The 72,089-nt window shown below is 34.6% G+C and overlaps 1 protein-coding gene across 1 annotated transcript; it reads right to left on the reverse strand.

The window, feature by feature from the left end:
* Positions 1 to 21,725: 21,725 nt before the first annotated feature.
* On the reverse strand, positions 21,726 to 22,124 carry LOC149549658 (G-type lectin S-receptor-like serine/threonine-protein kinase At1g34300). The gene has a single exon (XM_089794356.1). It carries the CDS (start codon positions 22,122 to 22,124, stop codon positions 21,726 to 21,728), a length of 399 nt encoding a protein of 132 aa, XP_089650482.1.
* Between the last annotated feature and the right edge of the window lie 49,965 nt (positions 22,125 to 72,089).

Genomic DNA, 72,089 nt, shown 5'->3' on the forward strand with positions numbered 1-72,089 from the left:
CCACTGTAGAAATAGAATATATATGGTATGGGAAAAAACATGAAACCAACCATTAGATGAAACTATTAAACACATTTTTATCATAATTCCAAATAAATGATAAGTCTTATGTCAGCTATCAATAAGTATACATGAGCCTGGAATGTAGAAGAAGAACCAACATCTAAACCTTAGATGTCACCACGTAAGCATGTCACCACATAAGCATGCCAAGTACCAATGGTGAACTCACTCTTAATTCAAATTAACTCCACTATCCTCAAAGCCCATTAGTGAATCATCTTATACTACCCACTAGCTATTAGCTACTAATTATATATTACCATGCTTAATACTCTCAAAATAACATCATACATGACATACTTATACCCATATCTACTTATCAATGTAAAACTATATATTCAGATATGCATAAATAAATCACACATAATGGCATTAAACAACCTAACATAAAATTAATAGCTCACAACTAGCAAAACAAAGATGAATCATACTTGATGATCAAGATAATGGATGGGAACTTTTCTAGCAAGGTAATAGAAGAGTGAGAATCTAGTGTAATTCCATCACATCCAACATTTGCTAAGCAATCTACCAAATTATTTCATTCCCTATAAACACAGGATAAAATATATCTATCTAGAGAATCAATGAGACCCCAAATTCACTAGAAGACATAGAAAAGATGCCAAATATTGCTCTTCCTATGAATGCAAGCATTTATGACAACAAAAGAATCACCCTCAATATTCAAAAAAGAAAATACATTCTTTTCATCAAAATTAAACCTTCTAAGAAAGCATTTTCTTAGTACCAAGACTATTAGGCACTACATAAAAAGCCAACACTTCACCAAGATGATTTCTTAGTGAAATCCCAATACTTGACTCACTAGGATTCCCTCTGGATGAACCATCAAAATTTATCTTGACAAAGGATGAATCAAGATACTTCCATTTAATTGAATCTCTATGTATTGGGATATTTCTAATGCATGGAAACACAGGAAAAGATGGGAGTGAGATAAGCTTCCAAGACTAGACTATTAAACTATCCCAAGATGAGAAAATGTTATGCCCATTAAAATGTCCAAAAGCATAATTATTCACTAGTTCAAAGATAACCCACTCAATTGAGGCAGTTACTATGCTCACTATTACAACCTCTTTTCTAAACATTCTCTTATTATGCTTGTTGATATATGATTGAAAAGATCACTTGAGTAGAAAATTGTTGAAAGAAGACAATGTTTTCAATCATTTTTTTGCCACTAATTTCAAACCTACTATATGTTGGTAAAACAATTTCTTATATGTTTCAAGCACTATCACTTAGTTGATTGATGAAGAGGATTTGATCAACAAGCTATAACAAAAGTACCTAGAGGAAAGGTTGAGTTATGATTATGTATTGAAGTGTAAGAATCAGTTAAGATAGTGATAACATAAGGTATTGATGATCTACTTAAGGTTAAAAAATGATTGGCTACACTTAGAAAATTTAGAAGAAAAAGGTTGGACAAAGTTCATTTGCTAAGCTTGATCAAGCTGGTAGAAGGTGCCAAGCAAAGTTAGTGTAAGCCAAGAAAAAATTTAGTTGGAGCTAAGTGAAAGAAAATTCTAGCGGATGTCAAGCAAGTTAGTAGGTGTTGAGAAAGGTAGTAGATGATGAGTGATTTTTAGTTGATTCCGAGCACTAGTAAAATCCAGTTGATGTCGAGTAATTTTACAATAGATGCCGAGTAACACAGCATGTGCCAAGCATTAGTAAATTGATAATGCCAAGCTACTACATTATGAAAAAGATCAAAGATTTGCCAAATAAAAGCCGACAAGTTCTCTTTCTTGGAACTTGTAAATCAGGAGGAAGATAAGATTTTTAAGCTAGAGGCACATAATCTTATGTAAACCATTTTGAAGGTGAATTCAAATGGATTCTAGAAGAAGTTTCTAGAGAAGACAAGATATGAGGTAGATACATTGTATTCTACCTAATCCATCAAAAACCCTAATTTTTGAAATGGATAATGAGTGGCGAAAAGAGTTATAATTCACTACATGTAGGGATGTCTAGTCATGAAGCAAAGTTGGATAGAGGTCAGAGAGTCTTTGGATGTGAAAATCTGACAAGGTGAAGAAAAAGGGTTTGCTTCATCAAGTGACCCAAGTGAAGAAGTTTGCAATGGAAAGCTAAGTAAGAAGGCTAGAAGAGAATGAATGCTTGAAGGGTGAACAAGCTTTTAGAACTAAAAAGATAGGAAGCCAAGTAGAGATAAGGATTGAATAGTGATCTATAATCTACAAGTAAGGTTGTAAGTTGTATCAGATTAAAACTCTATTGTTACTTTCTAACAATTCTATCAAATTAGGGTAAATCCTTTGGAGAAAGTTTGACTTAACAATCATTGGAAAATCCTTTAATAGGGTGGCATTTCAAGTGAATTCCCTAAAGTCCTCTAACAAGGCTTACTTTTAACATGGTGATTGAAATCCCTTAACTGGGTCACATTTAACAGTGTGTGTTGTAACCTTTAACAGGGTTGGCCTTTAATAGGGCATCACTTTAGGAGTAGCATGTTACTAGTGGTTTTTCTCAAATTGGGTTTCCATGTTAAATAATTTTGTCAAGTGTACTAATGGATGTGTTATGCTTTATACTTTTGCATGTTAATGTTACAGTAACATATCAGTTTTAATTAACACACAATGAATGGATGCATGGTTAAGAAAGTTTTATGGGTTCACCAAATTGTGAAAAGTTTTATTTTGTACATCTAGACCTTGAATAACTAATTCACCCTCTCTCTTACTTATTCTAAAAGAATTCCAACAATTGGTGTTAGAGTGTAGTCTCTTAAGAGGATTAGTTATAAGGTACTAAAAGCATAAAGATCGGGATGTCAAAAAGAGAGGCACCCAAGCTAAATAGAGATAACTTTTTTTCATGGAAAATTTTGATGAAGCTACATCTTGGAGGACTTGGAGATTATGCAGAAACTTGCATTATAGTAGAACATGTTGATCTAGTAGGAGCCCTAGCTACTAAAGACTTGAAGAAAAAGAAAGAGCATAATTAGGTGATGTTGGAGATTACCTCTTCCCTAAGCTATGCTAAGTTTGATGACATCAAAGAACTTAAAAGTGCAAAGTAGATGTGGGATGCCCTAACCACTATCTATGGAGGAGACAAAAATGTTCAAAGAGCCAAGTCAGAGAACCTAAGAGGTAAGTTTGATGACATGAGAATGGAAGAAGGTGAAAACATTGTTCAATATGTTGCTAGAATAAAAGAAGTTGTTAGTGCAATAAAAGGTGCTACTAGTAAATAGATGATGATATTGTGCTAAGTAAAGTTTTGAGAAGATTGTTTCCTATGTATGCCATTAGAGTGCCTACAATTCAAGAGTTAAGATGTATGCCAGGAAATGATCTAACCCTTGAAGATTTGGTAGGAAGAATCATTGCTTTTGAGTTATCTAATTTTCACAACTATAGACCAAAAAGTATTGAATATTCTTTCAAATAAAAATTATTACTGAAGGATTCTGCAGAGGTAAAGCCAAAGAAGAAGAAAAGAAAGATAAAGTATACATCCAGTGATAGTAGTACAGATGAGGAAGATATAGAACAATTGGAAACATTGCTGGCTAGAAAATTCCACAAAGGAAAAGGTAAATTCAAAGGTAAGTTGCCTATCATTTATTTTAATTGCAATGAAGTTGGCCATATTTTAGCAAGATGTAAATAGAATAAAAATTCCAAAGAAAGGGACAAGTACAAAAATAGAAGAGAAGATGATGGAAGAGACTACAGAGATAAAGGCAAGAAGTCATGCTACATTGCTGATGAAAATAACTTTGATGAAAATGATGATGAAGTGGTATATGTTGCAATGAAGGATGAATCAGATGAGGATGAGCCTACTGCACTTATGACCTATGTGAACAAGAATGACAAATGGATCATTGATAGTGGATGTTCACATCACATGATTGGAGACAAAAGTAAGTTCATTACCTTAACTTGTTATGATGGAAATAGTGTAAGATTTGGTAATGATGCACCATGTTCAATAAAAGGAAAAGGGTCTATTAAGTTTATAGACAAGATCTCATGTGACAATGCTTACTATGTTGAAGGATTGAATTATAACTTGTTAAGTGTGTCACAATTGAATAATTTGGGATGCAAAGTTGAGTTTGAGAATAAATTAGCCAAGATATATGATACAAATGGAAACTTGATTGGAAAAGGTGATCAAACTAGAAGTGATATGTTCTATTTGGATATAGAAGATGCTACTTTTCTTATTGCAAAATTTGATGATGTGTGGCTTTGGCACAAGAGATTATGTCATGTTAACTTTGATAATTTGGTTAGTATCAGCAACATGAAAAGAGTCAGAGGTTTGCCTAAGTTGAAGAAACCAAAAAATATAATGTGCAAACAATGTTTGCTAGGAAAGATGACAAAGCCAAAGCTTTAAAAGTAAAGCTTACACCTCTAAGGAAATACTTGAAATTGTTTATATTGATTTGTGTGGACCTATTGAAGTGCAAAACTACAAAGGAGATAGGTATATTATGATACTTGTTGATCACTACTCTAGAATGATGACTGTCATGTTTCTAAAACAAAAATCAGATGCTTTTAAAATGTTTAAATGGTAATTGGAAAGAGTTGAGAAAGAAATAGGTAAGAACTTGAAATGCTTAAGATCAGATAGAGGAGGTGAGTTCACTTCACATGAGTTTGAGATGTTCTGAAATGATAGAGGAATCAAGAGATAGACATCAACACCTAGGACCCCTACACAAAATGGAATTGTTGAAGGAAGAAATAGATATGTAATGGACTGTGCCAAAACATTAATGATGGAGAAAAATGTTGCTCTGAAATACTTTAGAGAAGCTATAAGTACTATAGTATACACTTTGAATTGTTTGCAATTAAAGAAAGGTACCCACTCAACACCTTTTGAACTATGGTATGGTCATCCAACTAATGTGAAATATTTTAAGGTATTTGGAAGCAAATGTTATATTCTTAAAGATGTTAGGAGTGGAAAGTTTGATGCAAAGAGTGAAGAAGGTATATTCCTTGGCTACTCCATTAGAAATAAATCTTATAAGTGTTTAATTACTAACACTAACAAAATTGTGGAAAGTGCAAATGTAAATTTTAATGAGTTTATAGAAGCACATGAGGCTAAAACTACAAAAAAAAACTAGAAGACTACAAGACATTTGCATTATATTACGAAGGAATGCCTAGTAAAGAAGATATTAAAAATCATGCAACAAACCAACAACAAGTTTCAACAACTATTAAGTCACATCCTGTGAATGTCGAGTTGCATTCAGATGTTGAGTTGTAAAATGAGGAAAATGTACAATCTGACTATGAGATTGGCACACATGAAAAAGATACTAAAACACCTAACAAAGATACACATAGTAATACTAAAGCTGAGAGACAAAATGTAACCATAAGAATTGAGCTAAAATTATCCAAATATGTCAAAAGACATCATCTTGTAGATCAAATCATTGGAGACAAAGATGTAAGGCCAATGACATGAAATAGGTTGAAAGGTGAAGCATGTTTGCTAAGCATGAAGGAACTTAAGACAGTGAGAGATGCATTGGAAGATGATGATTGGTACAAGGCCATGGAAGAAGAAATTCAACAAATAGAAAAGAAAAAGACTTGGAGCCTAGTTCCTAGACTAGAAGAAAAGAATGTGATTGGCACAAAATGGGTTTTCAAGAACAGGCTAGATGAGAATGGTGAAGTAACAAGAAACAAAGAAAAACTAGTTTGCAAAGGGTATATACAAGAAGAAGAAATTGAATATGTTGAAACATTTCCCCATATTGTAAGAATGGAAGGAGTAACAATTCTTCTTGCTAATGCTACTTACAAAGGTTACAAAGTCTACCAGATGGATGTCAAGTCTGCATTTCTAAATGGAATATTAGAAGAAGAGGTCTACATAGAACAACCAGAAGGATTTGTGGATAAGAACAATAAGAACATGGTATGTAGACTGCACAAAGCCCTATATGGATTGAAATAAGCACCAAGAGCATGGTATGAGAGACTTTGTACTTATCTATTTAAGATTGGATTTGAAAGGACAGATGATAACAACAATTTGTACCTGAAGACAGATAAAGAAAAAGGTATACTATTATCTAACAATTTTTTTGATGACATAATATTTGGAGGACAAGATGCTCTATGAAAAGATTTTGCAAATTAGATGAAGCAAGAGTTTGAAATGTCAATGTTTGGTGAGATCAAATTATTTGTGGGATTACAAGTCTATCAAATGAAGTATGGTGTATATATCACTCAGTCAAAATATATCAAGGAGCTATTGAAGACATTTGGACTTGAGGATTCAAAACCAATAAGTACACCTATCGTAACATCACTCTAGCTATCAAAGAATAATGAATCAGCTAAGGTAAATCAAACATTATACAGATCTAGGATTGGAAAATTGCAATATGTAGTACACAACAAACCTGATATTGCATTAGCTATGGGGATAGTTCCTAGATTCTCTACTAACCCTAGAGAGAATCACTTGATGGCAGTGAAAAGGATAATGAGATACCTGAAAGGAACAAAAGAGTATGGTTTATACTATAAAAAAGAATAAAAAGTTTGAATTGAAAGCTTACACTGATGTTGATTGGGCTAGAAATATTGATGATAGAAAGAGCACCAGTGTAGAAGCATTATTTTTAGGCAAAAGACTTGTTACATGGACAAGCAAAAAGTAGAGTTGTACTTCACAATCTACTACTGAAGCAGAGTATGTTGATGATGTTATCAATTTCACAAACATTGTATGGATCAAATAGCTACTAAAAAGAATGAAGAAAGAGATCACTGAACTAGTGACACTTTATTGTGATAATACAAGTGTTATAAATATATCAAAGAATCCTATCATGGATACAAAGACAAAGCATATTGCAATAAAGTATCATTATGTAAGGGAGTTTGTTCAAGACAAAGAGGTGAAGATGGAATATATTAACACAAAGGAGAAAATTGCTGATATCTTCAACAAAGCATTGCCTAAGAATGCTTATGAGTATTTGAGAGGTAAATTAGGGGTGATACCCATATTAAAGGCTATGTAAAAGATAGAGGGAGTGCCCTACATCAAACAAGTTGACATTCATTTTATACAAATTGATGTAGTGGATCTTACTTTAGGAAATTGCCTAAAGTAATCATAGAACTGAAACTTCAAATTAGTTACAAGTAAGGTGATATAGGGAGAAAATTGAATCTTATATCTACATATAAAACAGATGCCAAGTGTTGAGTATATTTCTTTGGCATTGTTTTCAAAAAGGGAGAATGTACAGAAAACTAATCAAGGGCATATTGATCAAGAGGGAGATGATCAAAGCAGAAAATTGAGTTAGAGGGAGAAACCATAAAACAATCAAAAGGTAGATCACAAAAAAAGATGAACCTATTTAGATAAGAAGGATATTTTGTAACCTAAGAAGGAGTTGGTGATATAGGGAGAAGTGTTGTTCACAAGATTTATTTTTGGTATTGCCTTATCGTTTAACCTAGTTAGTTTGATAGAACAAGATGTTCATCATTTGTTTGACTGGTTAATCAATTTGGTTTTCCATCAATGCCAAATAGGGAGATTGTTGATATATGATTGAAAAGATCACTTGAGTAGAAATTTTTTGAAAGAAGACTGTGTGTTTTCAATCATTGTTTTGTCACTAATGTTAAACCTACTATATGTTGGTAAGAAAATTGCTTATATGTTTCAAGCACTATCACTTAGTTGATTGATGAGGAGAATTTGATCAACAAGATGTAACAAAAGTACCTAGAGGAAAGGTTGAGTTATGATTATATTAGATTAGGGTAAATCCTTTGGAGAAAGGTTGACTTAACATTGGAAAATCCTTTAATAGGGTGGCATTCCAAGTGAATGGCCTAATGTCCTCTAACAAGGCTCACTTTTAACAGGGTGATTGAAATCCCTTAACTAGGTCACATTTAACAATGTGTGTTGTAACCTTTAACAAGGCTGGCCTTTAACATGGCATCACTTCAGAAAAGTGAAAAAGGAGTAGCATGTTACTGGTGGTTTTTTCCAAATTGGGTTTACATGTTAAATCATTATGTCAAGTGTACTAATAGATGTGTTATGCTTTATATTTATGCATGTTAATGTTACAGTAACATATCCGTTTTAATTAACACACAATGAATGCATGCATGGTTAAGAAAGTTTTATGGGTTCAGTAAATTGTGAAAAGTTTTATTTTGTACATCTTGACCTTGAATAGCTAATTCACACCCCCCCCCCCCCCCCCCCCCCACGACCCCCACCTAGTTATTCTAAAAGAATTCCAATAACACTCCCACCAAATAGACCATATAACTGATGATGGAACAATAATCCATAAGCATGTAAAGATTGAATTAGTAAACAATATAGGTCAAGTTTGGAATAGCTCCCATAAGGATCTAGGAAAATGAAAAGAGATAGACAATTTCTCCATGATATAATGCTAGCATTGTAGAGAGAATTGATAATGTACAAATAGATGATCAACTAATTCCTCATGTAGTCCAGACAAAACACATTTAAAGGGATTATCTATATGAAGTTTTCCTAGTCTATCACTTCTAAGGATTTTTCTTTGAATAGCCAGTCAGGAGAAAACTCTACCTTTTGGTAGGACACATTTATCCAAATAGAAAATAAAGGCTTGATGGGTAACATGTTGCTTAAACATATGCAGAAGGGCCTCATATCCATATTTAACAGAGTAAAAACCACTTTTGGCAAGACACCATATTAGTTTATCACATCCTCTGGACCAAAAAACCAATATGTTTGCCAGAATATCAGCTAGGTTTCTAGCCAAGTTTCTTCCAATAGGAAGAGAGAAAGGATCATTCTAACATACCTTATGGGACACAATGTCAACGTAATCCACATAGTCCACTAAAATATCCCCCTAGAATAAAGATGACACCCCCATAACCTCCTTCAATGTAGAAATGTGACACACTAGAGGGCACCCATTCTAAAAGTCCTTCCAAAAAGATACATTGAAGCTAGAGTGAAACTACTGAGATAGGAACTTGGTGCCAACTTCTCTAGAAGACATCATAAAGTTCCAAGTAGACAACTAGAATGGGGGATTAGAAATAGTAAATATTCTATGAGAACAAGATGAATCTAAATATTTGGCTTACATAATTTGGCACCATAGTGACTGAAGTTGGGAATACATATTCTAGACTAACTTCCTATCAAAAGCTTTATTCCAAAGAGATAAGTTTGGCACACCATCCTCTCCAGTAATTTTACAGGCAAAGAACTTCTATAAGGACACTAGGGTAATCTTTCTAGTATTAGTCATATTAGAAAACCAAAGGAAAGTGTGAATGATTTTTTTAATTTGAGTAATAACAGACGATGGATCTTGGAGAGTTGAAATATAATAATTAGGGATAGCCAAGAGAACCATTTTGATCAATGAAATTCTACCAGAGAGAGAGATCAACCTCACCTTCCAGGTTGAGATTCTACTCTTTAGTCTACTGATAACATTGTCCCAAAATGAAGGTTTCACTTGTCCCATGAAGAACAAGATTCCCAAGTATGTGGATGGCAACTCATCCATCGAAAAAACAAGAATATTAATTATTCTTTTCTTAACTAAGTCAGACATAAAGAGCATAAAGACTTTTGACTTGTTCAAATTAATGACCTTACTAGACCCAAAAGTGTAAGTACCTATAATCTACTTAATACATTTTGCCTCACTTATAGAGGATCTAACAAACATGAGCATATCATTAGCCAAAAAATTGTGGTTCATAGAGACCTTTGAATTTAGTATATTTATATGATGCAATGCTAATATGGATGTACCCCAAAATGAGGTGATACAAAAACAAGCAAAAAAATACACAGTGGAAAAAGAACTAGAGGAATGAGATTCAAATCTAGAGAAACAATATTTTTTATATTTGAGTCAAGAAGTTTAGATCCAACATGCCCAACTATATGGCCTTCTGGGTTACAACCATTACAAAAAAGAATGCATCTTTCAAAGAAGAATGGATCTTTAGACTCAAATGCGAACTTCTATCTCCAAGCTACTCCATGCTAAGAATCCACACTTCCAAAGTCTAATTAAGACTCTACCCAAGATCCCATTAAATACTCGCACAACCACAAGTTGACCTATTATAAATTACCAACTACATAAACCCTTACATTAAATGCATAAACAAGCCACAAGTCATCTCTCAAAAAATATTATGACCCATCACAAAATTAAATACGTGCTAGGTTAGCCCAAACTGGAATCAAACACAAAGAAAAAAATACTAGCACTCAGCACATACAGGACCATTTGGAACCAATAGGAACACTAGGCACATGAAGGAACACTCGACCAATATTGGATAACTTAGCACACATTACAACTCGAAAAATACTACAACTTGGAAAACACTACATGCTCAACTAACACAACAACCAACCAACTTAGCACTTGAAGGATCGCTTGGTAATCACTAGAAAAATAAATGGGATTACACACTAACCAGTATGTTAAGATGATGGTGGAAAACTTCAACTTGAAAATGACTGAAAATTTACTAGCACTGGGAAATTGTTGTAACTCAAAAGCAACCAACAGAATTAGTGGGATAACATGACAACTAGGATTCTCTTACATAAGACTACTAGGGTAAATAGAAAAGATCTCAGATGCTCCTACATTATTATACATTTCCAATTGGATAGAAAATTTTGTCTAAGTATAGGTCAATTAAGAGTTTCAGCCATAATAATAAACAAGAAAGGAAAAAGTGTATCCCCTTGTCAAACTCCCTAGGTAGTTTGGAAAAAGGGAGAAGGTATGTTATTAATAATAGCTACAAAAGTGGCCCTAGAGGGGCACTTCTTAATCCATTTACACCAAGAAACCAAGAAGTAAAATTTGGAAAGGACTTCCAAGAGAAAAGCCCAATCCACTTTATCATAGACTTTCATCATATCTAACTTAGCCACAAAAAGAAGATGGCTAATAAGTTTCAATAGTATGTAGGACTTCTAAAGAAACAAGAACCCCATTAGATGTATCCCTACCCAAAACAAAACCTCCTTGCTAAGGAGAAACTAATCTAGGGATTAGGGATTTGAGCCTGAGATAGATAGTTTTAGCTATGATCTTATATATGGAATTGTATAATGAAATGGGCCTAAAATTTGCAAACATTTAAGGTTATTTTGACTTAGGGATCAAAGTGAGGTTTGTTCTATTAAATGTTTTAAGAATATATTCTTTCTTGTGAGATTCCTCTACAACAATTAGGAGATAAAAACTAACCACATCCCAACACTTCTGATAGAATAGCATGGTGAAACCATTAGGACTAGGGGCTTTCTTTGGGGCTAGAGGGAAAACAACACAACAAATTTCATCAACGCTAAAAGGCTTCATAAGATTATCATTATCTACACTTGTAACTAAAGATGGAATGGACTATAGTAACAAATTCCTCTCACACATATTATCTCTTAGGGGCACATCAGGTGGAAGTAAGTTTTTGAAAAAACCTACTCCCTCATTAGTGACGTCCAGTTCTCACACCAAAGTATCTCTCATTGAAACACTTTTAAAGGAGAAGATAGAAGAAGTAGATTTCCTAATTTTAGTAGAGGCATGAAAAAACTTCATGTTCCTATCACCCACTTTTAACCACAACTCACAAGATTTTTGTCTCCAATAAATATCCTCCCTTGCACATAGTGTTTCCTAATAGCAATGGAGAGATTTTTGTTTCTCTACTACTTTTGCATCTATCCCAAAATTCATAACATGATTTGAAATAGGACTAAGATCATTTTCAATCCTATCCTTTTCATGGAACACATTCTTGAATACTTCTTTACTCTAGATTATAATTTTGGATTTCACTAATCTAAGCGTATTGGAAAATTGAAACATTTTGGTACCTTTACATAATGGCACACTAATCCACCATTGCCAAAATAGCTAAATAAAATGGGGATGAGTGAACTGCATACTTTCAAACTTAAAGAAGGAACACTACTTCAACACAATTGGGTTGGTTACCTCAAGATATATAGGAAAGTGATCAGATTCTGAAGAAGACATAATTTCAGCAGAAAGATTAAAATTGAAAAGTTTTAGGTCTTGAGAAATAAGAAATCTATCCAATCTAGAAGAGATAGGAGCAGCAGACCTATGATTAATCCAAGCAAAAATCCCATTCAGAAAAGGAACATCACATAAGGCATTATCCTAAATAAAAGAGTTGAATTCATCTATCATCCTCTGAGTAATATCATTATCCCCAATCTTTTCAATTGGCAATGAAATGGTGTTAAAGTCACCACTGAAAATAGCTAGAAGGTCATCAATTTTACTAATCTGGTTAGTAAACTATTCCCATAGAATGAGTTTATCCTGGGGTAAAAAGGGCCCATAGAAATAAAAAATAAAAAACTTAACATCAAACAAATTGAATTCAATGAGTTTAAAATTGGATTTTGACAACAAAATAAGCCCTTTAATACACTTACTCTTCCATAGGATAGTAAGACCTATAAAGGCTCCAAAAGATGGGACACATCCTAAATCCCAAGAAGACTAGTTCCTACAAAACTTTTCAAAAGACTCCTGAGAAAGTTTGGACTGTTGAAGAAGAATGATGTCAACTTGAGAGGATAAGATAAACTTTTTAATCCTACCACTCTTGTTAGGGGCATTTAGACCCCTAACATTCCAAGACATAAACCTCATTGTGAAGCAAGAGAAGGAGCCACTTTCCTGGTTCTAATAATAGGTGAAAAGGAATCAAAGAGAGTCGATTGAATACCAACTTCAATTTATTCCTTAACCTTGGAAGCAAGAGGTTTACATCCCCTCTTTTTGGGGGTTTTAATGACTGACATAGGAGACACAAGAACAAGAGAGCTCTCTAATTGGGCAATGGATAATTCTTGAGAATAATTAAAGTAGTTAGCAATAGATGAACAATTTTTCTCATTATCTTCATTCACAAACACACCCTCTTCCAAAGAAACATCATCAATGACATAAGCTGCTACCAAAATAGTGATACTACTAGACCTTAGACAAGTAACTCGACCGATTAGCAAGGAAATAGGAGAAGAAAAAGTAGGGACAAAAGGTTGACTACAAAATATCAAGTTCTAGATGATACCCTACTCTTCAAGAGGAGGAATAGCCTAATGCACTAGAGGGTCATCAACCCATTTAGAGAAAGAAATAAGAAAGTGAGATATAGTGAATGCCAAATTTTTACTAGAAGTTAGACAACAAGCATCAAAAAAGGAAAAAGAGCAAAAAAAACTAGACCTACCATCCACATAAGAAAGAAATAGAAAAAAAATGGAGGTAGAGATGAAAATAAAGGAATAACCTCCTGAATAGTTAGTGCTACTTGCACCCTAGATCTCTTCTCCATATCAATCTAGGGGAAGGAAACATCCAACTCTTTTACTGCACAAGCATCACAAAAAGAACATTGATTAGTTGGAACCAACTGTAAAGGATGTGATAATGAAGTTAAATGATGGCAAGAAAATGAACATAACTTGGGATCTGAAACAAAACTCTGACATATCTTATGCAACACTAGAAGAGAATGTTGACACTGATATGAAAAATGGCCCAAAGAGATGGTGTTTCTATCAATAGTAGCTACCTCTAAATACTGAATCTACTGAACCCATGTCCCAAATTTTGAGAAAATTAAAATTTTTGTAGGAAAATTCTCCCTCTTATGCATGAGGATACAAACACTTACAACTAGATGTGGTCCAAAGAATGGAACCAAATCATGCTTAACAAATATTCCCAACTTATTTGCAATAATCTCAACTAGAGAGGGATCTCTATATTCCAATGAAAGACTTAGGAACATAACCCACTGAGGATAAAACCACATAAAATATTTAGATACATCAAAATGGGGTGTCCAATCCATAGTATTAATGACAATCCCCTTACAGAACCAAATAGTAAACTTGTGCACATCCGTTTGTGAGTATGAGAGTCAAAAATTTTAACAAATGCCAAAGAATCCTTCTCAAACAAAAATAACTCTATTAGAACCACCCAATAATAGCTAGCCAAAGAGAGGAGAGATTCAAATTCCATTGATGACTGAAGAATACCAATAAAAGTAAAAACAAAATAGAAAATCCACCCTAGAACTAATCAAATCAAAGGGAAAAACAACCCTAGGTTCAAACAGTCGACAAGACAGACTAACCTAAGTTAGAACTTTCTATTCTTGATATTGGAGGGGCATCAAAGGAGAATTATGAAAAGGGCACCCTATCTTTGGAGTGAAGAGAGTTTGATGTAACTAAGAACAAGGTTTTAGAACTGGATTATGGTTAGGAGAAGATGCAAACCGTGGAACAAGACTTACCTGCAACATGAAAATAGGTGATGAGCATTGAGAATCTTAGCAAATATCAAATGGGGTTCGACACACAAAGGGTTTCTTAAGCTTGAATCTATGAAAAGAAGGATGAGTGGGAAAATGATGAGGCTTAAATTGATGGGGGCGATGTGGACCAAGAATAGAAACAAATGACTTACCAGAAGAGGGATGAGGACCCAAAATACCTCTAAACACAACAGCCCTAGGGGGAAATGTATACTAAATGCTTGTCCAATTCGCTCGAACTTTTGAAGCACAAAATTTCATCAACTTCACACTATCCCCCCATATTCCTTGCTAGAGAGCCCATTGTGGCATATGACTAGAAATTTCCAAACATGCCAGATCTTCCTCATCATAGGTAAATCACTCCAACATAGATTAGCAGTATGGGTGTCCACCTTAGCCTCTAAGGAAACCACTTGTAAAACATCCTATTGCCAAGTAGCCAACCCATCACTCTGTCACTAATTTGCCAAACCAACACTCTGCTATCGTGCTGCTAGCCCACCTGGAACTTGACAAGAATCTCCTACATACTCATCTAGCTCTTTAATTGCAATCACCATCTCCAATTAATCAATATATTATTATTACATTAAACTTAATAATTATAGTTTAATTAGATAGATAATACATTGAAGTTAATAATTATAGTTCAATTAGATAGATAGTACATTAAACTTAAAAATTATAATTTGGTGATATTTAATATAATTTAATCAATATTTTATTATTTTCTATGTTTTAGATGAAAGATTAAAAAATTATAAGATTATAGAAATTATCATTCTATTTTCAAAAGTTATTTCAATTTTAAATTCAAAAATTATTTCATAATTTAATTATTTGTGTTTTCTTACCCCTCCTATAACACCCCAAATAAATGAACCAATCAAATAGAAGTAAAATCATTTTATTAATTTTAAAAATTAAAAAAATAAAATTATATAAATTAGAAAAATGAAACATCAAAATTTAAAATAAAAATATTCAAATTTAATTGGTATTCTATCTTATATGAGGCCTTAAACAATCTTCAAAATTAGAAAAAGAAAATAAGAAAAAATATGCAGCAAAAGAAAAACTGTATTGATTCTCGATTATTAATTTTAATAGTGTTTCATTAAACTATCATACTTCTTGTTAGAAAAACTCCATAAATTAGTTGGGAATCACCACCATATACTATTTCTTATCTTTCTTTTCACAAGCTTTCAAACAAAGAATTAACAAATCTTGAAAATGTTATTCTTCTCTTCTTCTTATTTCTTCTTATAGTTTAGTAGAATCTATAAAGTGTCTCTAAGTTGTATGTTGATTAAAGGTTATTACGTAATGACATTCTTTTTAAAATCTAAAAATGTTATTAAACTTTTTTAGTACTCATCCTATATATTAGAATCTACAAAAAGGGTACATTTCTTGTAACATATAATTTTTGATAAAAAGATTTGTCTTAATTGTATTTTATATTGAATTACATAAGATAGATCAATTTCTTTCTAAAAAAAGATTTTATAAAATTCATTTATATATTTTAATACTGTCTAATTTTATTATTCTTAATACATTTCATTATTATACATTTTTTTTTTTATTATTCTTTATTCCTTTCACATATTTAAATATTTAACATGATAATTGTACATATTTCTCTTTTCATTCTTTTGTTGACAATGTTTTAATAAAAATTGTATTTCTTATCTTAAATTTATAATTGAAGATAATGATTAAATTTAGAATAGCAATTATTAGAAAACCCAATACAATAAATCTTTGTCTGAATACAAGCTTTATATCTAACCTTTGCATGTATTATAAAAGCTTGTTTTAGTAAGTATCCAGTACCAACTAGATGATACATTTTAACAAGAGTTGTGTCCAACTAGAGTCCCTGCCCAAGAGGGCTTTGTCTAAGATTTATCTTATTTGTTTCAACAATCAATTCTTGACTTTAGAAAAAATAAATTGTTTTATTATTTTTGAAAAAATTTATTTACTTTCTAGTTTAGGGCTGAACTTATAAGATTTTAGTATGATATTATAAAAAACTAAAGTAGTAATAAAGAAAATTGAACATATGTATTATGCTATTTTTTAAAAATTAAAGTATAGTAAAATTGTTCAAAGCAATACAAATTCCAAGATATTTAAATTATAAAATCTATGGTTTTTTTTTAAAAATAATTTGGGAAAAAAGGGGTAAAAATTTATTAAGATAGAAAGAAATACAACAAGGAGAGCTCAACAAGGAGCTCTATCCTGAGCAACAAGTTCATCAAGTTCTTGCACCATCTCAAAGGGAAGTTGCCCCCTATCCATAATATTCTAACTCAGAGCATGACTAGAAGCCAAATAATCAATAGCTTTGTTCTATTCATGAGGAATATAAGTAAACCTAATAAAATCAAAAGAGGTACAAAAGAGAATAATCTAATTAACAACAATGGCCAGCTGCCAACTAACATCCTTAAGCTCTTGCAAGGAAAGCAAGTTCACCACCACTTGAGAATCAGACTCACAAATAATCTTGCTCCGTCCTTGCAAGCAACATTGTTCCACAACATATAAAATAGCCTGAGCCTCCATGAGATTGTTATTGTAATCACCCTTATGAACTAAGAAAAATAATTTAGCGTCACCATAACTACAACAAGCCACTCCCCCAATACCAACGAGGCCCGGATTCCCTCTGGAAGAACCATTAGTGTTAATTTTCAAAACTTCATGGGGAGGAGGAGTCCAATGTCCATCTCGATTCACTTGACCTTTCCTCTAATATCGAGGCTACCTAGACACTCTTGGAAACCTTTGAGCTGCAACCCTATCCTAAAGATGAAAATTGAGGCGATTGCATATAGCAAGATCAATCGGATCCATACCCCCATCTAGCACACACTTCACTTGAATAGTTTGCTGAAGAGAATATGAGATCTTCCACCAAAGGTGTATAATACCAAGTCGAACATCTTGAAAGATTCAACGATTCCTCTCCAGCCAGATATGCAAGAGCATGGATGATGGGCCAACAATCCAAGTAGCATGGAGAGGAGAAGACATGGAGGGAGCACTACGGGCCTAGAACTTAGGCAAGGAGGAAGCATGCCTACAAGAGCAACCCCAAGCACTCCACCAAATGTGCCATAGCTGAGTAGAATAGGAGCAATGGAAGAAGTGATGGGAGACAGACTCCTCCCCATTACCAGAAAAAACACAATAAGAGGACCCTTGAAATCCATGTTTACAAAAATTATCTCGCGTATGAAAGCGATTGTGGGCCACTAGCCACATAAAAAAATTGCACTTAAATTCGTATTATTTTAGAAAAGAACCCCATAACTAAAAATTGATCATTAAAAAAATTTGAAACCTATAATTTCAGCATTGTCTAAAATATGGATAAAGACCATAGAAAGGGGATAAAAGATCATTGCACTCAAAACTATATGAATTTAAAGATATAATTAGTAAACTTAGCATTACCTTTTTAAGGAGAGATACAATTTTCGTGTAGGAAAATGTTAAACCATGTAGATTTTTTCAACATTCAAATACAATCTCTTTCCAACATTTTCCTTACATGTTCCTTGTACCATATAAGAATGAAGAGATCGAGGTGAACTTCACTACATTTTGTTTTGCTTCCATTTTTTTGTTTGATATCCTTAAATACTGGTAGTCCATTTACTCCCCAAATTAGGAATGGTGAATCTGTTAGAAAGGGGCCCCTTATTATTATTATTATATATCTATCAAAACTCTGATCTGAAATAAAATATATCAATAAACATTCAAAGAATAGCCCTCACAAAAGAACATTACATCTCTTAAAATGAAAAGTAATTGGATTCTTAAAAATGAAAATAGAAAATATCATGCGGGGACATTTCTTTTCCTTAAATATTTTCTGGCATTTTATAACGTACCATCAAATATAAATATTCAATTCAATAAAACTTTTATGATTTTAAGATTAAATTTGTACGATCTACTTTTTTAAAATAGTTTTTTTGGTTACATTTCTACAATATAATTTTAGATTGAATTATATTGAAAATAATATAATCTAAAATTCACAAAATGTTTAATATAGTAAAATATTTATTTTTCCAATATATAAATTTGTATTTCTTTACGATCAATAAAATACATTAATAATATAAGTTAAACAATAATGGAAGAGGATCAATTCACTACATAATGCCTTGTAGAAGAAGCTCTAACTAACAAGTGCCACATAGTGGCTTGTATTTGTTGTAATTTATAATAACTTAATAAGATAGAGTAGTAAAGTTAAAATTTTGATAAAATTTAATATAATTTTATTAATATTAAATTAATATTTTAAAAGTTTTAAATGATACTTTTACATTAAAAATCTGATTTTTAATTTAGAAAGATTAAAAATCATTATTTTATTTCAAATATTTAAATATTCGAAAAAAATTAATAAAAATTGATTTCTAATTAAATATAAATGTCATCTACTACTATAACTAATTAAGTTGTATCTTAAAGTATTAATATTTTATTTAAACTAAAAAATATTATTCATAAAATATAATCACAAGATATTATTAAAAAAATATTATATAAAATATAATTCATAAAATATAATCACAAGATATTATAAAAGAAAAATATATTATTAAAGTAATTGTAGGATATAGTAACAATTAATGTAGTTATGATAAAACATTTGGAATCTGCTCTGCAACTTGTTGACTTGTTAATGCCTAGTTTTGAATTTGAATTTTGAATTGTTCCATGGCGAGTTCTAAGCCTCTGGATCCTCCACCCTACCCAAATCTGCAAATGGTGCTTGCATTGTGTAGGGATTTGGAGGACACAATGGATAGATGTGGGTACATGGGAGATGTAGGTAAGATTTTTTCTGACTATGTTGCCTTGGGGAGTGGTGATCCTAGTGGTTGTCCTCTAGATGGTGATTAGAAGCTAGCAGATGGGACCTTGACTAGATGGAAGAACATTCTTGTGGGTTCCTCGGTGGCTAATGTCTCTATCGAGGACCCCATGATTGCCCATGGCATAAATGGCCCAATGATCTCCCTCCCTGATAGTTTGGTGGAAAGTGTGACCTCTGGCCTCAAACTTTTTGTTGTAGGTAGATTCGTTTCCTTTAGACCCACAATCAAGATGGTTCATAAATGGGTGAGTCAAAAATGGAAAGTTAGGGGTAGTGTGGGCATTTCATCAATGCCTAGTGGCCTCTTCTATTTCAAATTCATGATGGAGGAGGATATCAACCTCATAATTTTAGGGACTTGGTATTATGGGAAACATTGTCTTACCTTAACAAAGTGGCACCCAGGCTTTGATGCTAGTGCAGAGTTAAATAAGCTAGCTCCTATCTAGGTTAGATTACCTAGATTGCCCCTTGAATTTTGGGATGAGAAGATTCTAAGGTGGGTGAGGAATTCTTTTGGTCACTTTCTCACTATGGAAAAAGTGACTATGCAAAAATCATGACTGGTTTATGCTAGAATCGAGCACTCCCAACTGTGGTTACTCTTAAGACCAAATGGGGGGAGAAAGTCCAACCTATTGAATATGAGAATGCAGGCCTGTTCTGTCAGAAATGTGGTCAATTTGGACATCTTATAGTTGACTATAAGGCTCGAATGTAGAAGGATAAACAAAAGTAGTGTTCCCTGAGTATTGTTATGGAAGTTGTGCAGAACCATCAAAAGTCCCAAGATTGGAGGAGGAAACTGCTGATACACAAATTTTGGAGGATAACCTAGTGTTTTCCACCCTAGGCAAAGGACCAAGGGAGCATATGGATATTGGGGAGGGGGAAGCTTTGGAGGATAAGAAGAAATTGGAAGAACACCCCTTTGGACGGGAGTTGGAGGAACTATTGAGTTCATCCATAGGGGGACTTAAGGAAGGGGATTTGTTGGAGGAAGGTGAAATAGTGGTTCACCACCCTCTTCCTTAGTCCCCAACAAAACAAGGAGGTGAGAGCCTGCAAGAACTTATGGCCATAGAATGTGATACCCAAGAGAGGGTTTGTACCTGCTTAAGGATGGTTAAATCCTTCCCAATGGAGATTGTAGCTAAAGTCATGGCAAGCATTGACAAGGTTGAAAAGGAGCTTAGCCCCACCTCACCATAGGAGGGGGATAATGGCGAATGAGAGGTTTAGAAAAAGAAGACAAGGGGGGGAGCTAGATGTGGGAGCAAGTGGGATAGCTAGAAGATTGTCTAGCAGAGCAACCAAGACAAAACAAGTAGCAAGGGATATGGCCAATGGTAAAAAACTTACACTAGAGACTATAACTAGAGGTAAGAAATGAAATTCCTCTCTTGGAATTTAAGGGGGTTAAATAATCCCTAGAAGAAATATGCTCTAAAATAGTGCATATTTTAGGAAAAAGTTGACTATGTGTTAATACAAGAAACTAAAATGCCTATTGCTAATTTTGATAAAATTGTTAGCCATGTTTGGCCGAGTGTTACTTACATGCATATGTAGGTTGAAGGAGCCTCACGGGGTATTGCTACTCTGCCGAACCCATACTCTATGATGGGAGTTGAGGTTTGGAAGGATAGAAATTTCATAATAACTGATTTCCAAACTAGTATTCAACATTGGGGGCTCATCAATATCTTGCTTCCAATAGCAAGGTAGGGAGAAAGGAAACATATGATAAGCTAGTTAGGATTTTAGAAACAATGAAGGATAAGCAAGTAATATGTGTGTACTACTACATTTAACATCATTTTTCGACCAAAAATTTTGACCATCAACTAAATAAATTTAGGGTGGTCTAAATGTAAAGGCAAAAATTTCTTTTTTTTACACATAAGACCCATGTTGGTCAAAATTTTGACCAACATAGGGCTTATACATCTGCAAAGTTAAAAAAAAATTGTCCTTTTACGTCTTTCCCATGCTCGATTTCATTTCATGTTTTTGGAGCATTTTCGCATGGTTTTTGGAGCATTTTTGCATGGTTTTTGGAGAGCCCAGTTTCGTTTTAGGTTTTCTCTGCATTTTTCCATGGTTTTTGCAGAGCTTGGTTTCATTTAGGGCTAGTCTTCAAAGCGAATCAAACCAAACTTTAAGGGTTGCTAGAGAGAATCTGGTAAGTTGTTTTGTGATATATTGTTTGTTTGTTTTTAGTGACTAGAAGTGAACATGGAAAAGAACTTACTTTGAGCACATGGCTATATTCCGCTACAGTGAATAGAGTTTTTGGAATAGAACCTAGTATTGATCTTTTGGGATTTGGGAGTCAGTATTGTGTATTTTTGTTGCATCATTGCCACCACTTCTCCCATGGGAGGTCTTGACAAACTGTTCCCTTGAATGCACACAAATTCCACCCTCACCATCACTTCTACTTGTTCCAGATCGACCTCACTGCCTAGCCTTGGATCTGACATGTCCACAAAATTTCCAGCCACCATCTCATTGAACAACCAGTTTGGATAATATTGCTTACTTGGGATTTCTATTGGATTGAAGTTTTTCCTTCCACTGAGGAGCTCCAACAACATTTGGCCATAGCTATACACATCCACTTTCACATTGATGGGCATATCGCTTATCCAATGAGGTGCCATATATCCCCTCGTTCCTCTTAAAATAGTTAGAGTGTTGCTTTGTTCCTATTATTTAAGTAATCCCTCTTTCCACTCTGTCACAATAAATAAATAAAAAATTCTTTTTTCACCTCACACATGGCTAAAATAGTTAATAATATTAGTATTTAAATATGCCTGAAGCCCCTTAAAATGTTCTTAGAATCAAAATATCTAAAGGCACTTGTTATTATATTTCCATTATTCTCTCCACCAAGCCCAAGAATATAGACAATCTCAATGCACACATCCCTTATTTCCCTCATGGTTTCAACCACTTACTATGATTAAAAAGCTCATCCAAGCTATTCACAATTTAAAACCTTCAATCTCCACCTTTCATCTTCACCTTCATCCTACAGGGATCTTGTCAACCATCCTTCACAATGATCTCATCATTAGATCTTTACTATCCATTCTCCATTCCAAAATTCTATAAATTGAGCAACTCCCTTATCCATTCCAAGAATCCATCAAGTTTGAGCAAAGTATATGCTGTCAAATCAAGTCATCCTTAAGAAAATGAGCATCTACATATCAATTAGTCAAGGAGAATATCATTAAACAATGGAGGCTTTGGTAACATTTGGGTCAAGTTTTTAATGGTAATGTTGTTTTCACACTCTTTTGTTGAGCTCTATTTGGAGGTTTTTTTTTAGCTTGCACAAGAACTTGTTTTTTTTTTAGTTTGATTCTATTGTATTCAAATCTTTTGACATTACACAAATAATTGATAGATGGATCACAAAAGGTTTCGAACCCAAGTGAGTTCCACATGAAACATAATCATAGGTCTTGTTCATTAGGCCAATGGGTAATGGAATAGTCTACCTTGAATCTAAGGTTTGATTCACAATTGATGTTCAACCCACTTTTGAATCAATCATCTTTATGTAACCATATTGTAATTCCAGCAACTATAAAACTAAATATTCCTGGAAGTTACATAAATATTGGTTTTTGTCACTTTTGCATGAACTCAGTTGGTAACTAATTGATGGTTTGCTTCACTTTCACCTGAATCTTGTCCAGAATTGATCATGACACGAGTCCAAATTAATGCTCTCTCACAATTTTTATATACCATCAAATCAATTTTGGAGTCGAATGAATATGATATTGAAATGTGGATGATTGATTATGACAAACAACAAGTTTTGATTTTCATATATAATATAAAAAATGAAGTTGAGATATTATCATAAAAAAATTTAGTGAAATAAGTACCTTTTAGTTTTAAATTCTAATCAAAGAAGTATCAACACAAACTCATGATTCCATATTGAAAAGAAAAATGAAGTATGACATAAACTTATGATGCATATTAGGAAACAAAATAAACTTATGAAATCTTCCATAAAAGTAAAAGACCCAATGGTAGGGGAATGGTGTTGAATAACATGTGAATGGTGTCAAGTATCAAGCCAAATCGGTAGCATTGGTGGATGGAGAGAATAAAAGTGGGAAAAGAAAGGAATATCAATGATGAATTTATCTTTATCCTTCAATGTGACCCCTGATTCATCCCTTCCATTTGATGAATTTACAAATATAATAGCTAGACAATGCACAATTTTGATCCCACACATTGAGAAAAAGAGGATGCTTTGTGCACAAGTACTAGGTCAGTGTGCATTAACCATCAATCATGATGGAACTTGGGTGGTTTTGTGGATTCCCAGAATAAAATCCATTTGGATTGAATTACAGTGTGGAGCCCAGTGCTTAACTCAATTTCATAGAAAAGAATCCAAAATCAATTATTTGTTAAGGTGTCTTCTTACCTAGAATTTTACCTCAGACAGTTCAGTGAGTCCAACTTTTTAAGATTTGTCCAAGATTTCATTGGGAACCTCATTTTAAAAGTAATTCTAGGATAGAAATGAGGTAGGCACAAGTTTGCAAAAATAAGATATGTGTGGGGTAGACATTCCACCAAATAAAAATAGAATGAAAGATCAGTATAGTCTTTTTCAAACCTAATATTTAATGATTAAATATATCAGGATTATCAAAGAAACTTTTTAAAATTGGCAAAAAAATTATGTCTGCTCATTTATTTTGTTAGAATACTACAACCACTTCTATTAGCAGATTAGATTTTATTTGATAAATTTGGTTCAAGTATACTTTTCATTTGATGAAATCAACCATTTTAGTTTTCAAGTGATATCATAATTTTAGATTAGCTAAAAAACATGCACTGAACTATTCATTTAGTTTTTCGTCTTCCTATATAGGAATGCTAATTTTTTTTTAAATTTCCAGTTCATTGTACATATTTACACCATGTGCAATTCAACTTTTTTGGCAAATTATAGTTTTATTAACTTCTTATGATCTTAAATGAGTACAATTAAGCCTGCCCTATGATCAAGCTTGTTGCATGTAAAGCATTTGCTATTGAATTTCTATTTGTTGGTATGATTTGTAGGCATCTCATTAGGTTTCTCAATCTGATATGCTCTAAAATTTGTTATCTTAGAACATTCTCCTTGTTCATAACGCAATCCTTTCTTATCTCCAAGTAGTTTTTTCCTTTTTTAGCTGCTCATAAAGCTTTTTAGTGCTCAATTTGAATTCATGCTTGAATTTCTTTGCTTTGGCTTTGTCATCCCTTAAGACTTCATTCACATTCTCAAGTTCTTGCTCATTGTGCTTTGTTTCATTTAAATCAAGTTGTATCTATCCGATGTGAGTGTTAAATTAGTGACATTCATCTGATTTCTCTTTTAAGGCCTTTTTAAGTTTTTCTTGACTTTCTTGCCTCTTATTCAATTCCTTAGTCAAATTGGAATGTCAGTACTAATTTTGGATATACAAAACAAATGACAATCTATCAATGAATTTGAAGACTAGTGCCTTATTTAGTTGGGTAACACAGTCTATTGCAATGTAGATTATTTAGGTACAACTTTGTAGGAAAATGCTATTTTTAACATCAACTATTTTGAAGTTATAGAACACAAGAGGTTAAAACACATATGCTATCCACTGAAACTCTAAAGGATTTTAACTTATTCAAATAGAAGATCAATCAGACAAGGATGAAGAAGCATACATGAATCTCGTAGTTACCTTGATTACTAGACACATTCTAATAAAAAAGGGAGCAAAGTCATTAAAAAAATATTTGTTGCATATAGAGACATTCTTCTTACAGTGTACAGATCATGTTGGTAGTGGCTTCTGTAGCTTTGGTGTTTTGATCTGGTGGGTGCTAATGAGGAAGAGACTGCTGAAAATGTCTAGCCAAGGAAGTATCTGTCCATACAGAACATGAAGGCAAGAAGATTGCAAAACAATGAGTTGTTCCAAGATTGCATCCTTGGAAAGGCTAGACTATGGATAATATGATGTGATTAATATCAAATAACTAAAATTAGGGGGATGTATTTTATTGAGAAGGGAAGGTGAACTTTGTGGATTGGGAAGAAAAGTAGGTGTTTTGGATATCCTTCAATCGTAAAAAATGAGTAAAAGCAAAAAGTTGTCGGAAAAAAAACAATTTGATATCTTATTCTGCTGTAGTGAGAGGTTGTAACATTTATACAAATTTCATTTGTGGGATACACACTCTTGATAAGTTAGTTAGCCTTGCGACTAAGGTCGATGGGGAATGTTGACACATGCAACCTAAGCATGAGTTTGAATTTGGTATGTCCTTGGGGATATTTACTTATTTTCCAAATAGAAGGTATCATCTCCATTTTTTCTATCATGATAAGTTGTCACAGGTTTTTTGAATGAATTTATTTTCTTATGTGTATTTCTTCTCATAGAATGAACTTAGCCAAACGAAGCTGAACATGTGAATGCTTGATAACCCGGTTCAAGAATATTGTGTATATAGAGGCCTTGTACATTCTAGTATAATTTCTCCCTCATATAAGGTCACTTATAGATTCAGGAAAATGCAAGATGCATTTTCAAAGGGTGTCTTCTGTTAGTTTTGAGACACCAATAATTTTTGAAATAAATAATTTATCCTTAGCAAGATATTACTTCAAATTGTCATAATCTGTGACTTTTGTTAATAGGTTTAGACATCTCTCTCAAAAGTAGATCATTGAAGCTAATTACAGATGATACCAATCTAGATAATACATGCTCAAAGGAATTTTCTACTATTAACATTAGGAGTGGATAAGAGTAGGTAGTTATTAAAACCATTTCAAATGTCGTGGTGATGTATGAACTCCCATTAAATTTCTCACATAAGCATGCTTAAGATGTTGAATTGAGATCTCCAATCGAACATGTTCATGGTAGTGAAGCTTGCAGCTCCAACAAGACTTGTCATACTGATAAATTAGGAGTACATCTAGAAAATCATCCTAGGTGGAAAGGGAGAGATAATGAGAGTGAATCACAAGGGAATTTAATGGTGGATTCTACCAAACAAAGAGATCATAATCAACTTCTTTCTGCAATCAGTAGTAAGACTCTTGATCATGTACATGTGAGAAAAAAGATCAATTTTCCCTTAAGGAGATCATGTTTTCTTAGATACTTACCGTCAATTCTTTTTTATCTTTTATTTAGGGTATTTTGAATTACAATTATGTTGATAAAATTGAATTTGTATTGGAGATGCAAGAACTGACCTAAATAAAGGTATATTTGTTAAGGTTGTTAAAAATATCAAGCAGTGGAATTCAAACTTCTTTGAGGAAAATCTTGTGTTTCTATTTCAACTAAAGAAAGTATTGAGATGTTCTCATTGATTATAATTTTTAGTATATTTGATATAAAAGGATGGTCAATTATTTCTATGTTCACAATCATGACATTTTTAGACTACTAGTTATGATATACAGGTTGAGTTTCTTAAACTTGTAAGAGACAGAGATTATATGGGGACTCTTAGAGTTTCATGATATGGGGACCGAGTAGGCCTACACACCTCTCTCTAATTTGGAGAGATTTGTTAAAGACATTGAAGGGTTATTTGCTAAAATAGGTATGTTGACCTAGGCCTTTTCAAAGATTCAAAATATTTTATGACATTGCAATGCATAGATTGTTAGCTGGACATTTTTGTTCTAATTGTGTCAATTTATAGAAATGGAAATCAATATAGGGAATGGATTCAAAATTCCATACCCTATAAAGTAGCAGTTTAGTGTGTAAGTAATAGTTAATAGAACAATTTTGTAAAAGATAAATAAAATTTGTAGTGTATGCTTGATATTATCACATGTCTGTAACTCAAATTGTTGTCAATATAAAAGGGAGAATTCCTTTCAAAATTTGTAAGAGTTCAAAATGCAGCCAACTCAGTATTAGGAACAATCTTGACTTATGTCCTATCACATACATTTCTGCTACTCAGTCCCTTGTTCCAGCCCTAAAAATTTAGATGTATAGTTGTACTGATGATGAACATTTATTGCCCCTAATTTTATTTAATAAGAAAAATTGGGTAGAAAATGGTAGTTAAGTCAGTCATGAGGATCACAATGCATGAATATGGAGTTGATTATTTAAGTCACATGGGTGTGAGTTCTTAGTGTCTTCATGGGAACTCAGCTCACCAGCTGTGAGGCTCTGCTGTTATCTTTATTGCATAGTCATCACAACACCTTCTGATGGAGACACTAAATGCATCTTTAATTCACTTTTATTACTCTTTTTGATAACCCTAAAAATGGAGCAATTTACTCACCTATAACTAGTTTGGACCAAAGACTAACTTAGAATGAATACAAAAACAAGGACATTGATCAAAGATGCCTTGATTGGTAGTTAAGTTGTGCATATGTAACTCAATTGTTATGGTATCTTTCTGCCCATTATATTGTGTAGGGGTAGATGTAGCCTTGGAAGATTCTCTTTTCAGTATTTCCCCATTTCACCTTAAGGGTAGTATTACTTGATCTTTCATCAAAATTATCTTTCTCAATGCCCCCCACTTCTTAAAAATATCTTTATCTTTTCACACACATACACATCTCTGTGCATAAGAATTTAGAAGGAATCCCTTAGAAGGAACTGAACTTATGATACAACTTTGAAGAACTTTGATTGTGTACTTGAAGGTGAATGCATTAAAATCTTAGAAACAACTGAGTTTTAGCAATGAAAAGATAACAAAATCCATGAATGGTGAAGCTTGGGAATCTTATACAAGAAGAAAACTCCACAAATATCCTACGCCACTCTAAGAGTGTGGCATTTTTTTGGATGGCTATTGTATCTCAGTCTAATAAAAGGTCCAGCTATCTCTACACACCCTTCTCCCATCTATCCTTACCGACATGTATCTTAGCAATGTTATGCTATTGTCTTCTATTTTTTTAGGGCTTGATATGATTGCCAACATATATGCTCCCTGGAAGATGAGAATATTGTTGATTTTAGGGGATCAAGGGAGAATTTTGAGATGCCAGACCAAATAATTCTTTACTCTGTATTTGAGAAGCTTATTTATTAAATATGTATCTTTCTGAACCATTCAAAACTTCAAAGCCACATCATATATGTGGATTGAGATGATTATAGGGATTTGTATCCCTCAATTTCCCTAGAAAATATCTAACATCAATATTTTCACTGGATTCATCTCCATCTTTGGGGAAGAATGCTGATAGGATTGCTGACGAGGGCACATGCTTTCTTGTGAGTGAGCTAGGTTCTATAGCTATATGTCTCTTGTTTTTCCTCTTGATATTAGCTCAGTTGTTGAGGTGAATTGTGTTTAGAGGCTAGGTCTATATAAAATATTTCATTAGAATTGTCCTACTCGTGAGATTTTTGATGCAACAACAAATACTTATAACAAATATATGACACATAATAGCTTTTGTTTTTTTTGTCTTGAGACAGATTCCTATCAAAGAGTTTTCTTGTTTTCCACACAATCAATTTTCTTGTTCATTTTGGTGTTAACAAAAATAGTGAGAAGAAGTTACAAGAGTTTGTTCAAAATTTATTCTGATGGGAATAGTAATGGGTTGATTGTATTTTTGTCCACACGATCATTACATCCTGATCTGCTCTATTCATTGGCATTTTATTTTTCAGTCTTCTTCATCACATTAAATATTTAGTTATATTTTTTTCAAGTGAGATTCTATACTCATTTATTATTCTCTTTCGATTCCTAACCTTATCCCATTTTTATTCACTTTCAATTCTAAATAGGTTCTATAAGCCTCCTAAAGTGGTTATGGGTTGTTAAAACTTCTAAATTGACCATCCTTTGTTTTGGCATTGTTTTATCTCTTTTTTTATGTGTATTCATTTAGTTTTAGTGAAAATTGTTTGAGCCAATAGTGATAATGATTTGAGCCAAGAGCAGATTCTCCATGTTTCTCTTTTGTAAAAATAAAGACAGTGCAATAGAATCTAAAGTCATTATGCCCTAAATATTACAGAGCACTGAAGCATTTGCACAAGCACTATGATCCATCTAACATTCACTGTGATTTTAACTCATCAAATGTTCTTCTTGATGCAAACTACAATGCCAAAGTAGGTAAATTTGATTGTAAGGGAATGCTCATCAGGGTAGAGTCCAAACTAAAAAACCTTGTACTTGATTGTTGAATATGTTAAAGAAGAAACAAATGCTAGTTAATTTATAGACTGGAACTGACCTAAATTTCTTGATGTATTTTTTAAATGTTGAGATGCATATACTAATGAATTTTTTGTTGTTGCAGGCCAAGCCACAGCTGACAGATAGGTCAAAGCTTCCAACTATTGTGGATCCTGTGATTAAAGAGTTGTTGAACTTGAAACATCTTTAGCAAGTAAGTTGCATGCAAAATATTTCTTTTGAAGGGAATTAACATTATTTTTAAAAATACATTCAGTTTATACAATTTTACTCATGTTTTGGTGGATAAAAACTTAACGTTCTTCCACATTTCTTGCCCATTTTATTGCATATTTGAAATAAGACATAATCTTGCCATTTTCCAATAGCTAAATGTCTTTGACTATCATTGGAATTTGGCATAAAATGTATTTTTAAGGTTAGATTGTCAGCTAGTTCTGGTTGATCGCCATTTGAAAATTAGAGGTGCTAATCCTTTCATTGAAGAGACAATTTATAGTGCACTACATATCATCACACTTACTCAAAAAAGTTGAGCCAAACTCTGAAAGTCCCAATGAATCTATAGAAGGAAGAGAAGAAATTGATTATCTAGATTGAAAGTCATTGTCCACTTCATAATCCTAGCAAGAAGAACATCATAAGTGCTTGTGAACCAAGTATTTATGATGAAGCAAGAAGGAAAGAAAAATAAAAAAATGTGTTGAGTTGAGAGATAGACATTGGAAAGAAAGCCATTGATTATAAAAAGTATTAAGATCAAGTTTAAAAATAATGTTTTAATTGACAAGCACAAAGCAATTTTAGTAGCTAAAGAGCAACAAATTGAAGATTGAGGAATCTTTGCTCTAGTTGTAAAGATAATTATGATTAGAATGTTGACAGCACTTGTTTCCAATCATAGTTGGAATATCTACCAAATAGATATGAAGTAAATTCCTAAATGAAGATCTAAAAACCCAATTTTGTTAGAAAAGAAAAGGAACTCATGGTATGTCACTTGAAAAGACACTATATGATTTGAAACGAACTCCACGACATTAGTATTCAAAACCAAATAAGTACTTTCCCTGAAGGAAATTGATTTTTTTAAGACCCAATTTATACATCAAGAAGTCTAATTGCACATTATTGTTCCTTCAAAATTTTGGTCATAGGGTATTGGTTTATTAACCATTGTACTTGCTTTTAAACTAATAAAATCTATTATTTCTAGGGCTTTTTGACTAATTTTTTGTACTATACAGACTCCTAAAGGTTGTACGGTGGCTGTTTTGCGTTGAAAAGTTGGAGGTTGAATTTTATGAAGTTTTGGCGTTGGTTTCAAGGAGAGATTTGATTTCATTTGCAAGTTATATATTTTTCTTCCTTGCTACCTGTGAATCCCTCAAAACAAGGGTTTTGGCCAAAGGAATGGCCCTAGTTTGAATTCCCACCATTGGAATTTTCTCCAATTTGGTACGGAGCAAACTAGGGCATTGTATTATCAAATGTCAAAAGCCTAGAGGCAAGAGATTGCAGCAAGCATTTTTAAGAGCAAGCCCTAGGTCTAATAAGACCCATGTATTAGACCTTGTTTTTGCAATTTGATGAGTTAGAGTGATAAAAAGAACTTGGGACTTGGTGTGGAGGCAAGGCATCTTAAATTTGACTAGGAGGACACACTGAAGTTGAAGAATTGATCCATGCACCCATATTTTTAAGCTTTTCATTGTAGACCAAGCCTAAAGTTGCTAATTAGGCCTGTGTGTAAGATTAAGGTTAGGGTATCCTGGAGTGGAGTTAGGTTTTGAAACTTTGGAGTCTTTTGGCACTTTGAAAAGGGCGTTTGAATTTGTCTTTTTTTTGCCTAGTCCTTTGTAAACATTTTGAGTTATTGGTGGAAAACAGTGCTAAGAAACCTAAGTGCTTGTTTGGTTAGTTGCAACAATTTGCTTGGTCAGTGGTTGGCAATGTTTCCAACCTTTGTTACACCTTGTTTTGGTCATATAGGAGTTGTTAAAAAGTATCCTTGGTGCTTGGGAGTCCTAGAGGATCCAATTTCATTCTTAGTTGTGTGTATGGTATAAGAGTCAAGTGCTGCAATTTACCTTATGACTGCTAACAGCAGGTTTGCCATATACCTGATTTGTTTTAGGTGTGTTGATTTTTGTTTGGGTTCTCTTGGATGTTAGGAAGGTTGGGGTTGCTTGATCACCTTGTGCCAAGGTTGGTGCATGATGCTTGGGTTGTATATGTGAGAAGAAGAAGAGTTGCAACATTTCATGAAGTGACCACTAGTCTTTCCTTTGTTAAAACTATCAACTGCAACATTTCTTACATTCAACAGGGGAGACGTTGTGGGGGGTTATAGGGGGTTTGGAGTAGAAGGTATTCTACATGGGCTAGTGAGGGGAGGGGGATTAATAGAAGGGTTTAGGGAAGGGTCCCTCATGGGGCTTTGGTTTTCCTTATAAGAAGAGTCATCTGATTCACTCTTAACAAAATTTTTGCTTTCACTTTCCACAATGTCTCCTCTTTTTTAGCCAAGTCTTCGATATCTTTTTTACCCCTTTCCTTAGCCAACCTACTCAAGAAACATGTTTTTTTTGTTGAGTGTCCTCATCACTATCATAGTCAAGGTCAAGGACCATTTTCTTGGCTTTTTTTCCAAGCATGTTTATTGGGCTTACAAGGCCTCTCTTAAATTTTTAGCACTTGAGATATCCAGGATATAGGAGCCACTAGAAGAAATATAGCTCACATTGGGAGTAGCTATAGAGTTTTAGATTTTAGACTCTAAAGGGCAACACATTGAGGGAGAAAGTTTAGGTTTTTGGTCGGTGATGGAGAGAATATTGGTGGTTAGAGGGGGACATAGGGCACAATGAAGCTCATAAAGTTTGATCATAGGCTCTTGATGGAGGATAACCATTTTTTTCCTTGGACCTTGGCTTCAACAACATCAAACACAATGCTCTCAAAGAATAGAGAATAGGGAACTGGAGTATTATGAACTTAGAGCATTATTTATAGATAACAAACAGTTACAAGAAGAATCATTATATCATTCTTTAACAAAGAAAACCTATACTTGAAAAAAAAGAGGTAATAATATCTACTGACAACGGAAACACCAATTGTGGATCACCTATATTTTAGAAAAAGTGATTTAATCAGACAAGGTGATTTAAAGATGATAAATATAAGGATATTAATTATATCGAGAGAAGCATATAGAGAAGTGAATCCCAAATAGCATATAACTAGGATAGGGAACATTATAGGATTATATCTACCATCTACACTTGCAAACCATATGTTGAATATAGAATTATAATGTCAAGTCAAGGAAGTGAACGTAAGGAGTTTAAGACCATATTGTACCTTACAATTGAGAAATCTATCAATGTCATCTTGTATACTCATAATCAAGAATCAAATTTCATAGCAAGAATAGTGAATTCTTTGAAAAATAACATTGTTGGTTAATAATTAAGGTTAAAGGTTGAGTTATACAAATACTTGAAAGATATTATTTTGTAAGTGAAGTCATTGACTAGAAAGGAGTATTTCATTGAAATTCCACCTCATCCGCATAGTATAAAGATTAAAATTCAACGGTGAAAGATTACTCACAATAAAAAGCTATATAGTAGTCCCACCCAAATCTATTGTAGAACACCAATAAAAAAGGTGAGGTCAAATGCATATGGTGAAACCATCATGAGTAGTACATAGAACAAGGTTATGAGTGTAAGTCCAACTCTTCCAACCCATGGAAACAAAATCCTAATCAACATCCATCTTGAACGAGTAATCCATGATAACATTTATATTAAAAAATATGACTCCAAGGAGGCAAGGCCCATCATGTCAGGTTTTAGAGTGATGTTTCTAATATTGTGAAACTACAAGGTTATTGATAGCTTTAATTTTTTTAAAAACTCAATTCTCTTTTTCTGGTTTTGGTTTTTATATCAATTATCACTACAAGAAGATCAATCCTCTTACTACTATTTTTGTTTGCAAATTAGGTTAGAGTTTAATCTTTTCAAACTTATTAGTTAGTTTAGAGTGATGTTTCTGTTATTGTGAAACTACAAGGTTGTTGTTAGATATTTTAAAAAAAAACTCAATTGTCCTTTTCTGATTCTAGTTTTCATATCACTACAACAAGATTAATCTTACACCCTACTATTTTTGTTTTGAATAGAGATTGTACGAATCTATACCCTGGTCACTAACCAGGGATATGGAGACCATGATAGACTGGAGCATGGGAGTCCCATGACATCAACAGGTCCTCTTTCAAATGGTGGAGTGTTGGACTTAGGTGGTTGGGTTGGCCTTCAAATAGAGGTATGTAAAAGAAATAGCCCCTTTCTTGGAAGATAGCGAACTTGAATTCTCCTTTTCTTTTTCTTTTTTGGTATGAAGGTATACTTAATAATATAATATACCTAAAAAATGGACAAATCATAAAGTCACAAGACCAGAGGAATTCACACTCTTGAAATCTTTTCTGATAAATTTTCCTTGTAAACTCTTATAATTGACTTTGTTTTCATACATTTCTGACAAGAGAATTGAAGTGCATTCTCTTGTGCCCTGTATCTTGCTTTTATTGTACAACCTACAACTGGAAAGACAAGTCCATTGTGTAAAAGTTAAAATCAGTATAACATTAATGAAAAATGTTACAAAAATTTCAAAGAATCTATGCAAACACACATTGGTGGTAGAGCAATCTGGGGTAGCCTAAGGGTTGCATTGCATTGCATAGGAACTACTTTCTAGTGAACCAAGAGTAGATCCCATTTGGAGAAAGATTGTGAGCCTTGAATTACGTAAGGACTACATTTCACCAATCAAGTGGAAATTATGTTGTGAGATTCCTTGAACTGAGGAAAATGTATTGGCCTTTTGCTATCCCAATTATTTATATGTAAAAGATTGAAAAAACAATATCAAGAGACAAATTACTGAATAAGATGTATATTTTACTTTCTATTCAAAAATATAGCAGTATGATCATTTGAATCCAATGATTAGCCACATTCATGTTTTGTGGGTCAATTCTCAATGAGCTTCACAGCATAGTTGTTCTACATTTAGATCACTCAAATGAATTCTAAGATAGCTGACAAGTTCTGTATTTGATTAAATTGTTACAAAGTTTTTTGCATTTCAGGGAAGCATCCATTCTACTCATAGAAACTTTTTATGCCCTCAATATTCCACCCCATAAAAAATATTTAGCAATAGATTTCATGCATTATGGAACTGGCAAGTATTAAAATCATCACTAACTACATTATCAATACCTAGATACTATTATGCACAACATTTTTCCAGACAACAAAGAGAGCAATGCAAGTGAAAGAAAGTATAATAGTTTGCAGAACATGGCAGAGAGAGGAATGGTGTCTTATCTCATTCCATATATCTGAGTATCCCATGAAGAAGAAGAACATTTATCTGTGTATATTCTTGAGTATTCCATGAAGAAATTAGTGACTTCTGACATAGAACTTGATCAACAATTCTTTTAGAGCTAAAATAGAATAGAGATATGAATCACAATGTAAGGATGATCTGCAACATTCATGAACCCTATCATGCCCCCACCATGAGGGAGATATTAATACCATAAAAATTCATCTTATCTAAGACTTCATGATTGTCTGAGAATGAGTATCCAGACAATAGGGAACTGAGAACAACTATTAATAGAAACAAACACATACTAGACATTGATCATTATTATAGCAACAATAGTTAGTTATTATACACAAGTGAGGGAAGGAGCATTAAGGGCTATGATTTAGCAAACCAAACCAATCAATGGTAACAATTGCTTACAAAGGAGCATGATTGAATTTGAGTCTGAAGAGGCATGATCTTATCTGAAGGCTAGGGTTTCCCAAGTGATGTCTATCTTCCTGGAGACATTATCCATATAAGTTGAGGAAGACCACAATGTGACAAGGTGTCAAGGAAAGTATTTTCCTAAGTATCAGTGCTTATAAGACTAGGTCAACACATAATAAATCAACGATCAGGATCATATCAGAAATTATTGTCAACTACAGGTAGTAACATACCTTGTTCATTTTTGGTATGCATAAATATATGTTTGATATGCATGCTTAATAGAGGCTCAGAAAAAAGTATGGTTCTAGGTTTTCATACATTTTTGTCCTTTGATAAAAAAAGATCGATCTTCTTTATTGACCTGTAATAGATTGTGGTGAACCTTTCCAACTATGATTTCCTAGTCATTGACACTTAGTCAATTGACTCAAGCTTTTAGTTCAATGTACCTTGTATGTAGAGACCTCACCAAATTCCATTAACCAGTTCATTTGGGTGCATACATGGAGATGAATGTGGGTATCTATCTTTCAACATGTTTTTTCTTTCCATTGATCTCTCATTGATTGTTCACTAAGTAATTTCAAACAATCCCTATTCTTTCCCGAATTGTCTAGCTTGAAATCGACTGTGGGTAGCATTTATTAGAGATTATCCTTGTGATGTGTTGGTCTGAATTTTCAAATGATAGAAATCCTTTGCCTGGATATAAAATCTTTAGATTGTCTCAATAAATTGATAAATAGGGTTTCTAGATAAGTTGTCTATTTGCAACCCTTTGAAAGTTTTATGAAAACCCTACGTCTCTTTCCCTTCATAAATGGTTAGGCACAAAATGTTTAAAATTTTAAATCAAGCGAATATTATGTTCCCTTTATATCTTCTCTACCCTAAGCTACTTTTCCTCCCAATATTTCCTAGCCATCCAATCTAAGTAGATCCACTGTTGTCGTTTCCTCATTATGAAAACATGGGCACTCTTTATGTATAGTGAGGTAGCGAGTGCCTGAAAGTGTAAAATGGGACCGTAAGATAAAGATACGGCAGTCAAAAAATTGTTTTCTAACTGATCATTCAGTCACAGACACCTAGCAAATGTGGATTAGGAAAAGGGACCTAGTTGGAGACAATCAAAAATCAACGTTGGAATGATGATTTCTTTGATATCTCTCTATCAAAAAAGTTTTCCATATCGCCGTTAGAAAAGTAGCGAGGTGCCACAAAATCAAAAGCATAGTGGCCTCAAAATTTATCAGTAACTATGGTATGCCCAAGTGGCATGACAAGCAATAATTGTTGTCAGAAACAGTTGGCATGAACGATAGCAATTTGATAGGTCTTTGTATTTCATGGCACCGATTTCTTTTCAAGTCATCAGAGCTCGCTACCTTGCTATTGGAAAAACCTAACTCCTCACCATTAATGAAGTAGCAAGGCACCATAAAAACCAATAGCTAGTGGGACCTGAGGAAACGCGGATGGCTAACTAGGCTTAAAGTAAAGTTTTGTTGATTGCCAGTAATGCAATTTCTCCTACGTCAGCAATGTCTTGGACTTGTAAAAGCATTTAAGAGATCCCAATTGCCAAATCAAGTTTCAATCAATGATCCTCGCCATCTCACTATAAATAGTTGCATGATGTTTAGTCTTTGTGACATAGTAAGTATAGGACCCACTTTTCCTCAGGGCACTTGGTGTAGTTCCTCCACCTTTTTTGTAATCTCAGATCAATAACTGTCGTTGTCTCACCATAAAAAGTTGCTCGAAAAATATGTATAGCAAGATAGCGAATGAGGGCCCACCACTATTTTTCTAAGAAATACAATAACATATCATCTACAAGATCAAGATCAGATCGATGGTTGTCGCTACTTCGCTATAGCAAGGTGCTCATTCTTTATGTATAGCGAAGTAGCGACCTGTTGACACGTGTCCTCAGTTGTCAGTGGATCTAGACAGAAGTGCCATCAAAGAAAGAGTTGTGTACATGGGAGATTTTCATTGGATTAGAGGGCCAACTTGTCAAGTGCGATACCTAGTTGCCTCTCTCTATACCCCACAATCGTATGATTTTTAAGATTGACAGCAAAGTTTTAAATACTGAAGGTGGTGGCACTCTGCACATTAATAAGATGTGAAAAGTTTTGCATGTGAAGTTAATAATAGAGTATAACAGGCAAGATTTTCTTAGTTTCGCCTTGCACGAACAAAGATTTTGAAATCTTTTATGAACAAAGATAATTATTGCAAGGACTGAGATCTGGCACGAGTGTGAAGCGATTGGTTCAAAGATAAATTGTAGAATTACAAAGAGAGAAAAAATCCAAGTAAGTTCTCATGCCATAGTTTCTGAAAAAAAATTCAATCTTGTATGGTTTAATCAAAGGATGGTTCCAAAGAGTTCACTAGATCCTGGGTTGTGGATAGCAGAGGGATTACTAGGTAAAAATACTTGGGCCTAGGATTGTAATATCTTGCATAGCAATTTGAACTAGTTTGCAGAAAAGAAGTGTTTTTTCCCATGTAGAAGTGTATGGATTTTTGATAGAGGAAAACTAGTAATCCTGAGTGTTTTCTTAAAGTTTCATCTTTTTGAAACTTTGGTAAGATGTCGTAGTCGAGTAACTAAGGTTTTGAGAAGGATAATGAATGAACCTGGTAAGATAATAGCCCTCTCAATGGTAACATCATCCTTTAAAAAAAAATTCACGATATCATAGCTTAATGCCTGGGTAACAAAAATGTGTGGGGTCCTGTGCATGGTTTTTGAGGACGATGAAGAAGATTTCATACTCATAGGTATGGTCTTTGTCACTTTTTGTTAGCATGCACCCTTTTTGTATCAGTGGATGGAAAATTTTGGTCAAAGGGTGGTTAAGAAAGCAAACGTGGCTGGGAATCAAAAGTTACCCATTTTATTATATTTGACTGCCACATTGTCTCCTTGCTCAAAAGTTGCGCACTAAGTAACTTTTCCACTATTTTTGAAGCCTGGCATGATTAGAGAAGAGTGGGAAGTAAAGATGAATTTCACAAAGTAGTTATCTTGACAAAACCCACGGGTCGAGGGTAGAGTGTGATCATCAGAATAGATTTTGTCAGGGACAAGCTTAGCAGTTACATATATGACAGAATCACCGTTGGAGCAAAATCAACGAAAGAAGTGATAGACAAAAGCCTGCAAGAGAATGTGTGATTGGCATAACTTCCTGTTAGTTTTTTTTCTTTTTGACAGATGTCTATGTTTTCCTTTTGTAAAGGACACCTATCACTTTCTCTTAGCCTGAAGCTTGTTGCATCTCACACTATTTAAGTGAGATTCCAGGGCTAGAGAATGGTCTAAATTCTATTTGTCTAAGTGATATGCTTAGTTTGTCTTTGGTCCAATGTTTTTTGAAAGCAAGTTTGTGATGTATTTTCTCTATCATTTCTCTAAGAATACATGAATACAGAATGATATGTGTTTCTTTCTAAAGGTCATTCTAAGTCTATTGTAAATTGTATACAATTTTCAAGGAAAATGAATACAAATTTTGAACTGTCCCAATATCTGTTCTTTTTGAACTTTGTCTCCTTTTGATTACTTGGTTATCTTGATGTTGTATAGGTAAAGGCCTGTGCAATTGAATGCAATCTAGTTAGGTTGTATATATGTTTATCATTGCTATTAATTCAATGGATTAAGTAAAAGTTTTGGTGAATGTGATAAGGTTGCTATAGTAGTGGAAAGGGTTTTGAATGATAAATTCTGATAAGAATTGCTGATAAAATTTTCTGTAAGGTGAAAAATTAGATCTAAGGATTTGTTGTAGACTCTGAACCCCAATGGATTAGGCACTGATCAAATTTGATCTAGCTGAAAGAGGAGTATGTCACAAATGGTTGTCAAAAATGCAGAATTAAATCAATTTTACTTTTGTGTCCTATAGATCTTAAAAGTTGGCCTATACTTGTCTGCATGGAATGTTTTAGCTTTAGTTAGCCACTATTGTTGAGAACATCTACAGATCTATAGAAGAATTTTTGGCCATATCTGTTATATGGGATGTGTTTATCAAGTTATCAAGAATTGTATATGTATTTGAGGATTTGAGATGAGAATCAGAATGAAACTAGAAATAATCCTCATACAGTTTTTCCAGTCTTGAATCATCCCTGGGTATACCCACCCTGGTTTTGTAGAGCCAGAAGAGAGAAAACCACCCTTGGTTTTGTTGAAGCTGGCCCCAAATGCTTTGCACATGCAATTGTTGACAAGAATTGGCTAGTCTTTAGATTGTATGAGTACTGCCATCTTGGTATTAAGCATTTTGTTGCTTAGTAGTTTTAGTTCATTTTAAAACACCAACACGATGTATCATGGTCATGATTGCTAGAATCTTATAAAGCTTTTGAATTCACCTCTATAATATCTTGTACATTGCGATTCCCTTTGATTCATAAATTTTGAATAATGACTTCCCAATTTGATAATGATTCTTTGCCATCTTTTTTTTTCCCGTCCCTTTTCCTTATAAGTGCTTCAAGTTAATAATAACAATGTTCTACATCTTGAAAACTTCTTATGATCATATCTAGAGAAATAGTTAATAGCTATGTGTTTGCACATCTTGTAGTTGCTTCATAGTAGAGCATATGATGCATTGTGCCAAGTAAATTCATCTGCATTCTGCACTTTTGTTGTTTCTCCCTTGTAGCTATACATAGCAAACCAAGTCTTCATGGCACCATGATTGACATCATTGGTGTGTATGGAAGACAAGCTACTGATGATATTCAGCATTCTCAATTGTTGAAGTCAACACCATAGAATCATCACTACATCAAGATTAAATTCTATTTTTTCCTCTTTATATTTAATTTAAAATATAGATTAAAATAAATTTCTCTTTTTATATTTAATTCTCTTTATATTTAGGTAACCACCGGAAACTAGAAGGAGAGGACAAACACCATTGTGAACATTAAAATGAACTTTTTCCATTGCGTTGGTTCAAAAAATAACCTTTATAATTGCAATTACTTTTTCCTCACTCCAAAAATTGATAGAACAAAACACCAATGATTCTCATAATTTATAATTATCATCCTCTTATCTAAGCAAGAATTATAAGATATCCATCATTACCTTGGTGGTTGTCTTTTTCACAAATTTTTTTCACACTAAAAATTTGTGCTCTCTCATATATAGCTTTCATCAAGAAAACATCTCAATGTGAGAAGAACCTCATGTACGGTGTCCTATTAGTTCCAATTAAGGTTATAGAGAGAAGATCAATAGTGACCGTGTCACAATAAGGAGTAAGATCTTATTTGCAAAATCCTGGAATCTAAAAGCTTCTGAGATCACTTTCATAAGCATGAATCTGTTTAAAGCTGTAGATTCTCCACCATAGTTTATGCAAAATAGAATTGAGAAATAAACATAACATAAAATGAAGACACAATTAACTGTTATATTAAGAGTTCAATTGCAATCCAACAAATTATCTCTATCAACAGGTACTGGTGTTGGAGCATATCCACAAACAAGGCATTTTTATAACTAAATTTCACACAGGCTGCTAGTGTGCAAAAATGTTTGTTGCAAAGCTTGTGACTTTCATACTTTTTAGCGGTTGATTTAAGTTACTGGGTGTGGGTTCGCTGGGGTATGGGCATGTTCTCGGTTCAACCATGTTCCTACTATTCTTAGGACTCTGCTATATATTGGAGACCCAATTGCTTGAGAATTTGACTATGTCAAATGAAATTTTTCGCTTAATATTAATTTAGATTGGAAACTAAAGCTTTGCAAAAATGGATATTTTTTGAAATAGAATTAAGATAGAGATGATGTGAAAATATTTGTGATATATATAGTGGCTTGCAAAGCAGTATATTTTGTACCCAAGGTTTGGGGACTGCTTTCTTTTACCTAGCCTAACTTGGTGTGATATGCTTATATTCTTTGGTAGTTAAGCACTTGCTATCATGTTTCCCATTTCCAGTCTCAGGTAAAGCTACTGACATCCTAAATGGCTATGAAAAAATGCCTTGATCATCATGATACATTCAATTTCTATGGGAAATATATTGTAGATCTGATCCAATGGGATTTATGAGTCTAATTTTGTATGGCATTGGAAGCAACTGATATATGCTTTTCAAGGCTTCAATTTCAACCATTGTATTAAATTCACACTTTGTAGAATGCTCTTTGATTATTATTTAGTAGGGCCATAATAGTACTCTATTGAATCAACATTTTTGTTTTTTCCTCTCATTGATAGCACTCTTTTACAATACTACTCAGAGGAAGATCTTTGCATGGTAGAGCCTTGAATGAAGAACAGAGGTCCTCAACAGTAGTAGGGGAGTTAGGCTAGCTAAGGCTATGTGGGACTATTTCTGGTTTGTGGTATGCCCCACTATTGACTTTAATTTTCCAACATATTATTTATCTTATTATTTTGAGTTGACTGTCATCGTAGTTGATTGGCTTATTGTGAGTGCTTGTACTGATATAAGCAGTGATTTTGTGTTTAATTTATCTTTTATTTTTTTGATATGGGAACTCTCCTTTTGAGGTAGAGGCTTTTAGCACTTGTTAGTCATAAAATGATGTGACTGAGTTTCCATAGTCTATAGACTCTGTTTCTGGCACACTAGATGTTATAAAATTGAGTTTTCATAAACAAATTGACATGCTAGCTTTAGACTGTACTGACATTTTTGTCATTTTAACCAATCATCCAAAAAAAAATTTAATTTTTTTTGATGTACTTAGAGAAACAAAGAATCATATATCACGCTCTTTGCTTGCATCTTATCCTAATAAGTCTTAGTAAATCTCATGAGTATGTATGCCTAATCATCAGGGAAGGTTTCCAAACTAGATTAAATATTACCACAAGGGTTCAAGACATAAATGATACCAATGTCTCTGAAAATCATCTATTTAATGGTTCTAGTGATGAATCCAATTTTATGAGAGGAACAGAAAGAACTCAGGACAAGTCTCATATTGACACGCAAGAAATTAGCTAGGTTAAGAATAGAGTAGATGAGTGAAGAGACATTGAGGGAATTCAGAATGGAAATTCTTTTGTTTCAAGCATGAACTGGCAAGAAGCTATAATTCCACATGAAGAAGGGGATTGGCAGAGAGAAGCATTATGATAGGGGATTGGCCCTAATTCATTGTCACTTCTATGCTCATTATGATAGTAATTTTATCATAGCTAAGCTAGCTTATTTTAGGTCTACAATTTGACAAATAAGAGAATTGGTAGGTCAAATAACAATTTTTAAAAAATCTTTAAGTTTAATCCGAAAAAGTTTCAAAATACAAGCATTTTATTGATCAGTATTACACACTATATTGTGTAGAAACTAATCAACTTTCCAATGGGTATATTACTATTTTTTGTTAGTGAATTGGTAAATGTTTTGCTAATTATTGGTTCTTGTCAAATAGTGTGGCCAATATGTGGGTTGGTTTGTGGTTGTATGAGTGTGCCTCTTTTATAAGTACATGTATTGCTATTCTCTTTTGAACAAATCAATATTCAAATCAATATTTTGCTATTCATATGTCATACTCTGATAGATAGTTTGGGATAGCTGAGCTTATTGTGTATGCATTAATCTCTATGTATATGTGAATATTTATTAATGAAAACCATACACAGAGAGTCTTTTCAGGCTGTCTTTGTGTGCAGCTATGCAACTTTACACATCTGGAATTCATGATGTGAATGACAATCTTCATCCATATAATGCTATTTTAAAATTTAGGACTTTGTCTTGTTATGTGTTGTGATATATAATTAATATTTGTCGAAATTGTAGGAAGAAGCTTGCACAGAGACTTTTGTTTGATAAAAGTACAAATGATGATCATGAAAGAAGCATATTGACAAAGTTGAAGCAATAGTGTGGTGGTCAGTTTACTTCTAAAATGGAGGGAATGGTATGCTGCATCATACATAAATAAAAAACTCACTTTGATTCTTATCAATGAAGTTAATCTAATTGTAAATTGTGTAAAAATCTTTGTGCTTGTATGTAGGTCACAGATTTAACACTAGAAAAGGAGAACCAAGGGCATTTTGATGATTATCTTAATGAAAATTCTCAAGCACATCCTAGCATAGACTTGACTATGATAGTTTTGACAACTGGGTTTTGGCCGAGTTACAAATCATTTGATCTTAACCTACCAGCTGAAATGATATGCCCATTTTGTATACAATATACCTTTTAAATTTGCCAATTTTTGAAGCAGTTTAACATTTTGAACTTTGCTACTTAATGCAGGTAAGATGTGTAGAGGTGTTCAAGCAGTTCTATCAGACAAAGACAAAGCATAGAAAGTTTACATGGATATAATCTCTAGGTACTTGTAATATTAATGGGAAGTTTTAACCTAAGCCTATGGAACTTGTTGTTACTACCTACTAGGTAATTGCCTTTTTGGTTGATTACTGGCTGACAGTTAGATTCCTTGATTCATATAAAATGGCATTATAGGTCATTTTCTACTGATCATTATTGGGAATTTCTTCTTCTAATTTCTGGTTAAGAATTAGTTGGGTAGGATAAGTTAAAGCAATGGTTAATGTCATTAATTGTTAATGACCATACATTGATAATTTGATTCATTTTCTACTTATGCTATCTATTTAAAGGAAAACTTAAATTGATGTGTTATAGAAACCATAAATATGCAAAGTGAATACATCACATTTATCAGTGTTAGTTTCCTTGATATATCTGGAATTCACTTCTTTTTCCTTGTGTAACTTACTCTCTGGTTATGATAGACAGGTATCAACATTCTTGCTATTCAATGCATCTGAAAGGCTAAGTTACTTAGAAGTGAAGACTCAATTGAATTTGACCGATGAAGATATTGTCAGATTGCTACATTCTCTTTCATGTGTGAAATATAAAATTCTCAATAAAGAGCCAAATACAAAAACTGTGGCACAAATAGATGTCTTCGATGTCAATTCAAAATTCACTAATAAGATGAGGAGAATCAAGGTATGAACTCTGATATAAAAAATTGTATACTATTTTGCCTGTCTATTTTTAACAAAAATTAATGCATGTGGAGATCACATGGGAATTGGTTTCTACCGGATTGCAGATTCCACTCCCACTAGTGGATGAGGGAAAAAAGGTGATTGAGGATGTGGATAAAGATAGACGTTATGCAATTCTAATCAATAAATTATGAGTTAGCTGAAGATCAATGCTAATATGTTTTCTCATGAATATTTTTCCAGGGTGTTGCTACTCTAACTCCTAGATTGATTTAACTTCATTTTAAAGTACTGGCATTTACTCCTAGACTAATTGAACTTCATTTTAAAGTACTGGCTCTGAATTTGTATTGATTAGATGTCATTTTAGAGTAGTAAAGTTGTAATATGGATAATATGGTAACAAAAGGTGATCAATGCCAATGGTAGTCACCTGGTGTTAAAGAAATCAGAAACATCTTCGAGGAGACTTGGAATATTGTATTGGCTATGTCATTTGTGGTTCTTCTGATAAGGTGTTAAATTGTTGATAGAAGTAACAAAAGTACTTCATCCTAGAAAAATAGGTGTTGAAGCTCCACTTCTTGTCCTCCAAATGATCAGAGCTTTTAATATGGATAATATAGTTATCAAAGTTGATTGAATGGTATTTACCTTGCATTTAAAAAACCTGGCAATATTCGAATAGGAAAATCTAGAGCATCATGAAGGAGGCTTGGTCACATCCTGGATATCATTTTGAAATTTACCATACAACATTGTTTAAGAGCATCACTATGTTTGTTCATCAGTCACCCACTATTCCTTTCTCTGTTCACTCTTTACAGGAAATGAATTTGTGAATAGAGGGACATTTTTTGCTAAGTGAATACTAACAATGATGATGCTCGAACACATAACGTTGTTCAAAATTTGCAAGTTTCTAGTTGTTGTATCAAGACTGAGGAAATTGTGATGAATTTTAGTTTGGAGCCTCAAGAGGAGGGCATTAATCAAGCTTCTCTCTGGCTCCATCTATAGCAGATGTGGAAACTTGACTAAGTGTCAAAAAACTCAACTTGTTCAGACTTGAAGTGATATTTTTTTTACTCAACTCTTATCGATACTCATTCAACTTCATGGGCTTGCCCTAACTATTACCTTTGAGTTGAGATCAGGTTTAAACTAATTGATCTCGATTCTCAACTGAATACCTTTGAGTTGAGATCAAATTTGAACTAATTGATCTCAACTGAATACCTCGCACCAGGGCCCTAACTTGATCAAGATTTCCATCTGATAGCCCCTGAGACTTCAAAATGTTGCCAAGCTACAACTAAAACTAATAGAGTGCACACTGTGAAAGCCAAAAGAGAGGGTCCTCATTTGCATTGGGATGAAGGTGTGAAAAGGTCACAATGGTATTGAAGCAAAATTTCAATCAAAGAATAAAAAGTAAAAACTTAGTATCTACTGGATGTGTACTCAAAGGCTTTTATTCTGTTTAGGAATGTTGTATCACCATTCACCCTGTTGCAAGCAGGTTCACACGAGGATGAAATAAAAAGTTCCACCCATGAAAAATGATTATGCTAGTAAGGACAGTGAGGATAGTGCCATGAAGCAACAATGGTTATGAAGGTGTGAAAAGGTCACAATGGTACTGAAGAAAAATTTCAAACAAAGAATAAAAAGTTAAAACTTACCATCTACTCAATGTGTAATCCAAGGCTTTTATTCTATTGAGGAATGTTGTGTCACTGTTCACCCTGTTGCAAGTAGGTGCACATGAGGATGAAATAAAAAGTAAGTTCCACCCTTGAAAAATGATTATGCTGGTAAGGACAGTGAGGATAGTGCCATGGACATTTATATGCAGCCTGAAAATGGTGTTATTGAAGGTTGGTTTTGCAAGCATTTAACTTGAGGAACACAAACAAGGTTTAGAGCTTAATGTGCTTGTTTTATTAGCTCCAATGAAAATGGTTCTAATGATATTTTTGGTATTCATGTTCCCTCTTCATGAGAATGAGCTCACTTTGATGCTTGTTTATGATAACACATTACAAATGATTAAAGGAAATGACTATGCAATGAATCAAAACATGTATAGCTAAATGATATGGCAAAATATGAGTTTATTGTTTACTGCTAAGACTGAAAAGAGAGATTACAGACCTATTATCAGTCACGAATCAAACTCTAACAATTCAATCCATAGGTTTTAATGCCATATAATCAACATGTATCACATCCAGATGTTAGCTAGCTATTGTAGGCTTCTGTATACCACTTTGGGACTAGTAAATGACCACTTTAAGGTATGATATGAAGTATGATCTGCAACATAAAGATTGATATTATCCTACATAGGTTTGATATACAATTTTCAGCCATCATATTCAGTGCCATGAATCTAATATGCACTTTCAACCACTATATCCCTTTAGATATCGTAAGTTTGAATGACACCAAATTTTTCTTTCCTTCAAGCGACTTGGAGGGGTGACTTGGTGAGCTGACTCGGTGAGCTGACATGGCGAGAAGACTTGGTGAGTGAACTTAAAGAGTCAACTTGGTGAGGTGACTCGATGAGTCGACTTTGGGAATTGACCTAGCAAGCCAACATTGTCAAAGGCCTTAAAGAAGCAACTTGGCGGGGCAGATTGGCAAGCCTACGTAGAGAGCCCCACTTGGTGAGACAAGATAGTGAGTCAACTTGGTGAGACAACTTGGAGAGCTAACTTGGTGAGCAGACTTGATGAGAAAACTCAAAGTCAACTTGGCGAGTGTATACTTGAACAATCAACTTGTTGACATGACTTGGTGGGGTGACTTGGCGAGCCCACCTGGCGAGCGTACTTGAACAGTCGACTTGGTGAGCTGAACAAGTGAGCTAACATGGTGAGTGGGCTTAGAGAAACAAATCAGTGGGGCAACTTGGCAAGTGCACATAACGAGCCAACTTGCCAAGGCAAGGTGGTAAAACCACTGGGTGAGCCAACTTGGTGAGCTGACTTAAAGAGTCGACTTGTTAAGTTGACTGGGTGGGGGTGACTTGGTGATCTGACTTAGGGGACAGACTTGGTGAGTGTACTTGAATTGTCAGCTTGGCGAGCTGACATGGCGAGTCGACTTAAAGTGGCAAGTTGTTGGGTCAAGTCGGGGTGACTTGGTGAGCTAACCAAGAGAGTTGGCCTAGGGAGCAGACTTGGTGAGAAAACTTAGAGAGTCGACTTGGTGAGCGTACTTCAATTGTTAGCTTGGTGAGCTGATTTGGGGAGCCAACCTAATGATCTAACATGGTGAGTGGGCTTAAAGTGGCAACTTGGTGGGGCAAGTTGGTGAGCTGACTTAGCAAGGCCATTTAGAGATGTGACATGGTGAGCTAACTTGGTGGGCGAGCTCGATGGGTAGACCTAAAGATTGACCTTGATGAGGCACTTTGGTGGGGTGACTTGATGACCAAACTCAAAGAGTCAACTTGGTGAGCATACTTGAACAGTCGACTTGGTGGGGCAAGTTGGCGAGCCAACTTCAGCGAGTCTAATCAATCAAGAGGAAATAGTTGAGAGCTTAGAGTGACACAATTTTTAGATGATCATATGAAATGCAATGGGCGTGCGAGTAGAAAGAAACTAGAAAGACATTGTGTACAGATGAAGGCATGAAATGGATGGTTTTGGAGCACTTAGCACATACACTCAACATCCAGTACATATCATCATTTGAGATCAAATGGGTGTATGGGATTATATGCATAGTGAATAATAAAGAAGGGAATTGAACCCTCCCTGAGGCTCATAGTTGTTGAGGTCCACTTCAACAATGGCCCTTCCTATGAAATTGTCGTCTAAAACCTTTCTAATGAGATAATGTGCTATGAGCTCTTCATCAGTGGGATGGAACCTGAATCTAGGAGGTAGTTGTGCATCACCCATATCATGGTTGATATGGGCGATGCACAACTACCTCCTGGATTCACGTTCCATCCCACTGATGAAGAGCTCATAGCACATTATCTCATTAGAAAGGTTTTAGATGGAAATTTCATAGGAAGGGCCATTGTTGAAGTGGACCTCAATAACTGTGAGCCTCAAAAAAAAATTGACCAAGCATTGGTCAAAATTTTGACCAATGTCTAACAATTTTCTACCAAGCATTGGTCAAAATTTTGACCAATGCTCACTAGTTTTCTACCAAGCATTGGTTGAAATTTTGACCAATGCCTTGCAATTTTCTACCAAGCATTGGTCAAAATTTTAACCAATGCCCTGCATTTTTCTACCAAGCATTGGTCGAAAGTTTGACCAATGAATGGCAGAAAATGTGCTAGCAATTTCAACAATTTTTGACCAACATATTGGTGAGACGAGATAGTGAGTCAACTTGGTGAGATGACTTGGAGTGCTAACTTGGTGAGCAGACTTGATGAGCGAACTCAGAGTCAACTTGGCGATCATATACTTGAACAATCGACTTGTTGACATGACTTGGTGGGGTGACTTGGCGAGCCCACCTGGTGAGCATACTTGAACAGTCGACTTGGTGAGCCGAACAAGTGAGCTGACATGGTGAGTGGGCTTAGAGAACCAACTTAGTGGGGCAACTTGGCAAGCACACAAAACGAGCCAACTTGCCAAGGCAAGGAGGTAAAACCACTGGGTGAGCCAACTTGGTTAGCTAACTTAAAGAGTCAACTTGTTGAGGTGATTGGGTGGGGGTGACTTGGTGAGCTGACTTAGGGGGCGAACATGGTGAGTGAACATAAAGAGTCGACTTGGTGAGTGTACTTAAATTGTCAGCTTGGTGAGCTGACATGGCAAGTCAACTTAAAGTGGCGAGTTGGTGGGGCAAGTGGGGGTGACTTGGTGAGCTGACCTGGAGAGTTGGCGTAGGGAGCAGACCTGGTGAGCGAACTTAGAGAGTTGACTTGGTGAGTGTACTTCAATTGTTAGCTTGGTGAGCTAACTTGGGGAGCCAGCCTAACGATCTAACATGTGAGTGGGCTTAAAGTGGCAACTTGGTGGGGCAAGTTGGTGAACCGACTTAGCAAGGCCATTTAGAGACGCGACATGGCAAGTTAACTTGGTGAGCGAGCTCGATGAGCGAACCTAAAGATTGACCTTGATGAGACACTTTGGTGGGGTGACTTGATGATCGAACTCAAAGAGTCAACTTGGCAAGCATACTTGAATAGTCAACTTGGCGGGGCAAGTTGGAGAGCCAACTTAGCGAGTCCAATCAATCAAGAGGAAATAGTTGAGAGCTTAGAGTGACACAATTCTTAGATGATCATATGAAATGAAACAGGTGTGGGAGTAGAAAGAAACTAGAAAGACATTGTGTGTAGATGAAGGCATGAAATGGATGGTTTTGGAGCACTCAGCACATACACTCAACATCCAGTACATATCATCATTTGAGATCAAATGGGTGTATGGGATTATATGCATAGTGAATAATAAAGAAGGTAATTGAACCCTCCCTAAGGCTCACAGTTGTTGAGGTCCACTTCAGTAATGGCCCTTCCTATGAAATTTCCATCTAAAACCTTTCTAATGAGATAATGTGCTATGAGCTCTTCATCAATGGGATGGAATGTGAATCAAGGAGGCAGTTGTGCATCACCCATATCAACCATGATATGGGTGATGCACAACTACCTCTTGGATTCATGTTCCATCCCATTGATGAAGAGCTCATAGCACATTATCTCATTAGAAAGGTTTTAGACGGCAATTTCATAGGAAGGGCCATTGCTAAAGTGGACCTCAATAACTGTGAGCCTCAAAAAAAAATTGACCAAGCATTGGTCGAAATTTCAACCAATGCCTAACAATTTTCTACCAAGCATTGGTCAAAATTTTGACCAATGCTTAGTAGTTTTCTACCAAGCATTGGTCAAAATTTTGACCAATGCCTTATAGTTTTCTACCAAGCATTGGTCGAGATTTAGACCAATGCCCTGCAGTTTTCTACCAAGCATTGGTCAGAAGTTTGACCAATGAATGGCAGAAAATGTGCTAGCAATTTCAACAATTTTTGACCAACGTATTGGTCAAAATTTCAACCAACTAGTAGGTTGGTCAAATTTTTGACCAATGTGTTGGTCAAATTTGGTCAAAGTTTGGTCAAAAACTAGGTCAAAATTTCAACCAATAAAGGTCAAAAAATGAGCCCAAATGTACTAGTGATGGGAGACTTAAATACCCCCCTCTACCATTTGGAGAAATTAGGAGGTAACAAGGACTACCCTGAAAGTTTGCAAGATCTTAATGACTTTATAAGTAGAATGGACTTTATTGATGTGGAGCTAAGAGGGAATCCATTTACTTTGACCAATAATAGAAAGGGGAGAGACCTTATCTAGGTTAGACTGGATAGGCTAATGGTGATAGGAAACTAGAATCGACTAGGCAATTCCCTTTTGGAGAACCTCGCTAGAACAACTTTTGATCATTCCCCCTTAATCTTTCAGTGGGAGTATAGTTTAAAAAGGGGGCCGAAACCTTTTAGATGTGAAATAATGTGGCAGTCTCACCCAGAATTCAAAGATATAGTTCAAGAATGGTGGAATACTTTAGCAAGGCTTATATTAAGAACAATAAAGTAGGAAATCTGATGATCAGAAGAAGCTTGATTAATATGATCCCACATGTGCTAGGTGTGGTGGAAAATAATCATATTGTAGGAAACATCATGGAGGAGTAGGTGAAATGTGTAGTGTTTGGTACGAAAGCTTATAAGGCCCTAGGTTTGGACAACTTCCCTCCAGCTTTTTTCCAGCACTTCTAGGAGGTTGTTAAATTTGAACTGGTTTGGGCCACTAGAGATTTTTTTAGAACTGGGAAGATGCTAAAAAGGATCAATAAGACTTTTATTTCTTTAGTCCCTAAAACTCCGACACCTTTGAGCCTTCTGGATTTTAGACCTAAAAGACAATGTAATACTATTTATAAGATATTTTCTAAAGTCCCAGTTAACAAAATAAAGCCTTTTTTGGAAAAATTAATTGGCACTCTACAAAATGGATTTGTTCCTGGGAGACAAATCCTAGATATGGCAATAAGCACACATGAGATCATTCATTCAATGGAAAGGAATAAATGTCCAGGAATGGCCTTTGAATTGGATATCTCCAAGGCTTATGATAAGGTTAATTGGGATTTTCTCTATGATGTGCTTGAAAGAGTGGGGTTTAATGACAAGGTTATAAATCTAATTAAGATGATGGTTGGCTCGATTCAATACTTTGTTCTTCTAAATGGTTCCCCTTGGGGAAATTTTGGAGGGGAGAAAGGTCTAAGACAGGGTGACCCACTTTCTCCCTACCTTTTCATTATGGTTGCTGAGGTCTTAGGGAGGTTTTTCTCTAAACTAGTTAATACAAGTTATGTCAAAGGGGTTAAGCTTGTTACTACTATTGATACTAAAGTTCTGCAGCAATTTGTAGATGACACATTCCTTTTTGGAGAATCTTCGGTTATGGAGGCTGAAGCTTGGAAGGCTATTCTTTACAATTATGAAGAAAGTTTAGGGCAGCAAGTTAATTACCACAAGAGTAAGATCTATTTCTTCAATACTGATGCCTCATTACAAAGGAGGATACATAACATTTTGGGTTGTCAGTCTGCCAACCTCTCGAATACTTATCTTGGCCTGCCACTAACCACTAAAGAGGTGACTAATCACTTATGGAATACTATAGTGGAAAGAATTTAGAAGAAACTTACAAGATGGAAAGGGGAACATTTAAGAAATACTAGCAAATCATAATTTCTCTCAATAGCTCTCCAGGGCATTCCTATTTACTTCCTGTCCCTCTTCAAAATCAACCAAAATATGGTTGTTAGGATTGAGAGAATACAAAGGAATTTCCTTTGGTTAGGAACATAGGAGAAGAATAAATTGAGCCTAGTCAACTGGGAAGAGGTGTGCAAACCAAAGGAGAAAGGGGGGTTGGGAGTAAGAAGACTTTGTGACCTTAATTAAGCCCTCCTTACGAAGATTGGCTAGAGATTGGGAGAAGATAATACTGATTGGGGTAAGATTATGAAAGCGTAATATCTATCAAATTCCCTTTTTAGTTGGAATCTCTTCAATAATGATCTTCCAAAAGCCTCCAAAATCTTGATGAATATTGTTAAGAGCAGAGGCTTACTAAGGGAAGGGACAAGGTGGATAGTGGAGAATGGTCATAGCATCAAATTTTGGGAAGACAATTGGATGGGAGGGAAACCGTTGGTTTTCAAAAAATTTAAAAGACTAATGGAGTTACTAAAGGAAGACATGGGAAGGAAGGTGGAGGACTATATCGACCAAGGGAGGAAGTGGAATAAATTATATAAAGATGCTTACTTCCAGGAGGATATTCAGCTTCTCAAGGAGTTGGAAGAGCTTATAGGAACACAAAGACCCCCAATTCTGATCCAGGAGGATACAAAAGTCTGGGACTTAACTTCGAGTGGTAACTTACAGTCAAATCGGCTTACAAGTACCTCTTTAGCAAGGACCTTTGTCCACCATCATGGAATAATCTTTGGATTAGTAACCTTTTCCCTAAAATTACTTTCTTGTGGTGGATAGTTTAGCATGGCAAAATTTTAACTATAGACAATCTAAAAAGAAGGGGTTTCTATATAACAAACCGATGCTATCTTTGTAAGGAAAAGGAGGAGAGTATTTCTCACCTGTTCCTTAAATGCCAGTATGCCTTAAAGATATGGGCTACAATGTGGGAGAGATTTGGTCTGAATTGGGTTATGAAAGATAACTTATGTCAATTTGTGGAAAACTGGAGCTATCCCTTCTACCACCCAAAATTGGTCTTTTTATGGAAAATTGTTTCACCATATATTTGCTGGCATATATGGAAAGAAAGAAATAACATAATATTTTGGGAGGAGGAAAAACTAGTGGAGGTGATTTTTGGAATAATGGAGAAATTGCTAAAGGAAAATATTAGGGTTGCCAAATGTAAGATACCAAAGGAAGAACCAGGTAGGCAGAAGGTCAAATTACAAAAAAATGGGGCATTCATGAGGATTTTTACCTTTTTGATAACTCAAAAAAGTTAAGGAGACAAAAAATGAGATGGAAACCACCTACCCTTACACAATTCAAACTAAATTTTAATGGTGCTACTAGAGGAGGTATAGGAGCAGTGGGTGGAGTACTGCGGGATGGGAATGGTGATGTGATGTTAGTTTATGCTGGGAAGGTGAGGAGTGGAAGTAATAGTCTGGCTAAGGTAATGGCTTTGTTTTGGGGTCTTCAACTAATCAGTGAAATGCAACTTAAGGAAATAACCATAGAGGGGGCTCAAAATTATTTATTAATTTGGTTAATGGAGTGTCCCAACCAGGATGAAATATTTAGACTATCACTATGGACATTAGGCATATTTTAGAAGGGATGGAAAGTGTCCACCTACAACACATCTATAGGGAAGGAAATAAGGTGGCCAATATAGCAGTTGCCATGGGGTTTAAATTAATGGTAGTCACATGATGGAGAAATATGGAAAATCTAAATGAGGATATTAAGTCCATGATACACAAGGAAAGAGGAGGGAGTATAATTTAATTACAACTATTAAATCTGAGGCTAAGGCCAAATTTGGCAATTTTTTCCTTGGAGAGTTAGTGCGCTAAATTTAATGAAGGTTTTAGGGAAATGAGGAGAAAATGTGGTTGTACAAATGGAAAAATGAATGAATGCAATTTAAGAATGTGTCATTTCACCATTATGGTAACACATTTTAGAATTCAAATTGCTTCCCCTTTGAAAGTATGAATGATATCATTGTTTAGATTGTTATAGATTTTCAGGGTGTTAAAATTATGATGTTAAACAAGCACTATTCCCATAATGAATTCACATGGGATTTTGAAGTTTATCAAGCACAGGCTTGTAAAATCTGTTCACTTATTGTTGAGAGACTCATAGTTGATAGTATTCATAGTGTTTTCATAGATAAGAGGTTCGAATGCACATTACAAAGGTGGGGGAACTAGAAATTGGTAGGGAAGATATGGGTGGAGATTTGAATAGGCAAGAGCCCACAAAAATTGAGAATTTCAAAGATAGGATGGCTACCTGGTTCTTGTTAAAGGAGGGAGTTTTTTTGCCTCACATGTAGTCGATGGCAGGGTATGACGAGAATTGTGCCCTCCAGTTCGTCAATGGGTGAAACGACCACAAGGTAACCATTAATGGAATCACATTTCAAGTGAATGAAGAAGTGATTGCCATGGCTACTAGTCTTTCAAGGAAGGGGAAAAAATGGAAAGAGATCACTAAAACTACTAACGAGGCTAGTATGAGCAATTTTTTTGCAGAGGGAGAGGAACCAGTGCACTACAGAGGAGGATTTAAGAGGGAGAGGCTACCAACCCCATGGGACAATGTTTGCATGGTACTCATGAAATACCTTACGCTGGAGGGCAAGTTCGGTGTTTACTACTACTAGTACCGTTTTCACTTATTGAATCACTTTAGAAATAGAGATTTTATTTCTATCCCATTTTTTCCACTTCATTCTCTAGAGGATATGGTTAGTGATGTTAGGGAGAAGAGGAATAAGGAGCATAACTTCACCATTATCCACTAAGGCCTAATCTTTCACCTGTAGCAATTCCATCTTTCTTTTTGACCCCCTAGGGTGGTGGTGGTTTATAACTAGCACCACCAGTAGAATTCACCCTCAAGTACTAGTATTGCCACTAGAGTTCATACCTTGCAACCCTCCCCTAACCATGAAAATAAGAAAAAGAAGAAACCTAATGCATTTGTGGAACAAAAGGGTAGTAAAAAGATTAAAGTGGAAAAACCAATGGAGGTGGAAGACGAGGACTTGAAGGAGGAGGCAGGAGGAAAGGGTAGGAGAAGATCAAGAAGACTTGACCAATCCCAAGCAAGGTGCAAGAAAAAATCTAATAGATTTAGGGTTGAGGTGGTGGAAGAGGAGAGCTCAGAAAATAATGAGGAGGAGAGGGAGGAGGAGGATAACTCTAATTCCAAGAGAGAAAAAGGGAAGGAGGAGGTAGAAAAAAGTGTTAACTCTACGAAAAATTCTATTGATAATGCCCAGATGTCTGCTAATAATACTTAGGTGTTAGCTAGAAATGCTATTACCACATAAACTACCCATGTTTTAGCCAGCTTCACTCTGTAACCCATTACTTTTTGTGAAGATAGTAGTAAAGTGGACACATTCCCCATTACCATTTCCTCCCTAGATAAGGAAAAATATAAGGTTTTTACTAACCCAAGGGTTTTACAGGATGATAAACTGGTGGAAAAAGCTAAAGAGGATGTTAAAAAGGTGAGAATGGAAAATGAGGAGACCAAGGTGCAATTGGAGGTGTATGCCAAATTGGACAAAAGGGTTAAAATTTTAGAAGGGTTCATCACCTTATCTAAATTTTCTCTAAAGGTCACACATGCTACTACCACCACCCTCCAACTGCTAGCACAGGAGAAAGAAGAAACATGAATGGACATGGAGGACCATAAGCTCCTTTTAAAATTCTTTGTTTATGACTGGGCTTGAGTTCTTCTGGTTAGGAAGGGAAAGGAAAAAACTGAGAATTAAGTTATTTTAGTTTAAGGGATCCTTGGATCCAAGTTGTTTTATGTTAATTTGTTGTTACTTAATTTTCTAGTATCCAGTTGTTGCTCAAACTTGGGTTGGCTTGGTTGTGCCAACAATTTTTATGATGAACTTAAGTAGTATAACACACATTATAGATGTCTACTATAGTTTAGTTGCTTCTATTCATAGTAGTATGTTGGTTAGCATTTGCATAGTATTATTGTGGTTAAGTTGAACTTTAGTATGTTTTTACTTCAATAGTGTTTATTGTTGGTCTCTGCTAGTAATGTGTTGGTTACTAGCTTTTTGGTTGTAAGGGCCGACCCCCTTGTTTTTGGTTGCTTTTTATTTCCAAAACATATTTTTCATTTAATAGTTTTATATAACAAAACATTTTTACAAGACTCTTTCATAAGTTAATATGATTTATATTTTTCATTCTAAAATATCAGTAGTGCTTCATCAAAATCCACTCATATAAGACCCAAATTTATAAGCCAATGAAATTCAAGTAAAATTAATTTTAAATTTTAAAAATTAAAAATCTCACAAATAAACATTGCAAAAATGAAAAGTTAAAATTAACATGAAAAATACTTACATCTAATTGGTTGAGATAGAAAAGATTAATAACTAGTTAAGTACAACTAATTGCAATAGTATAGCCTACAAAAAATACAATAACATAGGGAAAGAAGCGTCAAATAGGAAATATAAGATAATTGTTACTGTGATCGGTCTATAGAATGCCACTTGCAATGTCCATCACATTTTTCTTAATATTTCTACTAAAAAAGAAAAAGTCTACTAGAAAAATATCACTAAACAATTTTTACTGTGACTGGTCTAAAAAAGAAAAAGTCTACTAGGAAATATGAGAGAACTATTACTATGAACAGTCTATAGAATGGCACTTGCAATGTCCTTCACATTTTTCTTAATATTTCTACTAAAAAAGAAAAAGTCTACTAGAAAAATGTCACTAATCAAATTTTTTTAAAAATAGTTTTGACTTTAGTTTAATTATAGGATTAGTATATTTCATACTCAAAAAGTGGCTGTCATATATAAATATATATAATTAAATATGTTAAAAGAAATGTATAATGATTTAATATTATAATTTCATTAGCAAAAGAAAATAAATAATTATTATAATATAAATAAATATTAAAATATAATTAACTTATAATTACATAATATTTACTTTTTACAATTTCTTTATACTCATGACTTCTTAGAAATTAAACTCAAAATAACAAATTAATTATTAAACATATACCTCAAAGTAAAGATTGTATGAAAAATAATTCAAAATAAATAAAAAATTCATAGTTTTCCCTCTTCTTGAACTCTATGTATTACTTTAATTTGATATTTTTATAACTAAAATACTCACCATAAATGTCTTCTCTTAATCTTGGTTTTATTTCTATTATATAGTTGATAATTAATATTTAGTTTTTTGAATATTACTATTATTTTTCGTTATTAATTATCTTTTTTTATATATTTTTAATTTACATTTACATTTTAATAAAATAAAAGTAATTTTTATTATTTAATATTTTTTAATATAATTTTTATTATTATTTATTAAGATCATTATTATTATTTTTTACTAGCTTTTTTAATTAATACTTAGATTTTTGTTACTTGGATATTTTGCTATGAGAGTTAGTTAAAATAATTCTGGATTCCTTGATCCAGACGCATCCCTTTCTACATCTAGCATTAAAGAATTTAAGATGTTTGAGGTGAGTAATGGCAAGACCGCCGAGCAAGTACCAAGTAATACTTTTTCAACGGTGGCTAAATCTGCTCCAAGTATTGGCATTAGTAACCCAGTCTCTCATAACAGTGATCAACCTAAATCTTTTTCTAAGGCTGTGGGTCGATCATCAGTCATTAACAATAGAGCTAGGTTTGAATTTGCAAGCACAGATAACAATGATGTCTCTGAATCTGGTAAGACTCCTTCAGCTTCTCTGTCTCCTTTAGCCATTGGTCCTAATCTTGAAATGTTGGAAGAAATTGTTAAGGAAAAAGATAGATTAAGAGATACTACAATTTTTTTCTCAGCTGTTGAAATTGATAAATGTCCACCAAGGAAATTTATGGATGACTGGTTCCATCATTACTGGAATAACAAACTTGGGTTGCATATTTCATTCTGTAGGCAAATACAAAAGGGTTTATATGTGATTTTCTTTGTGAATCATGATGCTCAAACAAAGGTTCTTAAAAAATAATATCAATTGGAATGTGGGTTCAACATCATTTAGAGCTATTTCTTGGTCGCCAGAGGCCGTCCATGAGGAGGTTCTTGCACTTTCAGCTCCAAGATGGATACTGGTAAAAAACATTCCCCCTTTTTTGTGGCATTTTTTGCCACAATTGCTTGAGCCTATTGGTAAAATTATTCAAATGGATGAAACTGTGAGACTCATCCCGCATATGAACGCTAGAATTCTTATCTCTCTCTTGCCTAGTAAAGACCTTGCTTCCGATATTTCAATTAACATCCTTAATGATGCTTATATCTGTCCTATAGAGGTTTTGGGGGGGTTGAATGCCTGTTTTCTCTGCCGCAAAGAAGGCCACCTCCGTAAGGATTGTCCTATCATTAGGAGAAAACCTAATCCCTCCAATGATTCAACTAAAAATGTGGTTAATCCTCTTGTCGCCAGTAATCCTCCCCTTGAGAATGCTCTTTGTCGATCAACCCCTGCTTCTTCTTCATCTCCATCGCCTCACACTGAAACCCCTAACCCCACTATTGTTTCGACTAATGTTGGTCCTAAGATTGTTCAATTTGAGATTGTTTCACCTAAAATTGTTCCTAACCCTCTCTCTGTTCTTACTATTCGGCCTGAGAATGTTTTGTGTGATACCACTCCTACATCTGGAGGTCTTCAAATGCTCCCTAGTCTTGATTTAGCTATTGATCTTAATACAGATGATGGATTTACTGTTGTTCAAGATAAGAAAAAAAGAAGAAGAGGAAATAGTTCCTCCATGCCTAAAACTTTTTGCCCCAACAATAGTAATAATCATCATGTTAAATTGTTAACTGGTCCTGCTTTGACTAATGCGAATACTGTCAGTCAATTTGTTGATATCAATCGTAAGCCCCAAGCTAGTGAGTCCTCTCGAAAATTCTGCCAAAAAATCTTCCAAGAGATTGGGGAGGATTATGAATTTTAAATTATTCCAGCTGCCCCTGTTCCCCTGAAGTCTAATCATGGGCAGTGCATGGATGTGGATTTTCTAGCAAATATTGAAGACGATGTTAGTACCTACTTTCCTACTGCTAGGCGAAGAGGAAGACCACCTGGCTCAAAAAATAAGCCATCTGTGACTAAACTAGGGGATTCCTTGAATAATTTTTTGGTCCTAGCTGATCAAGAGGGTATTGCGTGCTCCACTTCTAACATATTGTCTCAATGAATTGCCTATCTTGGAATGTGAGGGGTTTAGAGGCCCCTAATAGAAAGTTTGTTATCAAGCAATTGTTAAACTCTCTGCATTCTATAGACTTATTTATGATGCAGGAAGTTAAATCTGTGGGATTCACTTTGGATTCCAATCTCAATTTTATTTGGAAAGATGATATTAAGTTTTGCACTAACCATGAGAGAGGTAGAGGGGGAATTGCCCTGCTTATTAGTAATAAATGGGGAAAACATATTACTAATAATGGATGTTGTCCTTGTCAGAGAGCGGTGTGGGTTACTTTGCAATATGATGACAAAAACTTCGGGGTCTATGCTATTTATGCTTCAAATGACCCTAAGGAAAGAATTGAGCTCTGGAAATGGCTTATAGACCTCCCAGATATGCCTTGGCTTTTCAATGGAGATTTCAACATGATTGAATCTCAGGATGACAAGTTGGGGGGCATTCCCTTTCATTGGAAGGATAATGAAAAATTCTATTGGAATAGATTTTTAAATTCTAACTATCTTTTTGATCCTATTGCTAGTAACTTGAAAACCAACCCTAGATTATGGCACACTTGGTGCAACTTTCAACAGGGAAATGCTAGGATTTATTCTAGGCTTGACAGGTTTTATGCCAATAAGTATTTTTTCTCTTTTCCTTCAGACATCTCTAGAGATATTGTTCGGGTTATTGCCACCACTTTGTCTGATCATCACCCTATTTTGTCTAAGGTTAATGTTAATAGTAGTCCGCTTCAACACAAATGTAGAAGTAGTAAATTCATCTTAAACACTAGTCTCCTCATGGATGAGGATGTTCTTGTTGTTGTGTAGATTATTAGAGGTATCAATAAAATTAACCTTCAGCACCTTTCCCATCTTGATAGATGGAAAACTAACCTTTCTTCATGGAGGATTTTTCTTCAAACCATTGGTCAAAAAAAGGCTAAGGATTACAAGTTTTTTGAAAAACAATTATCTTCTGAATTGCAAATAGTTGAGAACAACATCCAAAGGGATTCCTCCAATTTGGATCTTCTCTCCCATGTTATGGCTGCCAAAGATGCTCTTATGAAGCATCAACAACTTAGGATTCGTGGAGCCATGATCAGATCTAGAACCCACTGGCTCCAACATGGGGATAGGAGTTCAAAATTTTTCTTCAATCTTCTTAAACATAAACATATTAAAGAGTCCATTGATAGACTCTCGATTGATAATCAAGACATTTCAGACCTTGAGATTATTATTCAGGCTTTTGTTGATTATTACAAAACTCTTTTTACTTCAGAGGACTCCTCTGAGGCCGAGTCTTCAAGAAATAAATGCAAAATGATCATTCCTAAAAAGTTGGACTCGAAGGATATTGTTGTGCTTGCTAAAGATATCTCTATTGAGGAGATTGAGGGAGCTATCAAGGCTCTCAATGATGATAAGGCCTTGGGCCCTGATGGTTTCCCTATTGAGTTCTATAAATCCAATATTAGTTGGATCTGGAAGGATCTCCATGACTTATACTCTGAAGCTTTGTGTATTAGCTCCTTAGGACAGGATGTTAATAGAGGGATCATTAAGCTCCTCCCCAAGGATGGAGATAAGACCCTCATTAGGAATTGGAGGCCGATTACCCTTCTTAATGTGTCATATAAGATTTTAGCTAAAATTATGGCTCTTAGGTTAGTCAATATTCTTCCTAAATTTTTTAACTCTACCCAAACTAGTTTCATCAAGGGTAGATATATTCTCGAGAATCTCATAACTAGTTGGGAAGCCATGGAGTGGTCTAAATGCTCACACCAAAACTCAGCCATGCTTCTTTTGGATTTTGAAAAGGCTTATGATAGGGTTGAATGGAGGTTTATTCTTATGATGTTAGAGGCCTTCGGTTTCCCTCCCTCCTTTTTTAATACTGTGTAGGTGCTTCTTAGTGATGCTTGTGCTCAAGTTGAAGTTAACGGTGTTCTTTCTGCTCCTTTTTCTCTAGGGAGATCCATTAGACAAGGGTGCCCTCTGGCACCATCTCTTTTTGTGATTGCTTCGGAGGCTCTCTTCTATATTCTCAAAGATAATTCTTTATCTCCTGATGTCAGAGGTATCTATTTGCCTAATGATGAAGAGCTCATCAATTGCCAGTTTGCGGATGATACCGCATTGTTCTTTGAGCTTTCAGAAAGCAATTTTAAGGTTTTGCAATATAAACTTAGTTTCTTTTGTTCTATATCTGGGGCTAAAATATCTCAAGCCAAATCAGTTTGTTTGGGGTGGGATGTGCAGCCCTCGGATTGGTTTCCTCAATACAATTTTCTTTGGGGAGGCCCCAATAAGATCACTAGATATCTTGGTATCCCTTTCTTAGTGGATCCTGCCCTCAAGGACATGTGGTCATGGGTTAAAGAGAAGATTGATAAGAAACTTAACAAATGGCATAATAGGGCATTATCTCTGGTAGGCAGAATTCAAGTTTCCCAGAAGATGTCCTCCTACACCATTTACTATTCCTCTGCATGGTTTTTTAACAATTATCAGATTGCTGAAATTTAGAAGTCCATCAGACAATTTCTTTGGTCTGATGGAAAGGGTAATAATAAAATTCATTCTGTTAGGTGGGCTTGGTGCCACACTAACAAGGCCCTTGGGGGACTTGGGCTGAAGGACTTAAGAATTCAAGGTATTGCCCTATCTGCCAAATGAATTTTTCAATCCATGGAGGGTGACTGTCCTTGGAAAGTGTTAGTTAGAAATAACATTGAAAGGGATGTGCCTAAGAAAGCCAAATCTTGGACTAATCTCCCCTTTTGTGACTTCATTATTGGTAACTTTCCTGTCATGGTCCAAGGTTCCATAGTCTTTAGATCTATTTGGAAGGCTTGGGACCATGTTAGGAAAGTCATCACTAACAAGGATTTTCATTGTAATGATCAACTCCATGGTGAAAGATCAATTTGGTGGAATCTTCATCTAAATGGTAAACCTTTGGCCCTTACCCAAGGGTGTTCTGCCAGATTGTGGGCTAAGAAAGGTATTAAACAGTTCATAGATCTCTTTGAGCAAAACCAAATCACTCCTTGGGATGAACTTTAAAATAAATATGATATCCCTGATTTCTATAAAAGAACTTATAATATGATTGTGCAAGCTGTTAATGGTCTTCCCACTATATGCCATGTTGATTCTCAAAGGCACCTAAAGTGTAAATGGCCTGGTGGAGTTGTCATGAATCTGCTTAAGGCCAAGAATATATACAAAATCCTAGATTGTAATACTAATATTATTGATCATGTCAATGTTGTTTGGTACTCTTCTTATGATGTTGATGTTTGGAAAAAATATTTTGATATCTTGTGGAAGAATTCTGTTGAGCCTAAAATTAGATGCTTCAGATGGTTAGTCATGTTGGACAAGCTACCTATAAAGAGAGATTTATCTAATTCTGATTTTTGTAATTTATGCAGAGTTCCTGAAACTGGTAGACATATTCTTTTAGATTGTACTTTTTCTAAAGAAAAATGGAGAATGTTTGGTATTGTTTATCCTATTGATGGTAATATTCTTCATATTATCACTGGTCATATTAATGGTCTTCCTAAAGATACCAATTTATTTTGGAATATATTGTCATCTAACGTTCTCTGGCAGATCTGGAAATGTAGGAATGAGGAAAGATACCAAGGTAAGGCAAGGGACCTTACTGAATTTTTTCGAAAGCTCAGTTATTTTAAAATTTCTTTGCAGGTGCAAGCTACTATGCTGATCAAGCGAGACAAGATGAGACGGTTCCTTCATGATGGGCATGCTACTTTTAAGCATGGATACCAATGGCGTAGAACCTTGGATGATCTGCAAGCTTTTGAGCAAGCTTGCATTGGGCTCAATAGAGAAATCCGTCAGAAAGTGAATGCTAGAAAGGATGATTTGTTCAGGTTGATGCAGATTGAAGAGCGTAAAAGCATCGTTTGGATGGAGGGTCCCTTAGGTTGGACTGCCTGGGTGGTCAATTACTATGATGTTCTTAGTTAGCTAGTCTTTCTCCTCTTTTTGTTATGTTGTATAGCTCAATCTGTTCTTCCTTAGTGAGGCTTGGCCTCCTTGTTGATTTTTGTGGTGGTACTTTGGTTGCTCTTTTTGTTTTGAAACTCTTATATCTAATAGAAAAAATAATAATAATAATAATTTTGGAGAGCAGGAGAGAGGTTAATTCCCAAATTAATTATGGAGAGCAAGAGAGAGGTTAATTCCCAACTATTCAAAACTTTCTCTCTCGCCATGCTAAAACTCTCTTTGCCCGTACTAAAACTTTTCTCTCCTTGTACTTTTCTCTCTCCCCATACTAAAACCATCTCTCTCCCAGTATTAGGACTACCTCTCTCTATGTACTAAAACTTTTTTTCTAATATTGACCCATACCTTGTCAAGATTTGTGACTCCAACTAAAACTCTCATTTAGAGATAACTATCATATTCAAAGATCTAAACAAGAACCAAAATGTACACATTCAGGCGAACATGGCAGTGTTGTTGTAGAAACGAAGGTAGTTGCTGATCACAGAGCATAATGGTTGCAGAATATGTAGAAATGAAAATTTTAATGGAGAAATATGAATAAGGAAGAACAAGGTGTCAAATATTCAGCAAACAAAATCACTAATGATGAAGATATATTCATGATTAAAGAGGAACTAGAGCTGAGAATGGAGCATTGATTTGAGATATGTTCCCATGATTTGTAATGATGACATTGGGTACAGGTGTATGCCATTAATAATGTCTAGCATGTATTTGCAAAGGGTTAAAGAAATACTGAGATAACTCATCACCTTTCTTTTGGCCCACAGTGCCCTAGTAGCAGTTTTGATTTTGCAATTCATGTAAATTGCTCGAGGGATGCCATGACAAAGCCCAAAGTCCTCCTCATGTGTGCACAAAGATGGTTATGGAACATGGTGAAACATGCAGTTAGATCCAAATTTTCCCTCCCATAGTGGTGTTGGGATCCAACTATGTGAATGAACTCCTCGAACAACAATGGACCAGAACTTTATTTGTAAGATAAGATTTAGTGTCCAAGCATCTTGAAGCTATGAATGATGCCACATTCTAGAAGCCTCGCTGACATGTTTCCATTGATAGAGTGCCTCAAAAAGAGACAGTTTCTCATCCATTCCAAGTTCAATCCAAATACATTGAACTGAGCGTATAGCAAACTTCCTCCAATGAGAACGTAACAATATCAAAATGCTTGTGAACCATTTCACATAATGTCTTCTATATCAAACATGCCTCAATTGCATCATGCTGATTCTCCATGGTTTGGGCAATTCGAGTAGATAAAAGTGACTTAAATGTAATAATAGGTTGCTATTATCCAACACCAAGAACATATTTATTCTCACCAATCCGCGACATCTGGCTCAAAAAAGTTGTAATACATGTTGGATTCATGCTTTAGTTTGATTTGAAATATAAAGTTCATGTGTCATCAATGACAATGTAGTATAGGCATGTGACATGTTTGACATTTTGTCCTCAATCTAATGTAGTCTTCAGTGTGAAGCCAGGCTCGCGAACTATTTTCCTCCAGCGAATGCGAGTGATACTTATAAGAGTTGAATTCCCAATGGTTCGATGAACACTCAAACCAAGCACTACATGAGTATGGACTCCCAGGATCATCACTACTCTTTGAAATTATGTGTTTCAGCTCAAGCTTGAGGTTTTTCAATGATGTGATTGCGATGCATGCAAGTCACTCCTATTGAAGATGGGTATGAACGAAATGGATTGTTAGATATCTGCATTTGAATTATGAAACCTTACAACCTCTTAAAAATCAAGCATAGCTATGATATATAAGTGTTGAACTAAATTTGAGAATATGTCTAGTACATGGAGTTTTGATAAAATGTGCTAGGTCTCGTACCTATCGTGGAAACTACTTATTGTGGGCATCAAGTATGGAAAGCGCATGAAGACAATCATTCAATAAAATGAAGCTATGAAGTCACCAGTCAATGCAACTTTGGTAAAGTGTAAGCATGGCAATTGCTTGACAGAATGCTCGATTTAGTATCTTGACAATTGAAAACTGAGTGTTTGTTATTATTTTTCTCAATGAAATCATGTGAATTGGGAGTATGTGTGTGCAACATAGTATTCTATGCCACAACCTCTGAAAATACTTGCCACCTTATATGGAGATTTCTCTATATGCAGAGAGCTAGAGTTGGAAATTTTGGTGTGCGAAAACAATATGCAAAAGGGCGGCTCCTAATTTGTCTGATTAAACATCTCATAAGGATATCAAATTAGATATACCCAAACTGTGTGAGTTTATGCTGATAGACAATGAGACATATAAAGATCAGGTTTGAAGAGAGAGCTTCATGGAATGCAATGACCTCATAGATCGGTGTGATGTTGAAGAAGAGAGAAAGGATGTGAAATGCTTGATACAATATTAGTTCTGGTGATGCTTGAAAAGATAATGCATACCAATGTTTGATTTCACCATTGGAGATAAGGACTAAGAGGTTGATATATGATGATGCTTATAAATATTTGGGAAATTCAATAGAGATTTGTGCTGATGAGAAGATAGAAATGACATGGTAGTCCATTACCTTGCAACAATCTTTAATACCTCAGTTTGACCTAATACAAGAAGAGTGAGTTGTTTATAGATTTTGTAAAGTGAGTATATTCAGCCTTAGATGTGGTTCATGAAAAAGAGAAGATGGTCAACACATTTGGTTGAACTACATGTATTCAAAGATAAATTGTCATCAAATGTGATCACGAGAAGATATGTCTACACTTCAAACAATATTAATACCGTATCTTCTTTGTTGCTATATTCATTCACTTTACAAGAAGATATATGTTGTGAGTCACAAGTATAGAAGGAGTTGATGAATTTGGATAAGGCAACTCAATCTAGTTCATAACTTCAAAATTACCAGTTACTACTTTTCTTTTTGTAAAAGTGACTTGTGTAACTTATTGTGCCTCATAAGTTAAGATTTTTACTTTTATTTTGTGAAAATTGGAGTTGGTTGGAAAAGAGATTAATACCCTCCAAACTCTAACTTTTTGAGTGGTTACAAACCCAAAAAGTTAGTTAAGCCGAAATGACTTATAAATTCCTAAATCTCATTGTAAGAGGGAACTTTTTGGACTTTGGAATAGGAGAACACTTATGTTAAAATTTCAGTGACAAGATAATATTTGAAAAGCGTGTACAAATTTTGTCTTTGTAATCAAAAATTCCTCTTAGATTCTTGGTGCAAGAAAATAAAGGAACATGGAATTTGAGTTCTCTTCTTTCAAAATCTAAATTGTTAAAAATATTGCTTCTCTTTGCAGTAAGCATTTTCATGGCATTATGCAAATGTTTATGAATCTTTGGACCAACATTGTGCTAGTGGTAATTCTCAAGTGTAAATCTTGATTGTTGTTATTAACAGTTTAACTTAGTTCAAGAAAGCTATGAAGTCGTGTGGTGCATTCATCATCAATAACTTTCTCTCTATCTTTCAAGTTTTAATTCATTTATGTTGAAAAATCAAATACATCCATCATACGGGGGAGCTGACCCTCTCAAACGTAGAGGAAAGTTGTAATTTGGTACTGATCAGCTGCAATCTCTCCAATTATTGGCATAGTTGTCACTATTCACAGAGCAAACAGAGTCAGTTTCAATAGTAGCTTCACAGTGAAAAATCTGTTTACCAACAAATTTTATATTTTTGAACTTTGAAATTTATTCATTTGTTTTAATTTTTAGTTTAGATTTAAATTGAAAATATAATTTATTTATTTGTATTTAAGTGATTGAAAGTGGATGTATCATTAAGACTTTTATTACATAAGTATCATTATCTAAATGACTTGTCAATTAACATCTGATTGTACATAATATATGAAAAAACAATTAAAAATTTACATAATATGAAAAAAAGTTGTTTACTTTCATTGCCCAAGCCAAGAATAAAGGCCTCCTAAAATTATTTTAATGCTAAGTGAGGGCCTTGGAAATTGTTTTAGACCTATAGTGATTTGACCAGAGACAAATGACTGAGTTTGAAATTTTAAATGCATAAGGACACGATGTAACTTTACATGGAAGAGATAACGTTTGGGATAACGCGTGGGAACCTCCTCATCTCAGATTCAACTTCCTCTCTTTTCATTTGAAACTTTTCATCTGAAACACACAAAAAATGTATGCAATAATAGAGATAAGTATGAATCTCTGTTGACAATTTAAGGGAGAATTTCGAACTGGTAGAAATAACCATAAACAAAACGTGCACCTACTTACCATTCTCTCTCATAAAGGACGACTGATGACTATATTTGTTATGTTAATTCGTTCATCCATTTCAAAGTAGACAATAATGTACATTGTAGGGTTGTTTTCACTCTCATTCATCCAATCTGATTGGCTCCACGTTCTTAAAACATTCAATGATATTTTTGTCCACATCCTTTCGTTCAGTATTTTGATGTATTAGGGCACTTTCTATTTTCCTTTTTATTCACGTGTATCTTTTGTTTTGATATTTACTATGTACTATGTATCTTCTTGGTTTCATTCTAATTTATTCACTCATCTTTTTTATCATATGTTTACATCATTTCTTGGGAGTATAAAAGTATGTAGAAACGTATCTTTTATATTTTGTAAAGGTGTTTTTGCTCTAGTTCATCCATTCATCTTGTGATGACATGTCTACATTATTTCTAGATGAATTATGAGGTTGTTAGTTTATATTAACTTTAGGTAAGTAGCTTGTAGTAAGATATTTGTCACATTTTGTAAAAAATATCTTTGATTCACTCTACATTTATATATATATTCAATTATTTTTACCTTGATAACATTTAGGGAGATAATATTCAAGAGTCTTTACACTATGCTCTCCAACTTCTCTCTTGGTTTTCCACTCATTTTTATTCAGAATTCAGAAAGGAGAATGCATCTTTACCAGCCAGGAAGGGATGACTCCAACCCACTTTACATGCCATGACAGCCCTTGTTGGGGAGAATGTTTCCTCCCCAACCCCTTACCCCGCCTTGGGTTCGATTTTCGACATGGACTTGAAGGGGTATATCAACCCTCGATGATTGATCTATTGGAATTTGTTGTTGCCCCTTGAGATATGCTACACAAAAACCCTTTCATGGTGAATTGGAAAGGTGCACTAGTAGGTGGACCTCATAGTGAACTAGAATCTATTTTGGTGGATTTTGTATCTATTGAGGATGACACTGAGATTTCTCTCCCCAATTCTATGGTTGAGAGAACAATGGATAATCTGAACTTGGCTCTTATTGAGCGATTTTTTACTTCTTCTCATCCATTGACATGTTCAGAATAATGTGAACTCAGGAGTAGTGTTGTGGTCTTAGCCACACCAAGTGGGTTGTTTCTCTTCAAATTTAGCACTCTTGAGGACTTGTCTTTAATCATCTTTGGCTCTTAGATTAATGATAAGCACTTCCTAACCCTTTCCAAGTGGAAATTAGGGTTCGGTCCCTTAATAGATGATGCAGGGGCATCCAAGGGTCAACGTTGTTGACTCAAATGAGGGTTTTGGTCAAGATTTACTTTCGACAATCATAACTTTTGACTCGGATGTGGGTTTTGGCTGAAATTTTACAAGTAGTTGCACTAGAAGGAGTTACTTGGATTGTCGATACAACTTAGCTCTATAGGTGGTCGTGTTGACATTTTTTTGGAAGTCTAAAATCTCATCTTGACCTCCGAAATTGGCTTTTTGTGTTTTTTCCAAATTTTTTAGAAATTTGTTTTTGTAATAAATCTGAAATCATATTTTTGATTTCATTGATTAGTTAACAATTCATCTTGCCTTAGTTGGGGGTTTTCCCTAGGAAAAATTAGGATTCGTAGGATGAGTTTTAAAAATTACCAAAAATGGAAAAAATTGTTTTTCCCAAAAATTTGCCAAATATGGTAATTTTTGGAATTGTAATAAGTAGGTGTCGGTTTTCATTGTAGAGGCAGAGTAGAGTTGCAAAATTTTTAATAAAGAGTTATGGTATTCTGAATCATCTGTCTTGTGTTAATTTCTAAATTGTTCTTTGACGAGATTGGGTTACATTAATAGAGCTAAGTAAGATTACCTTTGTGTGGGTACATGTACCATATCTTCCCCTTTAGTTTTGAAATGAATGAAATTTTTAGGCGGATTGATTCCTTTGGTCACTATTTCTCTATAAACACTATTACTCTGATCAAATCTTGTCTTATTTTTCCTAGATTCTATGCCAATGTTAATGTTAATAATAAACTTCTCAACTTTGTGGTCCTCAAATCTAAATTGGGGAAATGGATGCAATCTATTTTATATGAGAATGTTGATCTTTACTTCCAAGGATGCAAGACTAAAGGTCGCACTATGACTAATTGTAATTCTCTCAAGGGCAAGGTGCTCGAACCTAAGCTCAAGGAGAAAGTACCTTCTCTAAATGTCTCTACTATAGAGTAGATTTTCTTGGTCCTATTTCCTCCTCCCCTACTCCACATGTCGCCACTCTAGTCTCCATTGATATGGAGGAGCTTAATATTCTTTTAACAAATCATCCCTCCAAGGAGAGTGATATCCTAGGTCACCACCCTTCATCTCACCTAGCTACTGATTACAACTTGTGATATTGCTATCAGGATTTAACTGTGTTTTTTCAAGTCAACATCATTGACCCATGTTTCATGAGTAATGATTCAACATAAATCTATCTCATGAGAATAAATGGAAAACTTAGCATTCATTGGATCTAGGCAATGCTCACAAGGATGAAGCACCGAGACTTCCCTGGAGGTCACCCATCCTAGAACTACTCTAGTCTGAGCATGCTTAGCTACAAATTTTCCTCCATGCTTAAACCAAAAGCTTGGAACCCCATTTGCAAAACCTTCACTAAGTGTTGTGCCTTATGAACCATTCATTAGAAAGCCCCTTAAGCTCATCAATTGATAAGTAGGAGATAATTTCCACAACAAGTTAAGTTTTTATAATGCTATCAACTTTGTGATTATGAGTCAAACTCATTGACCCATGTTTCATTGACATAGTTAAATCCTGATAGAAATATCACAATTTGACTTGGTGTGGAAATTATCTCATACTTATCAAGTGATAAGCTTAAGGGGATTTCTAATGAATGGTTCATAAGGCACAACACTTGGTGAAGGCTTTGCAAATGGGGTTGCAAGCTTTGGTTTTAACCATGGAGGAAATTCTGTAGTTAAGTGCACTCAGGATGGAATAGTACTGGGATGGGTGACCTCCCGGGAAGTCTCGGTGCTTCACCCTTGTGAGCATCACCTAGATCCAATAAGTGCTAAGTGTTCCATTTATTCTCATGAGAGTTGAATTCATGTTGAATCACTACTCATGAAACATGGGTCAATGAGTTTGACTCGAAATCACATAGTTAAATCTTGATCTAGTAATATATCACAATTTGACCTACTATAGAAATTATCTCCTACTTATCAATTGATGAGCTTAAGGGGATTTATATTGAATGGTTCATAAGGAAAAAAAATTGGTGAAGCTTTTGCAAATGGGGTTGCAAGCTTTGGGTTTAACCATGGAGGAAACTCCATAGTCAAGCGCACTCAGATTGGAGTAGTATTGGGATGGGTGACCTCCTAAGAAGTCTTGGTGCCTCACCCTTGTGAGCATTTCCTAGATCTAATGAGTGCTAAGTGTTCCATTTGTTCTCATGAGAGATGTTTTCATTTTGAATCACTACTCATGAAACATGGGCCAATGAGCTTGACTCAAATTCACATAGGTAAATCCTGATAGCAATATCACAATTTGACTTGTTGTGGAAATTATCTTCTACTTATCTATTGATTAGAACATCAAATATGTTGATAGTGTTCTAACTCCTAGTGCTCAAGAGATATAGAAGGAAAATGCCAAGTGTTGATAAAGAAGACAAGCAACAAGAATGTGGATGCTGGCATCAAAAAAAGGTAGGAAGACCATCAAATGTGTCTAGAGGACAAAAATTTATTTCAAGAGAAATCATTGAAGGTTGGGAACTCACCTTGGATCTCAACCAGAAAAGTAAGAATGATTTTACTCTCTTGGAAAATTATGGGCCTAAATAGCCCTAATAAATAATTTTTTTTAGATAGTACATTATAGATTTTAAAATTTCTTATCCGATTTTTAAGGAAATAGTGGGGATATTATGATCAGGAGACCATTTCTTATATTCAAAATCTATGACAACTTTTGGGGGAATTATAACCCTTTGGAACCCGACATGTGTAGATATTTCTAAGCTTGTGAGTAATATTGAGCTCTTTGATATAGATCTATGTGTAAACCCTTTCACATGGTCCAATAACAAAAAGGCTTCCACCTCATCTAGGTTGTATTAGGCCACTTTTTATTTTCCTCCTCCTAGGATACTGCCAAGAACTACCTTTGAAC

The sequence above is a fragment of the Cupressus sempervirens genome, chromosome 7 (genome assembly GCF_028749045.1).
Source record: "Cupressus sempervirens isolate cs-2001-9-10 chromosome 7, ASM2874904v1, whole genome shotgun sequence".
Lineage (NCBI taxonomy): Eukaryota > Viridiplantae > Streptophyta > Pinopsida > Cupressales > Cupressaceae > Cupressus > Cupressus sempervirens.

What these genes read in the sequence shown, in the direction of transcription:
- LOC149549658 (XM_089794356.1), bottom strand. Translation starts at nt 22,124, where the DNA reads ATGGCACCTCATTGGATAAGCGATATGCCCATCAATGTGAAAGTGGAT.